Raw genomic sequence first — 69968 nt, 5'->3', positions numbered from 1 at the left:
GGTGACTGAGGTCCAAGATTCAGGTTCTTCATCAGATTCTGACTCCAAATCAGACTCGTCGTCACGATCATCACAATCGTCCTCCTCTCAGGATAAAACACCACCTGCCAGGAAGCTGAAGGTTAGTAAATAAACTGTTGTGGATATCGGGGAATAGTTAGAAACCGTGCACTATCTGTAGCACTAGAAGAAATTTAACCTTCAGAGTGAAGAGCATTTTGAAGCTGAATCTCTTTTCTCTACATAGCTTTTTATTGTTTTTATTTTGAATCATCTCACAGAAGGTGGACCAAGAAGCAGATGGTGAGAAAAAAGCTGACCCGAGTAAAGGGGCAGAGACACCACACCTTTCCAAAAGGTAAGCAACCTTTATTAAAATATATAAAACCTGAACAGCAATCCTAACCCTCACTCTTAAAATGAGTGCTTTACGTTCTTCAACATAGCTTAACTTTTCAGTTCACTAGTTAAATGGTTTACAAGACAAGGCGGTTAACACTTGTCTCACCTCTTTATATCACTTGTATTAAGCATTGCTAAATATGCCATACAAACATAAAATTTGCTTAATAACCTGTCATACAATAGACAAACACCGGGACTTAATTTGTGGTTCCATTTTTTTGATTCCTGTATTCCAGATTTCTGAAAGTGATTTACAAATCGCTTTTCAGGAATAACCTCACAGAGTTTGGTAACTAATTCTGGTGATGGATTTACAAAGAGATGCTCACTGGCTGCTGATGTCCAGGTCAATTTTCATCTTCTTGTTCTTGTTTCTTTCATGTTTCCTCTCCTCATAACTGTGTCTTCCTCACTTAAATCACAGGATGTTTTGGGTATCGTAGATTGTGATTCTATTTCATAGTTATATGGTCAGGCAGGGTTCAGCATAGCCAATGTTGGACAAGCTTATTGGCCATGTGCTCAGGCCTGTGATGGTATATGCAGCAGTTGTGAGGCACCCTGACCAATTAGAAGTTCTTCTTACAACCATTAAAATACAGTTAAAAGCTCTTCATTAAAATCCTTGCTCTGATAGTTTTGAGCTGCTTGGGTTGTTTGGGTCGCTACAGAAAAATACACACATCGAACACCTAGTGCAGTATTTCACAAACTTGCAACAGCTGCTGCTCATGTTAAAATCAGAAAATCTTTTGCACCTGGTCAACCCTGTAATCACAACTCTGGTTGTCATATGAGGCTACGATAAAGTATGTCCTGTTTGTGTTTGTGTGTTTGATTTTCTGATAGTTGACGTGAGGTGCTGTACTTGCAGCACGTGATAGCCACTGTGCTTTTGGGCTATTGAAAATGTATAAAAACTATTCATGATTACAATGGCTGAAGAACACAAACCGAAAAATATAATGTCATTTTTTTTGTGTGTCTTTATCTCGGCTCACCGGAGCGAAGCAGTTGCTGTGTGCAATGTTTCTGCACAGACGATGGGCCATATTATATATATATATACACAATACTATTATGTTACTGTCAGCAAGGTTTATGATGGCCTATACATGAAAGTGGAAACTGAAGAGGAATAGGCCTTTCAGCTTATTTTGCTTTACTATATCTATAACAAGGCTGTATAACATGGTAGCATGTTATACAGCCGCTTCTGGTCACACCCAGGGTTAAAACACAGTGTTTATTGTGTAATTGTCAAGCAATTATTGCTATATAAAGACTATATTGCTGTAGTAGTTATTCATGCATAAAGAATTCAGAATCATGTGTGATGGTAGATAAATTGGTGTGCATGTTTGTAATGGCAATCAACTTGAGTTTTATCTCAGTAAACTAGTAGTTTAATTGATAAAGATTATTTTTAAGCCTGCTTGGTGACATAAAGAGTGTTATATGTAATATATGGGCATCTAATGGCACATATCTAAAAAGTTATTCATTTAAACCTAAACATATCTTAATGGTTTCCTTCTTGTAGCACATATTATGTAGTTTTCTTTTCTGGTGCTGCGTTAAAGTTTAAGTACTTTTTCTTTCGATATGCGCCAAGGTTGGGCGTTAAATTGGGCTTTTATTTTGGAAATCTCAGACCGGAAGGTAGCCGTTGCTCTTTCGCGCTAGCCAACATGGCCGTCATGCATGCAGTGCATCCCTGATACCGACGCAGTGTATGGCTAATCAGTAATTGAAACATACGAGCAGGATATTTTTTAAATTTCGCGTTGCCGGTTTCAAGCAGCGCCTGACCGAAATAACATCCAGCGGCACGGTGTCATCTTTTATCCCCGGGGGTTTCCTTTCAAGGCCGGCCATAATGCTGTCCGAAGGCAACAAAAACGGGTAAGAGGGAGCCAGAGGGCGATTCAAGGCTTCAGGTTGCCGTTTGTACTTTCACACCACTTATATAGAAATCTGCCGGGATACGTTATCCGGGTTCGGCGTGTCGTTTTGCGCCGATAAGCTAGCAGCTCCTGCTCGGCTGATGAATATCATATCATGTGTCCACATTGGCCTGGTTATGAGCGTGTTCGCCCATGTGAAGAGGACCGGGGGTGGGGACGGCGGTGAAAGCCTTTTGTTGGGTGAAGGAGCAAGGGAAGACTTTTTTTTTCAGAGCGGGAAAGTGGGGGTCTCCTTTCTTTGAACAATCCTTGAATTAAATTTGCACTAAAGGAGCTATTGATGAATAAATAATGTCCTCAGATTTCAGGATGTGATGAGAAGTATGTGGACATTGATTTCTCCTCTTCCATCTTTCCTTCTGACCTCGTATTTTTCCTGGCATGCTTGCAGCCAAGATAAAGGACTTTCACCCCCCTCTTGTTTTAGAATATCTCCTTAAAAGCACACTTATGTTTAATCTCCGCATGCATTTTGATGCTTAAATGACAGTGAACAATATTTGCATTTTTGGCTTTGTGTTGCTGTAGCTGTTAATGATCTCACTGTTGTCAAGGGAGATCATTAAAGCAGACATCTGTTAGCTGTAGAGTCAGTGTGAATGGTCCCTTATGGTGTGATAAAATTGTCCCAGCTGGTACCAGCACTCTCGCTCTCCTCCCCTGGGATCTGACTGTATGTCCAGTTTGATTGGAAACCATGTTTTTGTTCATCTTATGTGGTCAGATTGTTAAGTTGGCCCTGAGCCGCTTGCTTTTTTAAAAATCCATTTAACGTTAATATGAAAAAACGTTATGCTTCAACATTTTACAGATCTTGTTCCTCACCTTTTAACGGGCTTCCTCATTCCTGACTGGTGACATTATTGCAAGACTGTTTGAGTAGCGAGAGAGGGAGCTTTAAATGTGTTACTTGAGAAGAAAAAGCTGCTCATTCTTTCTCTCTGTGGTCATTCGTCTTAAGATCTTAAGCGGGGGTTGTATTTCTAGCTGACATCTGTCTTCCCTTTATAGCCGATGCAGGTGTTCCTCTGGCCTTGCCCACACACCCGTAGACAATGAAACCAACACCTAGAGCAAATGTGTAGTCTGTGTGTTGTGTGGAGGAAAGGGAATGCTGTCGTCTTCATGACTGTCCTACTGGTGACTAATCTCAAGAAGAAGAGGTGAAACCGGTTCTGCTGTTGCCCTGGGTAGATTTCAGTACTGAGACTAACATTACAGCCCTTCCTCTAAAAGATGCAGTAAAACTTAACACTGGTTGTCTTACATGTCACGGAGAATGTGCAGAGCTAAGATTTGTCTGTCTTTAACCAAGACTTGTGAGAATGTTTGAGTAAGTATTGTTGGATTATAGCGAGATTGTTGTCACTTTAAAAGACATGGATTTGAATGTGTAGACCCACAGCTAACACCTCGCTGAAGGGGTTTCTTTGATGCCTTTTGGTAAAAGTGACTCAATTTTGGGTGTAAAACCTTCCAAATATATTGAAAACAAAATGATTGAAAAAAGCTTTTCCTTCATGCGTTATATACCCAATATGACCCTGTTCTTCAAACACTGTCCTTCAGACTCGCTTGCTGATTAGTTTAGTGCAGGTTAAGATATCAGAAAGACTTTGGTCGGCCAGATCTGTGTAGATGAAGTAGAAGTCACAAAGAGATTTGTGTAGGTGAACCTGAAGGAGATGACCCTGTGTTTTCTACCACCTCCATCTTCACGTGATCGTTGCCCTTGTGAGATGGGCTTTAGAGTCAAAAATACGCCAGTTTTTATTTTTCATTTTATCTCGTGTAAATTAGATTTAAAGCTGAACCCATTAAAGTCTTTTTTGCCTAGTAATAAATGCTAATTAAGTTAATTGTTTGGGGTTTTTTTGTTAAATAAGTTGTTTTTATACTGACCCACAATCCTATAACCATGATTCATATTTTTGGCATTAACAAACTAATCAATGAGTCACTTGTGTGGATAACAAACAAAAATGAAGGAGTTTCATCCTGTAGCCTTTTATAATGATCGAATAAGTATTTTTGGAATAGACACACATTACTTTATTCTTAAAGATTTAATAGGCAACTTTTATTCTTTTCCTCAATAATTAGTGAATTAAAAACATGTAACACACATCACATGCACTGCTCATATTTGTTTCTTTCTTTCTGGAGGTTATAGCTATCACTGCTGTTTTTCTGCACAGGCTGTTGAATAAATGGCATTGAACTAGTGCCTAAACGTGTTGGAGATTTTCGCATCTTGAACAGGCTTTTTGTTGCCTTCAGGTTTTTTAGTATTGAGAAGCATTTTTCAGTGTGTCCTGTTACATATAATGCAAATAAGCATGCGAACAGCAGTGGGTGATGAGCACGGTGATTAGAGTGAAGGATGCTACAGGATGTGATTCTCCCACCTACAGGGTGCTGCCTCGCTGCCCGTGGCATCACATGGAGGCAGCGGAGGCGGCTTCTGATAATGCTGGTTGGGGGAGTTGAGGGGGTAGCTAAAAATATAATGATGCCATCTCCTGTTTTTATCTTCATCTGCGATATGAGTAATAAAATATCACAACATGAGGGGAAGCATTTGACTGTGTGAGGTCCGACTCCATTAACCGCACTTCATGGCTTTTATTGGTTGAATCAGAGGTGTTGTTATACTTTTCTTTACCCCCACAATGATCCAAATGGATAAGATGAAGACCACACACAGTCTTCTGTGAGGTTATGTCTGAGTATGAGTTAGTCTGAGAAAGGTTTGTGACCCTGGGTGTCAGTTAGCTGGTGAGTTATTTATAGCAGGAGTGACCCAGATCACTGGCCTTCACCACCCTTCCTCTCTTTTCCTACACATTGTTTTTTCTCCTATTATACAAACCCTAACACTGCCCAGGCCTCAACAGCTTAGACATTAATAGCTGCCGGACTCATTTCTGTCTCAGTTGTCTTTGATTGGAGCCTCAGCACTGGTTACTTTCTATGCTTGTTAAAATGTGGCCATGTGGGACATCCTTCCCCAGCAATCAAATAAAAATAATACTGGGAATTTCTTTTTTTTTCACTGTAATTTATGGTCACAGTAGTTTCTCTCTGCTCTCGGTTTCACCATGTATGTGTGTGAACCCCTCCTCGATCCCAGGAGATTCGCCAGCTGTTTTCACGCATGTTGCAAATCTGAGACTTTCTAGACGTTTATGCAAAGCTGGATGTGACAACATAAATGTCAGACATTAAATGTTTTAAAGACTCTGTAATCCCTAAACGGTTAATATGTTAACCCCTTCATGAAAGCTAAAAGTATGCATTTCATATCCACTGGGGTGGTTTACAGAAACAAAATTTTTTTAAAAACTGTCACTGGCTAAATGTTTACGGCTTGGACTGTAAGTTGCCTATGTGTTTATTATAATTGATTGTGTAGTTATGGTCAATGTGAGGTTTTTTTTTCATGGAAATAACCTTCACTCTTATCCTTTCTTCCACTGTTTTCCTCCTGCAGGGAGGTGTCGGAGCCCAGTGCAGCCGCCGTGACGGAGGTGGAACCAGATTCGGAGAGCTCCATGGACCAGCAGCCAGCCTCCGGGGCTGAGCCTGAGAACAGTGAGGGCCGCCATGAGGAGGTAAGGTCACTGGGAGGGTGTAGGAGCCTGGGTCTTTTCCTGTCTCCCACTAACCTGCATCCTCACTCATATACAAGCATGTTTAATTATCAGTGTAATTTAAGGATGGGTTACTCAAAACCAACACACCCCAGTTTCTTTGCAGGCGTTAATGTATTTTTCGCCTTTGATTAAATCTGACTTTACAGTGTGTTCATCAGTTAAAGCATCGTAATAGACAAATCACTCAACTGGATATTTTTTGCACAAATGTTTAGTGTGAATGACCTGGGGCTGAGTTGGAATTGGGTCCAGGGTTAAATAGGAATCACCTCATCCCTTCCATCTGCTTTTAATTCAACTAATATTTCATAACAAGCTCATTCATTTAGATGATCTCTCACACATGTCCATTGTTTGTGTGGGCACTGCAGAGGTACATTAAGTGGTAAAAGCTGCTGGAATGAAAGTATTGATGGTTATACTGTGTTTAAAATAGATATCCATGCTGCAGAGAGTGCATGCTTATATATCCATCAGAGTGTGTGTGTGTGTGTGGGGGGGGGGGGGAAGGTAATGGCCTTAAACATCTAAAGATCCTGACACACCAAGTTGACAGTGACCCACTTGACATTGCTGTAGTTACTCCCTCAGTTGTGACAAGGGTCTGGTTGGGTCTGGCTTGATCACCATCAGATGAATATGAGGCTGCGTGTGGACATCTTCATGCATATATCCATCAAGAAAGCACAATAGAATGGACTACTTGTCCATCGTGTCCACAGCTGTTTCTTTGCCTGTTTCCTTTTGTAAGAAACTATTTTAAAAGTTACTCGATTGTCACTTTTTGTTAAGTATTCTCATTAAGTTTTTTTCCTATTAAATTTGATATATAACTTCTTTCTCAGCACAAGTTCTTGCACGTGGTGTGTCAGGGTCTTTAAGAGGCATCATCCCATCAGACAACATTTTTACAAGTACTGCCACCATTATAGTCTAATTATACCACAGAGAATTGTTGATAGTGCTAACAAAGCTCCCGTTTGTCGGATAAAGCTTTCATCCATCGCCCTCAGAAACATTAGAAAGGACAATCATGCATTACACTCCAGCCCATCTAAAGTGCTTGAATTAGATTTTCTGGTGAGCTTCTGTGCAGTTTGAAGTTGTTATCGCTTTTCCAATGTGAGTGTGTATTTGTGGGTTTTGTTTTCCCCCTTTGGGTTTGCATGAATAATGGACCCTGACATTGTGTGTAGAGATACATCAGGGCTTGTTTCTGCTGTTTCTTCCACCCTGTTTCTCATCTCCCTTTGTCCTCTTTCTTGCTCCTTTCAAGCTGCCTCCCTTTTTGTCTTATTCACTCTTTCTCTCTCTCTCTCACTGTCTATCTCCACCTCTTTTCATCTTTTGCCTTTGTATCCCATAATGAACACTTCTCTCTCACTATATATATTTATGGTGTGATTGCTGTTTAAAACCCCATTGATTGCTTTGTTATGAAGGTGCCCATGCCTCTTCCATTGCCCCTATTGGTACCTGCTGCGTACTACTACTACTACCACCAACAACACCACCAACACCTCCTCCACTCCTCCTCCTACTTCTCCTACAAGTCCTGTCCCGCTATGCCCAAGTGCGTCGCTGGTACCTGAGTTAGGCCCAGAGTCTGCAACCCCATGGCACTGAGTAAAGCGTCAGCCTGCAAGGCCTCCTGTCAGCCAGCAGTAATGGGAGCTTGCATCAGAGCACCACCGACAGCAGCGGCAGCCACAGGGCGTGGAAGCCTGCTCTCTGTTCTGGACTGGACTGTGTGGTGGTGATGAATGAAGGGTTAAAGGAGGGGGAGGGTGTCTGATGCTCTGTATCCCTCTCCCTAGCCCTTTCTGCCATTTTGAGGATAAACACAGTCTGCAAGTGTTGTCCTCCAAAATCCAGACAAAACTTCAGTTCTCCAGTTTGGTTTTTGATGCTTCCTCTGTTCCCACGCTGCCCTCTGCTTGTGGAGTGGAGTAATGACTTTGGACTGAGAACTGTTGCAGTAACTGCTAATTAATGCTGCTGTCGCCGTTTTGGGTTTTAAGACTCTTTCAAATGGAGCAACTAAGACAATCTGCTAGTAAGCAACAACCCATGGGCTTTTTTTCTTTTGTTTTTGTTGGACAACTTTGTGGATAAGACAAAAATCTATGGATGTGACACATCTGGATTTCTGGTTTTGTAAAGCCTGCAGCTATCATCTGCCTTGACAGTGTGGCACACCTTTCAAATGGGACTCATTGAGCTAAGATCACAACAGTTTTCCTGAATGGTTCCAGTTTAGTAAAGACACAGAGAGACTTTTAAAGACATCTGTCCAAGGACAAGTAATCTGACCACAGTGATGCACTTTTTCTGTGGTTGTATTGATCATCTACGCTTTGCCAGGAAGGGTGGATCTGCTCCACAAACTGCTGCCCGTTCTTTCCCTGCAGTGAGCACCAGTGTGACTCAGTGGATGTCTCACCGTGAGATTGTGATATTCTCTCTCTACTGTGGACCTCACAGATGGACTCCTGCGGTTGTTGCTGTTACGTATTTATTTATGTATCCATCTCTTCGCTACACCCACAGCTTGGCCCTGGTAAATTTTTTTTGCATGGTTTCATGCGAGTGTGTGGGGGGGAGTCATGCTAGCACTGCTATGAGCCCTCTGTCTTTGACTACAGCCGTGGATTGCAGTTCAACAAAGACTGGATTATTTTTTTTCCATCTTTATTCCTGTTAAGAGACTTGATTCTGATCTTCTGTGCGGTGAGCTCAAAGCAAGCGTAAGACTCTCACTGCATACTTGGAAACCTACGGAAACCTAATGGGTAAAAAAGAGCTGGAAGGCATCACAGACAATCTGGGGTTATCATGTTGAAAATCCCATTTTTTCCCCAAGTATCCACGGGGAATGGAGAATATGTAAGCACCAATGGAAATGAAAGACACTAGCCTCAAGCGTTAACAAAAGACTCATCAGATGTACGTCACAGATCCTGGACTCTAACAAAGTAAACCTACATCCCTCCCCTGACTCCGTCAGAGTCCACAGAGACGCTCTGAAACCTCTGCCACCCCCCTCAAAAAGACTGAATCGTGACTGTGTGACCAGCAGTCAGTCAAGAAAAGTCCTCCCCAGAAAAAAAGTCCAATCTGGTGATCAGTTCCTGCCTGGTGGCTAATCTGCACTCTCAAATCGAGCCCTGCCCTCACTTCTCTGCCTTCTCTGATTGGATCCTTGTTGCCTAGATACAGTGCACACTGTCGTGAGGTTGGGCCAGTAAGGAATCAGGTGTTAAATGGTACCAGGAAATGACTTGTCATTATACCTCTATTTAAAAATGTGTAAATATTTGACAGGAGTTAGTGTATAAAATATTTTTTCCTCCTCTTGTAATTTAGTCCAAAATTCTGGAACTGTCATGTGTACTGCAGTTCAATTTGATATGTTTACATCAAGCCGAGAGTGCTCTGTATACATTTAAACACAGACTGTGGATCTGCAATAGCCTTTTGTTAATATGATGCATTCTTTAAGGTGAATTACAACTGCAGTATTGATAGTTCTGCTACAGATTAGTACGTCTTCAGCACTTGGTTTTCCACCTCTGCTCATTAGCACTAATATTTTACCATCATTCAATTGCACCACTTGACTCAGCTACACACCATTACCTTAATGCTTATCGAGTGCATTAGCAGCATCAGCACCCTGTGAACGCAGAATAATAGTTACAAAAAGCCACACAAGTTCAAACCATTCAAATTTGCAGCCACAAGAGGGCAAACAAAATATACCCTTATGTATTTGCATTTGGGGGTTTTTTTTGTTTACCTGCACACTGCAAAATATCTAGAGATAATTAAGTAATATAGTGCTGTCGAAGAACACAGATCGGTAATGTTTTCCTCAGCACGAAATGGAATTAATGAAACTGTCTGGAAGCCACTAGCCACTTCATACGGCTTATTTAGGAAGCAAAGGTCCTGCACTTCCTGCCATCTACTGATCAAAACCTGAAACATGGCGAAACTCTTTTAAATCTAAAACAGTGATTTGAATGTGTTCGTTCTGTCAGGACCATAGTTGGGTTTGTGTGGAACATTTGCAATCCTATCAGCTGTAGTCATTGTGAAACACATTTGTAGGGTGTTTCTTATTGTAATAATAATTATTTTGCATGTAGAAAGCTAGTAAACATGACTTTACATACTTCTACATTCACTTATTATCGCTGCTAAAGTAACGCGAGCTTTTTCTCGTTACATCAGCAGTAGTGTGTGTAAAGTTAGGAAGCCTCTGAAACTTCACAACTTTGCCACAGTATGTAATGTTGTTAACAATTTTTTTTTGGTGTCTGAAGAATTGTTTTAGTTTACTAAGATTTACTTGTGACTTTAGTCTGCAGATAGACACCATCTTGCTGCCCTACTTGTGTCCTAATACTGATCCTGTAGTTGCTTTGCTCTTAAAGTCCATATTGCTGTCAAACGCATGTAGAAGTGAAGAAGCATAAAGATTTATCTCAGCGGCTCTGAGCAGAGGTGGATGGCAGAAATGTGTCTGGAGCCTCTTGGTATAAACCAGAGATTTTTTATTTTTAATGTAATACAATTAGAGCCTCCGGGCTTCTGTTACTTTAACCCCCCCGTCCCCCCACCCCTCCTCCACTTTTCCTGTTTCACCTCGTCTCTGTTGATGCCTGTTTGGGTCTGGACTCCCGGTTCTCATCTCACCCCGCACCCCTGGGGTTTCTGTATGTTTTTTTTCTGTCTCTCTCTCTTTCCAGAGCACCACCCCTAAGGCTTTTGCTGCTCGCAAGATATCCCTGACCAGTAAGTATACCAGTTCTATCGTTTTTCCTGGAATCCTGGACCAGAAACCTTACCCATGTTACAGGATACATGACGATAGATTCAGCAGGATTTAAAGTGAAAGATTAGACACTCTTTTTTTTTTTTTTTTTTTTTTTTTTTAAGCGGTGTACTTGCATGAGCAAGATGGCAAAAGTAAACTCTGTGTAATAACATCTAATCAGGAAAAAGACTGCAGTACACAAGTTTCCTTTTTTATTTCAGCACATTATCTGGTTATTCTTGGACTCGACTACCATAGCTCCATGGATTTATCCTACATAGCACTTCTGTTTATCCACATTCAAACTGATGGGAACTTCTTCCAATTGGCTTCCCCTCACCTGGCCTCCTCAGTCAATCAAAACTTTATTTTTATAGGAATTTTTATGCATTAAGATGCAGAAAATAAACTGAAATACACACATACACCACCTTCTCTGCACTCTCTCAACACCCCTCCTACACACCCACGTCTACACATTAGACACCCACCTATCATACAGAGAAAAAAAAAATAAGTAAAGGGTAAATATAAAGTATAATAAAATTATACAATGAAAATCAAAATAAATGAAAAGTAAAATAAATAAAACTCACACAAAAACCTTAACCAAGCGTGCTAAAAAGGAAGGTCTTGAGTTTTGTATTAAACATCTCAACAGTTTCGGCAGCCTTCAGGTAGACTGTTCCATAAACCCGTAGCATAATAACTAAAAGATACCTCTCCGTGAGTCTTGGTTCTAATTTTAGGGACGGTCTCCTAGCAGAGGACCTGAGGGCTCTGGAGAGTTTGTAGTGTAAAATTAAATCAGAAAGATAAGAGAGTCTTAAAAACCCGTTAAAGCATAGGTGTCAAACTCTGGCCCGCGGGCCAAATTTGGCCCGCAGCCTAATTACATTTGGCCCGCGAAGCCAAACCAAATTACTATCAGAGCTGGCCTACTGGTATTATACAGCTAATATATATATTGTTTAGTATTCAGCTTTGCTTGTTCCATATTCAGTTTTTCAGCAAAACGTGTTTGAGTCCATAAGAAAAGATTCATTCTTATATCTGGAGGATTAAATATATTTCAATAAATATTAACGTTAGCCCGCAACTTTGTTCCAGTTTAGAGTTTTGGCCCACTGTGTATTTGAGTTTGACACCCCTGTGTTAAAGGATCTTTAAATCTTCCGGCTAAACCTGGTGATTGTGAGCACCGCTACTTCATCATGCAGGTGTGGACATTAAAAAAACAACCTAACCCTACTTGGAAACGCAGTTCCTCGCGTTTTTTGAGCATGACTGTCGTTCTGAATGTGAGTGTGCGCTGATTACTAAGACTGTCGGATATTACTGTCATAGCCTGCTTATTATGGGACCTAAAAGCAGACTTAGTCTTTCCATCAGAAGACAGATTTTTTTTTTTAAAACGTGCATGTGAAAAATCTGTCAGATGTCAGCAGATAAAGATCCTGCCAGGAAATACAGAAGGAACGTGGCACATATGGCGTTCTGCTATCACCAAACTATTATACAGTATCTCCCTGCACTATTGGTTATATGTACCGTAGTCGTAGTAACCTGTAATAAGGGCCAAAATCCCAGATTTAGTCCATACCACAAAAAAAAAAAAAACCCACCACACTTGATTGCGATTGGATCATACACCAAAAATAAATTTAGTTGTCAACTGTTTCCACATCACTTGTTACATGAACAAACTTTAAATAGTACAGCTTTAGATTGAGGGGAAAACTGCACTGGCGTCAGTAGGAAAAACATAGAAGTCTACGTTTACCTCAGTGACTGAAGGTTTTGCCATATTTGAAATGAACAGCTGATGAAACCCTGTTATATCTTGGAGATGAGACAGCTGCTCCTCTGCGGTGTGCGCTGTACACCAATGAATGTAGTCTCTGTTGGATCGTAGCGTTGATGGTATTAAAACAACATGACATCCTTTGTTTTCCGTTCACACCTAATAGCTCTGGTAGCAGCACAGTGATTAAGAAATGATAATGAAATGAAATGGTGTGCTAGTTTTTAAAAAAAATTACTCACTGGTCTCTCCAATTTCAACACGCTACAGCAGGGATACTGTCCATGCTTGTTTCCTCAGAAATGCACTTTGCCTTTATCCACTACAGGATTCCTAGTCTCCTCTCTTTAAAAAGTGCTGCCTGTTAGCTCTGTGTTAGGAGAAAGCAGGTGTGCAGAGGCTTTCTAGCAGACTCTCTGTGGAAGCAAGCCAAAACAAAAATAGTCCAGTATTAGAAGATTGTTAAGGAAATTGTTTAATCTCTCAATTACATTTCTGAATTTTGTCCTAAATTACTTACTGCCACCATTGCCAAAACAATTTGGGTAAAAGCATTTGGACAATCATTGCTGCTTTCAGGCTGTGAGCTTGCAGTAACTTGTCAGTGAAATCCTGTTCACCAGAAGCCAAATCGCTCACTTTCATGATGATAAATTACTTTTTTTTTCTCTCCCCCAACTCCTGCAGACAGTAAGACTTCTCCCGCCACCACAGACGGAGGAGCAGGAGAGACTGAGACGGGAACCGCAGCGGGGAGAAAGAGGCGATGGGGTTCCAGCACGGCCGTCACTGCTAAGAAGCCCTCCATCAGCATTACAACGGACTCCCTGAAGGTACCAACACAGCACAGGGATGAGCACCTGGCATCCAACAGATAGTAGAGAAGTGAAGGTTATAAAAGGTGGTGTAAGAAGAAAGAACACTTTATTTTTTTAGAAGTTTCTGATTGAAGTGAAGCGTTTTTTTTCTGGCTCCGGATCAAAACTTACATGATCATTCTTGTTCAAAGTGAAGACACACCCAGCACTTCTGGCATTGTGATGACTTATTTTGGGAAGATTTTCCGTTTTAAATTGGAAAGAGTGATTTATCATGAGGTGTTCTTATTGTTTTCATTTGGTGGAAGCTTCACCTACATTTTACACTCGACTGCTGCTGTGACGTGTGTCATATTATCAAACAATTGTGTAAGGAAATTGAAAATTTGGAAATTTGATTAGAATGTGTGAGAAGCTGCCAGATGTTCCCACATTAACATAATTCTTTTTCTCTTTTATCTCTTTTCTCCTGTCCACATCTCTACGCTTCAGTCTTTGATCCCCGACATCAAAGTGAACCAGGAGGCAGTCGTGGATCTTCACCCAGAGGAGCTGCAGTTGTCTGGTGATGAGGAGAACCCGGATGCCAGCAGAAGCGACCCAGACAAAGGCCTCAAGATCCGACGCACCGTCACACAGGTAAGGGAACGCCTGTAGGTGGCGTTGAGTGAAATACTTTGGAAACTACAAGGCTTCTCTTCATGTTCCTGTTTTGTTTTGGGCTTTTTTTCCTCTCCAGGTTGTCCCAGGTAGCAGCCAGGAAAATGGACAGACAAAGGAAGAAGAAGAAGAAGAAGAGGAGGTGGAGAAAATGGAGACAGAGAAACCACGTCGGACTTCCAGAGACAACAGGAAGAGCAGTCTTTCCGAGGACGCCCCAGAAACACAAACGTCTGTCAGCCTCGACGGGGAAGCGAAGAAAGGTGAAAGTTTGTGGATTCTTAATTGCTATAATTAATTGCTACCTCCAGCTTTCCGTCATGCCTGTGGCAACATTCCAGTGATTCCCTTTCACTCTTCCTGGCTCTTTCTCATTTTTTTTCCAACAGTTACCCCCAGCGACAGCCTGGTGCGTCGCTCCATAAGTCAACAGAAGTCCGGTGTGTCCGTCACGATCGACGATCCCGTCCGCACAACCAGGCAGCCCTCACCACCTCGTGGAAAAGTGTCAAACATCATCCATGTGACAAACCTGGTGGGTTTGTTACCACACACACACACACACACACACACACACCTCCCAAATCTGTAAAATTCCCCTCTTAATCGTGTGTGTTTATACCAGGTTCAAGAGTTAAACTTTTGTACATTTTTCCATGAATGGGATATATTGTATGCCAGTGGTAATCACATGATCATCACCATCTTTCCCATAATTACAGACAGGAATGCTTACCCAGGTGTTAAGGTTGCAGTCAGGCATCAGCTTAAGTCAGGGGCACAGAGCATGACTTAACAGACTGTGACAAGACTAGACGTTACACATTTAATCACTGCCATTTGGAGATTTTTGTTGCTTGCGTCATATGTGGGTTATACGTTTGTCACCAGGGCTCAGTAATCTCAGGTGGCCTTACACTTTAGAAACACAGGAGCTGACGGTGTAAGCAGATGTCAAACCTAGAAATGGCCGTCTTTGATCGTCAAGTGGGAAAAAATATGCTGTTTGGCCTGATGGTGGCACTAGAGGAGAACGTTACCTAAATTCAAAAGGGTTATTGTCTGAGCTGTGACCTTAGGGCATTCCCCTGTTTAATATGCTGCAGCTTTAATCTGTAATACAGCTGAAAGTGGTGAAAATACAGATTACATTTCATAAAACGATTAAAAAAATAATATATTGGAAGGGCTTTCTTTACCAGACCATCATTAAAGTATGTCTTCAAGTCTGAATCTTTTTTTTTTTTTTTTTTTTTTTTTTTTTTGTCCAACAGGTGCGACCTTTCACCCTGGGCCAGCTGAAGGAGCTGCTGAACCGTACAGGGAGCGTAGTGGAAGAGGGCTTTTGGATTGACAAGATAAAGTCTCACTGCTATGTCACAGTACGTATTGCCAAATGAACCGTTTCACTGCATCAGGAGTGGATGCATGTGGTTAACAAGCTACATGTGGAATTATGCAGCGCTCAGTTTCTAAAGTATATTGTTTCCTAATCAGCATCTGTCAAACGGCTCGATAATTTGTTTTTGCAAATATATGTTAGAAAATTCAACAAGGAGCATTTGCATAATATTTTTGACCTCTGCATTCTCATCCATCTGCTTCCATCTGTTTGTGCCGTTGTCTGTTTTCACAGCTTGTGTTGGCTGAGATGTGATTGGGTTGTTTTCTCTCTGTTTCCTTTCCTCCTACCCTCGTAGTACGCTACAACAGACGAGGCTGTCGCTACCAGAGCTGCCCTCCACAGAGTCAAGTGGCCTACGAGCAATCCCAAGGTCCTCAACGTGGACTTCTGTGAGCAGGCTGAGGTAATAACAAGCCAGAAATGCCACAAATAAAAATGCACTGCTTTCAGCACACACAAAACTTGAAGACTTCACATTGGGTGGTGGCGAGGACAGTCCAGCCTTAACATGGTTTGAGCTCATTTTATTATAATGGATCATTTTTCTGCTACTTTTAATGTACTGAGGAAAAATAGGGCTTCGCTATTACCTCTTCTTTAACTTCCAGTGAGTAGAAATAACTTGACCTCACTGGTTGCAGTCTAATATTGAGGTTTTTTAAAAAATAAACCTATAAATGCACCTTTGTTTGCATTTAATAATCTCTCCACAGCTACTCTTTAACCTGCCTGCTTATGTTTTCAAACAGCTGGACTTTCACAAAGGTGTCCTGAAGCCAGACAAAGAGGAGGAGCCTGTTCCCCCGCCCGCTGCCCCACCGATCCGGCTGCCCCCTCTGATGCCTGAGCGAGACAGAGAACGAGACAGGGACAGAGATAGGGAACATGAGCGCGAACGCGAGCGAGACAGAGGTGTACGGGATCTGTGGGCAGAGCGAGAAAGGGAGATGCAGCGCCGAGAGAGGGCGCGAGGCGAGCGGGAATGGGACCGGGATAAAGTGCGGGAATTTGCACGGCCGGGAGAGGATGGACGACGATCTAGATCCAGAGACAGAGACAGGAAGAGGAGAGAGAGGGCCAAGAGCAAGGAGAGGAAGACTGATAAGAAGGGTAAGACAACTCACTAAGAGTATCACAGTGGGGGAGGGGGGCGTTTAATCCAAGTACACCTTACTGAAACAGACAGTAATGATTAATTAATCAACACGGAAAGGTTCCCGACTGCGTCACTTTTGGGGATGAAATGAGCTTCATGTATTTAAAAAGAAGCAGAGTGATCTGGGAGCTGGTTCAAAGAATCTGAGGCTTTTGAGAAATTGGCTCATTAACGCTTCAGTGTCCATCTCTTTGTGCAGCTCTACACTGCTCCCTGCACTCCTGCTGCATTTGGCTCACTCCTGTAAATATCTAACCATTTGCACAGGTCCACTTATCTGTGTCCTACCCTGCATTTGGAAAAACAAACCAAAAAAACGCTACGGTAAGGAGAGATCAGTGGAGATAACTGAACATGATTTACTGAAGTTCAGAGCTTGTGATAAATAATTTGTCAATTAGACTCAAATTAAGCTACACAGCTGAGCTGAGTCCCAGCAGTGGGAGGAATTGGACTTTGGTGGTGGCCAGGATGAGGTGGAGATGGAGGTGAAAGGCGGAGTGATGGAAGAGATTCAAAGAACAGGGAGCAGAAGCTGATTGGCTTCTGAATGTGGGGAAGAAAATAATTGGACTATATTGATGACACAAGTTTGGCAGCGTTGGGAAAGCTTAATTTTTTCATAGGGATCCAAATCTCTGTTTTATTAACAATAACTATTGATTAAAAGCAGAGGGATGTATAAACACAGAGTGAAGAAGAAACACAGTGCATCATGGGAAATTGCCAGGAGCCTTTGCTGCTTTATGAAAAAAGGAAAGTTTTAAGCCTGATCTTGACATTAGAGATGTCTGTTTCCTGAATCCAAACTGGGAGCTGGTTCCACAGAAGAGGGACCTGAAGGCTCTGCCTCCCATTCTGCTTTAAATCAAATCTAAAGGTGCACAATTTGGCAGAGTAACTAAGATTTTTTTCCCAGCGAGCCCTTTACTCATATGCAATACCCAAAGTTGATAAACACAAGCAACCCCACATCCCCCAACTGTGCAGCAGTGTTTGCTGTGTGGTCTGTGAGTCACAACTTTAATCACATGTATATTTGCGCTCAGGTTTCCATGTGTAACAGCCTGGTTCTGTTTCCTCACTGACAGAGAAGGCAGATGAACCTCCAGCCAAACTGTTAGACGACTTGTTCCTCAAGACCAAAACAGCTCCGTGTATATACTGGCTTCCCCTCACCGAGGAGCAGGTTGGTCCTTCACATGTTGACATTTAGTGTCGAGTGACTGGTGTGGTTGTACTTGCACCTGAACAGTGCTCTGTGTTTGTGCCCCTTCTCAGGTGGCGCAGAGGCTTTTGGATCGCACAGAGCGACAAAAGGAGCGCGAGCGAAGGCATAAGGAACTGCAAGAGGAGGAGAAGAAACGCGAGGAGGAGAAGGAAAGGCTGAAGGGCCGGGAGAAGGATGGCAGCGTGGCGACGAGCGGCGGAGCAGCCGGGCGAGGCGCTGACGGAGACAGAGAGCGGGGCCGAGACAGAGATCGGGACCGTGAGGGGGACAAGAAGAGGGATGGCAGCCACCGGCCCCGACGACCTTCGCCGGGCGCTGCTAGTGGACGCCGGTCTCGTAGTCGGAGCAACCCGAGGGACAGGCGCCGCTGAGGGATGGACGGAGGCCGCAGGAAAAGCTGGAGAGGGAAGCAGTGTAGCTGAGGACGCAGCGGGCTGGCACTGGCAGGGGTGTTTCGGTGTCTGCTCCTCCCCTACCTGCCCCCACTGTGCTTGAATTCGTCCACTATGACGCTAGCGTTGTCTTCCACACACTTCTGCCACCCACCCCACTCCCCATCTTTTTAACAAATTCCTTTGCAGAAACATTCACGGTTCATCGCGCTCCCCTCCTCCTCCGTTCTCTTTCCGTCTTCCAGCAGAACACCGGCTCCTTCCTCCTGTAGAGAGTAGCGTTTCCTCCTCGTCTCTGTTTCAGTGCTGTCGGTTCCCCTTTGATTGAAGAAAAGAAGAAGGGCGGTAGTTTTCTGGCTCGCCTCTTCATTTTTTTGTCCCACTGAGGTTTTGGGAGCCCGCCTCATTATTTTAGTTCTGCGGGTGCACAGTTCCTTCCTCCTCAGCCCTGTAATAAAACCAGTCCAAAATAGATCCCTGACCTTCACATATTTTCTAGGATCAGTTTTAATGTTCTCCTCTTCAGCACAAAACATTTTTTCTTTATCTTTGTTTTGTTGTTGTTTTTTTTAATGTACCTTTATGGACGACCTTTGTTGATATAAGTTAATTTTGTTTTCTTGGAAATTTGAGGAATCATGTTTATTTCTTCAGCCTTTGAAGGCTTGTTGTGCGAGTGACGTCTCGACACTGCGACAGTAGTGTTAGAGAGATGTGGCATTATGCCTAACTTTGTCCTTTTGTGGGATGAGAAGGAGAGGATATGAAATACTCAGATGATTATGGGAAGCTGACCTTCCCTGCACTGATGTCTATTTGAAAACGCCTCCTCTGATCCTTCAATCTTATATTTAAGAGGAGGTGAAAATAAAAAAATCTTTATCTTCTAATAGAGTAATGGTTAGAATTTTAAAATTTTCTTTTTTTAGTTTAAAACTGATTTTGTTGCTTTTTCCTCCTACAAGTGCTGAATGTACCGAGAATTTAAAAAAAAAAAAATGAATAAACTTTAATTGGTTATCACATTGTCTGCTGGGATGTTTTTGTTTACATGCATTTCTTGTCTGGAGTAGCTTTGGATGATTCACAGTTAAAAATAATCCTTATTTATTCTCATACTGAACCACCCTGTTCACCCAGACTTAAACATGCTCCTTTAGCTCCCTTCTATTCTAATGATTGGTTGCCTCTTGCAAACAGAAGATATGATTAGTAGCAGGTGGGTGGGGCTTCTGTGCTGAGATGACCATATTTGGAAGATCCCCTCTTGCTGACGTTCATAACTAAGAGCAGAAAATGAATTAAGAGCAGTCTGAAGCCAGGGGTTTTGGTTCATGGGGATTTTTTCTTGAATATAACCGTGCCTTCATTACTTGAACCTTTCGGTCATGTTTAAATAAGACTGAGGTGATCGGTGATTAGTAGTGTGGCTTCATACTTAAAAGGAGCTATACAGATGTGATATTTGCTTTGAGAGGTCAGGTAGGAGTGTCTGTGGACTCTTAACTGCAGATGACATTGTAATTGTACAAGTTAACACCTGTAGAGGGAGTGAGTTTAAATACCTGGAGTCAATCGTTCAAAGCTATGGACAGTGCACAAGACAGGTGGAGTGGGTGTAGAGGAGTGTCGGGTGATTTGTGACAAGGTTTACAAGATTGTAATGAGACCTGCTATGATGTATGGTCAGTGTCATTGTCTCCTGACAAAAAGACAGGAGGCCAAGGTGGAGGTGTTAACATTTTCACTGGTAGTGAGCAGAATGGACTGGAGGGGTGAGCAGTTTGGAGACAAAGTTATTATAGAGACATGCTTAAGATGGTTTAGACGTGCAGAGAGTGGACATATGGGACAAAGGATGCAAAAAGAATATCTCAGAGGAGGTTCAGGATATTAGAGATGGAGGCAGATGATCCACTGTGGTGACCCCGACAGGCAGCAGCCAAAACAGACACGAAACAAGAAAGCACGATGACTCCTCTTTGAATTTTGACCTAGCTACACAATCTGTGTGAGCAGAGAAAATATTTATTACAACATAATCATTACAGTAATGTGTTTTCCAACTTGTACAGATTCACGTAACAAATCTCTTACAGTAAAGTCAAATTTAAGTGCAAAACTTCTGATAGCAATAATGTATGTACAAAAACAAAAAAAATCCCTCATTTCTCTACAGCAAACAGTAGCCACATTAGGGTAAAGAATTAAAAAAGCAGTAGTTTTCCTGTTCCCTTTTAACTGTTGTACAGTAATAGTACAAGAAGTACAGCAGGCAGTACATGTGGCAATCAGAAACTGATCCAAGTCAGACAAAATAAAGGTGAAGTGTGAAAACATCTCAATCTCAGCAGGTTTGTTGTAAAGAAAGAGCGAATGGGAGGGGGATGGACAGCATATTAAGACCAGCTTTTACATAAAAATAAATCTACAGCTGCATAGAAGCCGATCAGTGTGTGTTGTGAGGGGGGACGTTATGTGTGGTGCACACTCTGTTCACATGGCACGAGTGGCAGAGGAGGTGGGAGTCCAGAGGGAAGCACTGCGAGCCGGGCTTATCGGAGAGCTGCTTGCCGCACTCCTGAGGGTGGAAGAGAGGAGACGGGGCGAGGTCAGCTGTGGGTTCGCTTCAAAACGAAGTCAGAAACGTTAAGTTGTCACTTACCTCACAATGGTAGCACTCAAAGTGGTAGTCTTTGTTCATAGACACGACCCTGAGGATGTCTTCACTGCCCTGAAACAGCAAACAGAGGTCAGCAGAGCCACGTTTCCAGTGCTTTCCTGCCTGTTTTGTGTCACACTGCTGTGTAAAGTTTGGAAAACTGCCCAAAACAAAGTAAATTATGAACACAGTCATGCTAATTCCTTGCTGTGGGACAGATTCTGGTTCAAACATACACCGCTGAATCCGAAGTGTTGTGACACAGCAGCTTTTAGAGGGCAGTGTCTACACTCACGGTTCATGAGTGCAAGCCACAGCTCATTTTTTAAACCAGGCCAGCTGACCAATCAGAGCAGATGGGGCCTTCTAGGAGGGAAGGCTTAACCAGATGGGAGCTTAAATGGTAGGAAGAGGAACAGTACGAGATAGGTCAGCATTACTCACCTCAGTAGGCAAGATGGGTTGTAAACAGGCAGCGCACTTCGGGGCAAAAGTCCTGCAGTGAGACACAGGAGCGGTTATTTTTAAGCAGCAGCACATTCTGCAAAATGTTAAATGTGCAAACTTCATAACATCTTCAGTACAGAACAGCTGAAGCTCTTATAGCAGGAGTGTCAAACATAAGGCCCAGGGACCAGGATTTGTCCAGCAAAGGCTCCAGTCTGACCGTTTTGTGCTCGGGTACAATACTCACTTGTTGTAGTCTGCAACGCAGTAAATTTTGCTGTGCTGGTCAACGGTGAAAGGCACCCCATCCAGAGCCTTGGAGCACACCACACAGCGGAAACAACCGGGATGGTACGAGTTCCCAAGAGCCTGCAGGATCTGAGGGTGAGAACAACCAGATCTAAGATTTAAGTTCAAAAATAAAAATATCAAAGGCTGGATAAGGATCCACCAACTGCAAGGGAGTGGTTGGCTATTGTGAAGGGTGTGTGTGTGTGTGTGTGTGTGTGTGTAGGAGCATAAAAGGAACAGAGAAAATTTTGTTAGGTTTTACTTTTTCTAGTCTTCCGTTTCTTCTTCCTCCAAAGAAAGCAGATTACATCAAAACAGACTATATCGGATTTGATGTAGGCCGCCCAGCTTTGACGATATCTCCCTCATCTTGAGTATAATGGCATCAAAAGCAAACATGTCTCTGACCAGAACTTACAATCTGGTTGCTCAAAAAACAAATAAAAGAATACAAACCTTGAAGCTGTTCTGAGTATTTTCAAATAGCAGTGACTTCACCCCCCCACCAGTCAAAGACTCACACAGCCAGCTAAACAGTACAACCATTAATGATGACATCCTGTCACAGCCCTCTACTCCAGCTCCCTTTGCACCGTGGCTCTTCTGTTTACCCTGAAGTTACATTTTCTAGCTACTTGGGGACAGCTTCCAGTTAAAAGTGAGGTTTTTTGTCCCCATTGTTGTCAATCCCTTGCACATAGATGATTACTGGTTTTCTTTCTGTAATGCATTAAAGTCTCGAATGATTTGGTGCCATATTTAAAAAGAAAAGGGGGAGGGGGGACTTCCCATAAAGCCAAAAAGAGCATCAGACTCAGGTAATAACAGGTTTAGCATTACCACACTGTCCTGCCAACATCCTCCACTTTCAATCAGTAATCCAGCAGAGACCAGACAGCGTTCAACAGGAGACAAAAGAATAAACTTTATTAACTTGAATGTTATACTTTAAGCAGCAGTGTTTCCAATTAAACTCCCGAGTCCAGCAGGAATGCATTTTCCCCTCTCAACACTGTTGCACCAACAAGTTTTCGAGCCACTGATGCAGAAAATAATGCTTGTGGATCACAGACACAGTGACAGCCTGCTATTTATATTATGGGTATTATGTGGTTCAAATATGGTGAAAAGTTTTAAGATAATCACTGCAGAGCCATTTTTTTCCCTTTATCAAAAACCCAAGGCAAACATTCCAGTGAAAATCTGTCGTGGGAAACCAACGAGCAGCCAACAGAAGGACGTCACTGAATTTCTCTACTCTCCGAGGGATTCTTCGAAGGCATTATGGGAAACGTTGGATGTAAATAACTAAAAGGAAGATTAAAGATTAGAGCGTTTCTTCTGAGTTCTTCCAAATGTTTGGGAGGTATTTGGCGTGCTGGTTCTCACACACTCACACAGAGCCCTCACCTGTTCGAGAATAAGGTGGCCACACACGCTACACTTCTCCGCAGCCGCCTGGAATCCCGAAAACTGTAATTAAAACAAAGAGATTACTAATATCGCAACCTCGATTCCCCCCAAACCGACTCCGAGCACGTCTGAGTGTGTTTGTGTGTGAGAGAGGCGGATGACAAAACAAGCCTCGGCCTCGACTCTTACCATATAATCCTCTTTACAGTACACAGAGCCGTTGACATTGTAGAAGTCCTTGTTTCTCAGGGTGCGTCCTGCAGATGGGGGCAGAGGTGACTCAGCATAATTAAATCTGCACATTTTTGTGGTAAATGCTTCAAAGAGGGCGTTTGCAGAAGGTGTGGCGGTGGCACAAATTCATCATTAAGCCTGATCATCATTGCTGTGTTTGGTCAGGTGTGTGTGTGTCTGTGTGCGTGGGTGGGGGGAAGCCGTACTCACCGCAGGACACGCAGGTGAAGCAGCGAGTGTGATAGAGGTTTTCCAGAGCCTGGCAGGCGTTATCCGCCCCGTACACTCCTTTCCCACACTTCACGCAGGTTCCTGCCGGGACACAAACTCGCATTTAGTCGGGAGCAATGGCTCGGCGGGGGCTCTCAGCGCTCTGTTTACGACGCATTCCTGGAGAATGTGTCTGAAATCCAACTCCACACAAAGTGTCAACACTTGTAAATCCTCTCGTTCGCACCACCTAGGGGATTTTCACACAGTTAAAACCTCGTTACCCATGCCAGCCTGTTTGCTCATCCACTCATGAGTATCTGCCGAGCCACTCTGTTATTAAAGGGAAACTCCGCCGGATCTGACTTCTTGGCAGCTTTTCCAGAACATAGACGATTCTTTCTTCTGGAGTTTGGAGACCGAGACCTTTAAATTTAAACTTAAACCCCCCACATTAAGAGCAATTTGGAGATTTAACATCATAGCCATTTTTTCCCTCCCCCTGCCATGCTGGGGGCCAAAACTACAAAGCAAGCAACGACAAAATTAATAGAAATTAACGCTTGTGCAGCTTTCCTTAAATTGCTGGCCAGTGGCTAAGAAACAAGAAGCTTGGTGGCATTTTTGGGGGCTGAAATACTGAAGATAACCAAGCAAAATGGACCTACAAAAAAAGAAATGCAAGTAATCAGTTTTACTTCTGTGAAAAAGCTTCAAAAATGAGCCTGTTTGTCTCCAACCTCATTCCACAATCATATGTAAAGCAGAAATGTGGTGGCCTGCGCATCACTCTTTCTGTGATCCATTTAAGGGTTGGTCTGAGCTTTTTCCCCCCCTTCTCCTTTCTAATGTGGCTCAGGGAGTGCCACACAAATCAAGAATTCCTACACCCTGCTTCTGCGAGCTTGGACAATCCCTCCGATATTTAGGAAGAGGCATGAGCCGGTGCCAAAGCCAAAAACCAAAGAGCCGAAACTTTAAATATAATGTATGAAAACGGCTGCATATAGAAAGAGATGGAAAGAAAGCGGGGTTGACATTAATCACTGAAAAGAACGAAAAGAGAAGACTGAACTTAGGGTTTAAAAACAAAGGGTTTTTCAAAATAAAGCTCACTAGGGGCACAAAAGTCAAGTTGAAACCAAAGAAAATGACAAATGTCACACTTTGAACTACATCTGCTCTCCTTTCATGACTTAAAACGAATCAATAGACACATCGCATGACTACATTTGTGTGACTACACCTTGTTCTTTTCACATCATGAGACAATATAAGGTATTTAAGGTGGACCTGTTATTCTTATTTCCATTTTGTTTTAATTATAGGACTCTACTAGAGCAGCTTTGCATGAGTCACAGCTCAAAATAATCCTTACTTATCTTATACTGGGTCTGTGTGGCCCCTCAGTTCATCCTCTTCCTGCTTTTTTCTGATTGACTGCCCCTGACAAACAGAAGCTTTCTATGCTCTGAGCCACATCCTATTAAAATAAAATAACACTCGCTGAAACGCATTTATAGCAGCCTGAAGCCTAAACTTTTGGCTCACACACTCGCACACATGCCGCCCTCCATGCTGGAAACTCTGAGCATGTACAAAATGAGCGTGAAACAATGAAGCTTAAAAGCTATAAATCGACATCTGTTCAGTTTATGTTCCTCTTCTTCCATTTTTACTTTCTTTTTTCATTATTACTGCGTTTATTTTTTTTTAATTTTGTTCAGCTTTACACCTGAACACAGGTGTGTGCTGCCGAGCTGAGCTCAGGGCGTCTGTCTTCACGGCTCAGAGCTTCTGATTCCTCGCTAATGGCTGAGAGGAATACAGTATTGTATGTCCCCTCCAGGCACACATACCTGAGCTGAAAAACAGGCTACAGCACACCACCCCTGCACACGCCAAGGCAGCATTACACACACACACATATACACATGACTCACACACACACTGCGTTACTGTGGCCTGAAGTCACTCAAAGGGGGGGGGGGGGACACACCCTGCCACAAAGAAACAATATACACACAGAGACATACGCACATTCATCTAGCCATCCTAACACACACACGCTCGCGCACACACACACACACACACTGAGAGAACTGGAGCCCTAATCTTGTGTGACTCAGTAATGGCTGGAGCTGTGTTTATATGGAACCATGTAATTTATGTCTGAGTGTTACAGCAGAATTTTGCACTTTAATCGGCGTGCAGATCCGCTGCATTAGCCCTCTGTGCGCACCACCACTGTGGCAAATTGGCAAGATGTGCAAACATCAGCTGACAACCGTGCGTAACTTTTAGCGCACTGATTTTCTTTCCTCTCTCCGGTCAAACACGTCTACTTGTCTGCATCTCGGTTTCTGAAGCCAGGCTGATGTTTTTTTTTTTCTTTCCCCTCCTCCCCCCTCCCCTTCTCCACTCCTTTAATGCTTTGTGTGTTATGACCCTGCATGTCTCTGCAGGTTCTGTGGCACCATCCACCAATCCATACACACTCTTTCAACTATTAATCTGTCCATCCATCCATACAACCCTTTCATTTAGAGAGAAACCTGTGATCCGACACCAGGCGGTGAGGACAACAGTAATAACACAGTGAGGGGCGGACGCCGTGGGGATGGATGAGCAGTGAGGCTGCTGGGTCGGGTTAGGGATGTGATTTTACTGTTTTTAAAGTTAAACACAGCTGCCCATCTCCATCCAGTCCCACTGATTTGCTTCTTTTACTTTTTGTTTTGCAAAATAAATTTATAAAAATTAAAAATAAAATAAAATAAGGATCTCACCAAAGAACTCCTGCCGGTTTTCTGTTGCTTCTCTCCCAGGCAAGGCTCCTGGCTCCTCCTGAGGTTTGGCCAGCCCTCCTGCTGGCGTGACGCCCGATTTGGCGTGAGGCGTGAGGCTGAGAGCCTGCTCCTTCAGCATCAGGCCCTCCAGCAGCCCATCGCCCTCCAGCGCAGCATCTCTCAGCAGAAGTCGGGTCAGCTCTTCCTGGTATCGGGTGCCGGGCAGGTCTGAGTATCGGGCCCTCTCTCCCATCGTGCCTGGATCTTTGCCTCGTACGCCCGCCTGCTGCTCTTCCCACCAATCTGGAGCTGTCTGATAACACGTTGCCGCGGGACTCCCAACCGCAGGCGGGTAGGAGTGACGGCTATCGTACACACCTGAACGTATCCCTGCCTCCAGGTACTGAGTCCAGGCCTCTACGGAGGTCACTCCGGCCCTGCCCGGGACTCCGTATCCAGTTGCAGAGCCTCCGGTCGGCACAGATGGGGACTGCTGCTGGGTAGGGAGGCCTCCGGATGCAGAATAGCGCAAGTCGTAGCCGAGACTGATGCCACTGGTCCGGTTGCTGCTGCAGCGGCTCCCCATGGGACTCCCTCCTCCTCCTCCGCTGGCCGTGCTGGAGGCAAAGCTGGACCTGGGGCTGACCAGCACAGACTCCTGGAAGCTGAAGGATGAGCACGGACTCAGGGTTGGCCCTGGCGGGTAAAAGAGGCCTCCACCTCCCACACCTCCTCCGCTCATATCAGATGGGCGATGTGGTGGATGAGAGAGGGATGCCGGCCGGGTGCTCTCCCACAGATCGTTGCCTGTGCTCAGCCGCTTGTAGAACAGGGTTTCCTGGAGAGACAGGCGTTTGTGCCGCTCAGGCTCAGAGAGGTAGCCGGGCTCAGCCAAGCCGCCTCCGCCGCCTCTGGGCGCCGATCCATATCCCGATGCAGCAGGGTATGGTGGCGGGACGGAGAGTGGAGGCGGCTGGGACAGGAGCTGCTGTCGTTGGACCAGCTGCTGAAGCTCCAATGAGTATCGACGTTGATTGAGGGACACCTTGGAGCCGAACGCTCCCATGGGGTCGCACTCGGGACTCAGGCCGGACTCACGCCTAAGGTGGGAATCTACACCTTCACCCAGGTAGCAGGAAGCCCGCTGCTGAGAGGAAGGACGCCTCAGCGGTGCCAAGGTAGAGGGGTGAGATGGTTGCTCAACATCTGGGGGGATGGTGCCCACTGTGGAGGAAGTAGATGGTGTGGTGAGGAGCTGAGAGGAAGTCAACCCCATTCCTCCTCCTCCTCCTCCTGTGCCGCCGCCTCCTCCTCCTCTCCCACTTGCTGGCACACATGGATCACTTGTGGTTGCCGAGGCAAGCGGGAACTGGCCAGGTCTTGCGGGCGAGGCAGCTGCAGAGCTGGGAGCCAGCGGCAGAACGCTGCCCCCTCCTCCGCTGCCGCCCACAGGGACGCCGGTGTTGGCGTTGCTGTTATTGGAGTTGCTGGAGGAGTCGTGCTTTTTCTTCGACACGTTGAATTTCACACTCCCCGAGTCCGTTAGCTTCAGCTTCTCCAGCAGCTTGCTTATCGGCCTGTCCATGATTAAGCCTTCCTGTGCTCCCTCTCACACACACACCTGCCTGGGCAAAGTCAAGTCTTACAGCAACTCCCCCCTCTCTCTGTTTTTTTAAATGTTACAGAGTACTGCACTCAAATACAGTGTGAGTGGACGTACAGCAGAACAAAGACTGAAATCTACAGTTATTCCCTTGTGACGGCTACAATAAAATCTGTAACAAGAAATTAAAAAACTGGCCTGGAATCTAGTTCAAAGCTACAAAAGAAAAACAAAAGCACGACCCCTTCTATACAGATACAATAAATACAAAAAAAGAGCAGATAAATAAAAACTTTTAAGACATTACAGGGTGGTTACATGACTTGAGTCCTGTGAGTCACCTGGCTGCCCTCATGTGGTAAATCCACAGGTACAGGTAGGCTGTGGTGAGGAAGAATCCATTGGAGTACAAAAAAATTACTAACACAATTCAATCCAGCCAGGAAACGGGAGAGACAGACATCCAGGAGACTTCTGCGTGGACCTATGATCGCAGAGGGCCTCCTTTGTGGACCCTCATGTGGCTCCACAGCTGCATGGTCTCTGTTTAAAGTTTTTAAAAAGAAGACTTAAATACACTCGAGCCAAGTCTCGGGCTGCTATCGCGGATCTCCTCCAGTCTGGGGTTTGAATTTCCTCTTAACGAAGCACAAAGCGGGGGGAGAGAGAGAGAGCGAGGGAGAGAGAGGTTCAGCAGGATGCAGGCTATCACCTCTTCATGTGGGTCCAGTGTAGACGAGAAAAGCAGAAATCCGCTTGTTCGCAGATAGTCGACTCACCCGACTTCTGCCATTCATCTCAGGGGGAAAAGTTACTCGGAGGAGGGAAAATAATGACAGAAAAGGCGTATTTTAGTTGTAAGCGAGCCAACGGAAAGCGCACACACCGCACTGGCTTTACACTCCTCCGTCCATCCGCCTGTGCTCGACTCCTTTTATCATTCCCGTTTTCAAAAGAGAAATCCTGTTCGGGACTCGGTAGGAAAGCAGCGGGGAAGTTTGGGAGGACAGCAGGAACTGAGGGGGAAACCGGCGCGCCGTTACACTCGAATCAACCCCCAGCAGGCCGGTGCAGGACTAAAAGAGCCGCTCGTGATAAATAAAAATCCCTCCCCGTGAGCACTGCACAGTCGACAACTTTGTTTCTTTCTTTCTTCCCCCTAAATAATTACTTACCTCCCCCTTCGCCCACAATGTCGTCAGGCTAACGAAAGCGCGACCAAGCTAGTTCCGGTTACGTTTTTTTCTAAATAAACCCCTCCAGATACGTGTTATGTTTTACTCAAGCAAGAGGATAACAGGAGCCCCTTTGTAGCATGGGTTTGTCCCAGATACGAAACAATGCTTTCGAGTAACGTTTAAAGTGCAATTTTGTAGTTTACAACGCCACAAAATCGGATTTGATAGCCTCCGTGTTGAAAGCGTTAGTTTAACGGCTTTTATATTGAAGGCGGAACATCGCGACCGTTACACTGCGTGTGAGTGGTGCGTTCGACTTAACGCATTTTAAACGGCGGCTCGTATCCCCCAACAAGGCCGGAACACCTTTTTACCAGACATGCTGTGTCGTCATTCATAACGCAAAACTCCACAGAGGATAACGCCAGCGAGACCGTCTCTACACAACTACATACTCAACATTTAAGAAACATCATAATAATATAAAAAGAACACTTAAAAATAATCGAGCCAAGCCAAAACTGTTTTTTTTGTTTTAAAGTTTCCTGTAACTAAATATTTAGACCAAAATAGATTGAAAAATGTTTCTATTCAGTTTCTGACTTTTTAAATGAAGACTTCAGCCTCACCCAAGGCCTTAGGAACCACTGAGGTAATGTCTAAAGTGGTGGAAGTAGTCATCAGAGTAGGTCAAGGGAGCAGCTCCACAATTCAACACTGCATTTACATTATAAGCACTGGACAATAAAATACGCTTAAATCCGTCATATAGCTATGCTCTACTTTTTTTAAAAAAAGAAGAAGGTTATTTTAACAATAGGCTGTGATTTATTAAAGTGCAAACATAATTATTCTGGCTGATAGTGATCTGCTTGATATACTACCTAAACTTAGTCAACTATTTTATTATTGATTACATAAGCTGCCAAAGAGATCTGCTCTTTTAAAAAGAGAGCAATATTTGCCTTAAAAATTTAGTTAATTTGTATTTATTTGTTCACCACTGGGCTTTAAGTCCAGTAAAATCACGTACTTCTACAACTGCACCGTTTTAATGCTCAAATTAGACACTTCCTGAAAAATTAAATTCAATAAAGTAAATAGGATTCAATTCATCTTAGTTTAATCTTTGTGCTTACATCAGTCATGCAGCAATGCATAAAAAAATAATGGTTTATTCAAACAATAAGTACCAATTCATTAGGTAGGTGTAAACATAATTATTCAGTCTGTTCAACTGTAGCTTCAGCTATTACACTAAAATTCACTACTTACTTTATATGTTTTATATAAGCTACCAAAGAGATGTTCTGGTTTAAAAAGTTCAATATTTGCTTTCAAAATGTAGCTAAGTGGTAAAAACTTAAGGAGTAATTTTACTTAGATCATTTTAGCACTGGTGTATGAGTCCACAGAAGTGACATTGTTGTACATTACAGTGTTTTAAAGGTCAAATCACACATTTTCTGGGGGACAAAAATCACATTTCAACAAAGTAAAGAGGTCTAAATGCATCCCCACAGGACTATTGCACATGAGGTGGTAAAACAGGGGCACATGTTCATGCTTGCTTAGCTTCACTTAAGTCTTCGTTTATTCTTTAATATGTTAGTTTATTTTATAATTGGCCTGTTTTTTGACTTTCACTGACTAATACACTTGGCTCCAGGAGAAGCATAAACAGGCCCCCCCCCCCCCCCCCCCCTCCCCACCCTGGGGGCCCCTGAGAGGGTTAACCTGCCCCGAAGCGCTTCTAGCCATTAGGTTAGCGTTGTGATGGAGCTCTGGATACGCACGTATTCATGTGGTTGTGGCTTGGCACAAGCTTAAACTGTGAAATGACCACCAAGCCAAACCAACAGTATAAACAGTCCTGTTTTCAGAAATACCCTCATTTTGTCTGTGCTCATATAGGCTGACTGTAACCAAAACCACGGCCCTGTGCAGTTTACTGTAGCGCCAGCTGTAAATCCTAATGTTACAAAGCAGTAATGGAAAGTGACTACGCTGAAATACACATTGAGAGTGTAGGCCACTTGGACTTGTCTACTTCAAAATAAGAGTGACAGTTTTTTTCACTTCTTCACTTTAGCTGACACCAATATTTACTAGTTACCTTTCAAATTAAGACTTCCTCTTTATTTTTTCAACTTAATGCTGTTAAAGCACAACCAAAAGCACGTATATTTGCGGGAACAAGCACCACCTCGCTCTCCCTGCACATTAATGCATCAACACCGTAATAATAAGCTCTTAGCTTCAAGGATATACATCCCTAATGTTTCCCAGTTGCTTGTAGTTCATTAAGAAGCCTCTGTTTTGACACAGAGCGCCTCTCTGGCTCTGTTTAACATTTATAATCACGTGTTGTTGCACATTAGAGTCGCAGCAAGTGGATCCGCGTCGTTGAGGCAACGGGCCTACTTTGTTGTACCACCAGCCTGTGGAATGCGCGGAAGGACACGGCGCGGTGAGGCGGCCGGTAAATTTTTTCAGCGTGTCTGAGCTCTCCAAGGACGATACAGAGTAAACATCCCGCTGCTATTTCAGGACTACCCGGCATTAGTCTGCGCGGATTCCGGCCGATTTGCGGCACTTTGACGGAAACACCAAAAAACACAGCAAACACAGTCCGGCTGTATGCTGTGTTTGCAGGAGGCTCGCTGACCTTTCAGTTTATTTTATTTTTAAACATATGCCCCTCAGATCTCTTCCACACGCAGCCCATCGCAGCTCCTGCGGGTTTCACCGGAGTACCTTGCAGCAACCTCTGGCAACCTCTGGCGCTCGCCTCACGACTGCGAGTGGGAACTTGTCTGCAAAGCTAACAGAGAAATTCTTCAGGGCTTAGTGTCGGTGCTGTTCATACAAAAACAGCACTTTGAAGAGCTGCGAGAGCGGCCGTGCTCTGCCGGTAATGATTACAGACAGGCACGTGAAGTGCAGACCCATCTATCTCCATCACTGTGTATATAAATCACTCACTATTTGTATTATTTCTCTTAAAAGGTAGCTGCAAATAGAACAAACACAGCTGCGAGGTGCCCCACAACCTCAAGTTTCTGGCAAAAGACCAGCTTTTCCCAAATGTTGATTTTGGTGATTTTATGAGCATTTTGTTTTTCAAAAAAAAAAGTAAGACTGAAAAAATGTGGAGATTTAAGCTTATGAGCTTATTAGGCCTACACTTTATTTTACAGGCAACATGTTCTAAATTCAAGTTCGGATTACTTATTCAGCACCAAAACGCAACATCAGTCACCTCAACAAGCTTCATATTATAAGGTTAGAGGTCCTAAAATAATATGGGTGATGATTTGGCGCCAGCAGGAAAGAAAAACTCCCTTTTAACAGGAAGAAACCTGCAGGTTCAGGGAGCTGTGAACAGTTGGGGTGAGGGAACGAGAAAAATGGCAACACTTACCAAAGCAAACACAAAAAGTTTAATGAACAATGGTAATCATACTCTACCTTAAAATTGGAGGCACAGAGAACTAATATAATTGTTCCTTTGATGTTTTGGACACTTAGTTTTCAATGTTTCCTCCTTTTTGTGCTTTAAAGGCCCCAGCTGTGGGTCAGCTGATCTCACATTAAGGCTAACCTTGTGCGGGATCAAAACATCACACTACAACCTTTTGATCAGCTAAAAAAAAAAAAAATCGGAATAGCCTTTACACGATGAGCAAACATCTTTACATTTGAAAATTTCCAGCTTCCCATTAGCAGTCTGGATAACCTGCGACCTCTCTAGCACGAAAAACCTGTTTTTTACTGCTCTTATCACATCTGACATGCTAAAAAATGAATAAATCACCAAAGCTGTTCTTTGAAAGATCTCCCTCCTATTCATTTCCATTATAACCTCATCATAAGTGGCGTTGCACTCACTCAAGAAACAGGTGCTCCTCAGACGTGGAGCGCCACGGGATGACCACAGAGGCCTGACTGGTTTGAAGTCGGCGAGTGCGACGGGGATGAAAAGAAATCAGCCTTCTAAACATTCCCAGATGTCTTGCTTCATCACCTTGTCGTGCCTTTGATATGCCAGCAACGACCACGCCATCCATAAACCGTGATCACACAAGAAAAGTGTGCTGTAACCAATTTCCCCGGCACATATCTGCACTTCCAAGAAAAAGCACAGGTGCCACATTAAACAGAAATGCTGCGTGGAAGCATTAACAACAACATGAGCTGCAGCCATTAAGGTTGTTACTTACAGCTGCACCTTTCCTTCACAGGTGGGCTGCGATGGTCCCAATGCAAAGGTTTCCAGCTGGATTAACCTCTTAAAGGCCCCCAAGGGGAAAAAAAGAGATGCTGGGCCACTATTTACCCCTCTCCTGTCTGCATTGTTGCCTGTGTGTTCCCACCACAGAGTACACACACCCATCAGACACACGTATGGCAGCTTTTTGTGGTCATTTTAAACACACATAGATTGAGGGATATATACCATGTGCAAAGTTTTAACAGTTCTTTTATACATTTAGCAGTGCTAATAATATGAGTAAGTCTTTATTTCATTTGCTGCTATGCAACTGTGGAATGAACTGCTGACCCCTCAATCCACACACAACCACACATTGTCTCTGTACACTTCAATCACTTTGTTTACCTCACATCGACGGAATCTTTTAGATGAACCGTTTAACTTCATATGCATGTCTTTGTGCTAGTGAAGGAAGCTGGGGGACCTAAAGCATACTTACAAGCTCATTACTAAAAGGCCCCAACAAGGTTTTATACCAGGATACTTTCACAGCCCACCGTGTGGTGTTGTGCGTGCTCGTTTAAGGTCACATTTTCATCTCTAAGGGAAATCAGTCCTGAAAGTACGTTCTAATTAGTTATACTTCATGTGTGCTTTCCCCTAATTTTAAATACAGTTGTTGAGAAACATTTGAAACAAAGAACACACCTTTAATGTTTTAAATTACTTTTTATGCATGTACACCTTACTGTCCAATTTATTTGAATGTATTTTAATTCAGATGTGTTAAATTAATTTAATTAATTTATTAGTTTCTTTATTTAATTCGTTTATTTTTTGTATATATTTTATTGGACACATAGATTGTCTTATTGTCTTGCTGCTTGTCAATAATAATGGATTGCATTTATATAGTTTTTCGAGACCCTCAAAGCGCTTTACAGTTTCACTACTCATTCACACACTAGTGAAGGCAAGCTACAGTTGTAGCCACAGCAGCCCAGGGGCAGACTGACAGAAGCAAGGCTGCCATATCGCCTTGCTTCTGGGCCATCGGCCCCTCTGGCCATCACCAGCAGGCGGTAGGTGAAGTGTCTTGCCCAAGGACACAACGACAGACAGAGCTGGGGATCAAACCGGCAACCTTCCGGTTACAAGATGAGCTTCCCAACCCCATCAATCACTGTCTGAATGGGGAAAAAAATCCATAATTTCAAAATTACATTATTACAAATGAGGAAAACGAGGCTTAATATATTCTAAATACTTTTTTCATGAAAGCTTTTTTATGCCACTGGGAAAAAAGCATAATCCATGAGTAGGAAGAATATAATTTGGGTTTAATAAATCAAAATTTCAAGTTATTTTGTCACTATTTATAGATAGTAATTCGACATTTTGAGATAATAACCGAGATTTTTACTGATGGATGTGTAAAAACAAGAATGACGGGGCAAAGTGAATAACAGGACCTCGGCGTGTCTTTGGCGCCCCCTGGCGGTAGGCTCAAAATTGTGCAGGCAACATGGCGGCTCCCGTAAGGACGTTGTGCTGCTCAGGTGAGACAGAGGTTATCCTCACATATTTCCCTGTGTGTGTGTGTATAGTTTCATCGCTGAAGCTGAGTGTGGTAGTTGTAATAACCTGCTTTTACCAGGCTCCCTGCCTGTGCGAGTGACCGGCGTCAACGCGGTGATGTTGACGAGCAAAGCTAATGCTAATGCTAACAGTGTGTGTACCTGCTCGTAAACGCCACATATCTAATTAAACAGGCTCGTGTAGGTGACTGTTTGTGCGTGATGTTGTTTTCAGTGCTGAGGTACTCGAGCAGACAGTTCAGCACAACGTGTGGAGTCCAGGCTGGAGAGAAGTGGCGGAAAGAGTGAGTTCACTGTCATTTAAATAAAGATTTCCGCTGTTTGAATGTGGATTGATCGACTGGATGAAACCTTTAATTAAAACCTTTAGACACCCTCACAGCAGCCTCACAGGCAGGAGTGAATGGTCGTCAGCAGCAGCTTCATTATAACACATAACGTTTGCACTCACAGCATCACAACAGCATGAAGTGTACGAGGAGAAATGCAGATGTTTCATCTTTTCTTTGTTTTTAAGAACCTGGGATGGAGTCAGGTTAAATGTGTAACAACTGAAAACCACTTAAAAACGAGACTGTGCAGGTTTATTGAAGCGTGTGTTATCTTGCAGACATGGACTTGCTAGAAGCGGCACAGAGTACGGGCCTCTGACAGATCTGCCTGATTGGTCGTTTGCAGGTATTTATATTTTTTTATAGAGAAAAATAAAAATCTGTAAAGCTGTATTGTTTGTGGACCATCTACAGGACATCATTTAAAATTTAAATAAAGGAAAACAGAAGAAGCAGCTACTTTTGTCTGCTGTTTTACTCACAAAGGGTTGGCACAGTGGGTACCACTGTGTGTTTCTAAGCAAAAAGACATCGTCCCTGGGTGGGCTCGAACCACCAACCTTTCGGTTAACAGCCGAACGCGCTAACCGATTGCGCCACAGAGACTGTGGCTCAATCACAACTGACTGAGCTAGACATGCTAATTTATACTGATCTTTGTGAGTTTCTTTGTGTTTCTTTCCTTCTTATCCTGATAAATTCTGAATGCATTTTGCCTGAAACTATTTGACAAAGCTGCACCAGCTGATTCCTTTTGTGCCAACTTTGTCTTCTTATATGCACAGATGGACGGCCGGCACCTCCAATGAAAGGCCAGCTGAGGAGGCGGCAAGAGAGAGAAGCTCTATCTGTGAGTGTCACATAAAAACCTCCTTATCGTCTTTAGCACTCCCACTCATCTGTTCATCTCTTTTTCTTCTCAGAGACGTATTGTGATGCTGAACTCGGAGGTGGACCGAGGGATGGAGGCGTGGAGGGAGAAACAGGAGGAGGCCAAAAGAATGGAGGAGCACAAAAAGTCTCTTTTGCTGAAACCCAAAGGGAAACTACTAATGAAGAAGAAATCTCAAAGTTAGAGGCCGACTATCCTAACTCTGATATTCCATGCTGATATTCAGGATGATGGATGTATTTATGATGGGTTTTCGTCTGCTCTGTCATTTGTGTTTTTCTCTACTCATGCAATAAAATGTTTCTTCTTTATACTCTGTCATGCATTCGTGGGTCCTTGTGGTAAAATCTCAGCTCATGTGCATCTGCTTCCACTAGAATGCAGCATTTCTCTTCTGTGAGGACTCGAGCTGGCTCGAACGCCATTTTGTCTGAGGCTGGGCGCAGAGCAGTACTGCTGGGCTGGCAGTAGAAAGGGAGGAGCTGGCACACATAAAGCAGCAGTGATACAGGACCAGAGCGAGGGGTTCACACCGTGGCACGCTGCAGTAACCGTGTTATTAGCTGACAAACCCCTCAGTCCTGAGTGGCTCTGGGAGACCTGCTCCAAACTAAAACACTGATTTGTGTGAGATAAGGTTTAAGAAAAATCCAAGCTATAAAAGCACAAGGTCTGATGATAACAGTAAGCTTTATGGTCAAAGAATCACATTCTTTATTTTTCCTGGGGAATGCACTAAGGAAAAGGAAAATCTGGGGTTTTCATCGGGCCTTCCTGCAAGCCTGGTGCCTGGAAAGACGATTATCCGGCTGCAGGCGAGTTTTTGGCAGGAAGTTTAATCCCATGGAAAGTGATCTTTTTGGTGTTGACTCAAAGTTTTTTAGGTGGATAATGAAGATGCAGAAACACTTAAAAAAGCCAATAAGATGACTGTTGAGTTTCAGCGCTGGTAGATTTGCACTGACCTTAATCTGTTTTAACGTGTGAGACGGCACAAAATCCAAACCTGGCTGTTAAAAGGAGCAGCTGTGCCTTTGTTTAGTCAGCATTAATTCACTGCAACTTTGACTTGTAAACTCAGTATTTACGAAATGAGGTAAGCCCCCCCGCCTGTCTTCTCACCCTCCTTTCTTCCCCCTTCCTCACATTTTGCCTCCGTCTCTCTCTCTTTGCCCGGGTCTTGTGCAGACTTCAGCACAGTCCCATGTAATTAGGGCTGCTAGCCGCTGAGTTGCAGATTCTTTTCCGTGGAAGATGGGAAGTTTTTCTCTGAACCTCCCCCCACCTCCTCTGTGTCTTAACGTTTTCATACAGCTGACCAAAGGAGCTGACTCTTTGTAGTGTTACAGTGTGGGAGGACGTGGTGCAGACCACAGAGGGACTTAACAGACAAAAAAAAAGAAGTGGTGTAAGAAATTTCAGCAAGGTGACTCTAAGTTCACACACATCCTCACACCTGGATCATAAAAGACTCCCGACTGCACCAGCAGTGAGAAATGGAGCTCCTCATTCTTTCTCTTGACTCACTGTCTTTTCACATGGATGTCTTTTCTCCTCAACAGCCTCTCCCTCTCGACTCCTCCCAGCCTCCCCCTCCCCTCTTCCTCTCCTCCCTGTGTTGTTTTGGTTTTGTGGAAATGAGAACCAGATGTTGCTTATTGTGCAGAAGTCAGCGATGGATGGATGGAGGGAGGGAGGGAGAGAAGGCAAGAGGAGGCTTGGAGGGGGGGTGTTAGGTGAGGTTACAGGGGCTACAGGATAAAGGAAAAGGTGGGCGCTTGAAGGATGAGACAGATGTGGTTATATTTGAGGATTAGCTGACAGACCTCTGTAGCTTCAGCCGGAGACCAGACATGAGGAGGGTAGATACTTCCTGGGGGTGCAAAAGGTTGGGGGGAGGGGGGTTAGTTTGTGGAGGGTCTGATTCAGCAACTTTGTCCCAGAGACCGCTTCCTGACCTGGGTGAAGTGGGGGTGTGGGGCCGTTTTAGTAGCATGTTTGTCAAAATTACACAGTCTGAGTATCCTGAATGTACACGACAGAGAGCTGGCCCCGCAGGCTGCAATTATCCTTGTTTGCTGCTAGTTGGACAGTTAACCACGCGGCTTCCGTGGTATAACTTGTTTGTCCTTCATGCTACAGAAGCATCGGCATAAATAATCTTCAGCGCTTTATGGGAATTGTTGGTGACAAATCTGAGGTTGGGCTGAAGCTGGAGGAGTGAAACATTAAATCAGGACATGTACTTAAAATAAATGACAGCATGTCAGTGTAAAAACAAAACTCATCTGGAATCAAAGAGGGAAAGAAATAGTAAAATTATCAACAGAATACTCGCTTGTTCTTGCCAAAGTGACTACATTCATTCTGTTTTTGAGTTGTGGCTTTGTAGAAATACAGCCAGGTTTACTAAGAGAAAAGGCTGCAAGGCTTTCTAATATTGTTACCTGGTAGAGCACAAGTGAAATAAGGTGTGAAAAACATTTTTCAAACCTTTAATCCAAATAATAGATCCCGATTCTATAATGAATTATTAAAATGTTCCTGATATAAGTGATTAAAAAAATTCAGACACCTATATAGAAAAAAATGGTCCCTTTGACCACCTGCTGAAGTTCAAACTGAACATCGAAATGAGGAAGAAAATTGATTTGTGACATTGAAAGTGTATGATTGTTGGTTCACACACAACCATCTCTTTACAGAGAATAGTCTGAAAGAGACAAAACATCCAGGGAGCCGCAGGTGAAAGTCGTCAACGCCGAAGAAGAATGACCAGCGTGCTTTGAGCTTACGGGAAGGAAAAGTTACTCAAATAAACACTTGTTACAAACCAAGGTACGCAGAAGAGCATCTCTGAATGCACAGCATGTTGAACCTTGAAGAAGCAGGGCTACAGCAGCAGAACCACACTGCTTCAGCCACGAACAGGAAACGGAGGCTACAGTTTAAACAGACTCATCAAAACTGAACAACAGACAAACAGACAAATGGAAAGAAAAGCTCCACCCTGCCTTATATCAACAGTTCAGACTGCTGGTGTTGTAGGGTTGGAGATATTTTCTTGGCACACTTTGGGCCTCCCAATACCAACTGACCATTGTTTAGACACCACCGCCTGCCTGAGTATTGTTGCTGACCATGTCCATCCCTTTATGACCACAATGGACCCATTTTCTGATGGATGCTTCAAACAATTGACCTTTTTATAACCCATAACCAGTCAAACATCTCTTGACTTTAATGAGGTTTAAATAGTTGGCTATTCAACCTTTTAAGACAATTTTTTTGAAGATCATTACTTGCTCAGCGCATTTTCTATGTAATAACATGGTTTTATTTTTTAACCATGCCAACAAGTATATATAAAAAATAAACAATCCAATTAAAGGAACTTTGTTCCCATGCTACAGTATTGTTTGACCTGTTTGTGGTGTTGACCGCTATGATGCATGTTGACTGAAAACGATGCAGTGCTGTCGTACACTGTTATAGGTGCAAAAATGCAAACAAAGAGTCATTTTAGCCCTCAGCTGGGTGGTTGCTAGGCAACACGCTAACATTGTCTTTTGTAATGTGTAATTTGGCTTTTGCAGACAAAACTGAGACTGTCATGAAGTTAAAATCACAGAATGCATTCATGAGACATAACATAACAACTTTGACATGACACACCATGTCATAACCCTCAAACTGGCTTCTTGAACATGACAATGAGTTCACTGTATTCAAATGACCTGCACAGTCACCAGACCTCAGTCCAGTAGAGCACATTTGGGATATGGAGGAAAGCTTTGATTGCAAATTTTAAATTCCGATCAATTTATCTGCTTTTCTTTGGCTGGGCACAGATATGGTTTGAGTGAGCGAGTTTCTGTCCACCACTGAAAACCAGCAGAACGAGAAAAAGGAGAGACAAAGAAGTGGTACTGAAGTTTTAGAGTAGAAGTCATAATGTAGGTCACCCAAACAAAGTCCCAGGTTGAATTGCAAGCAGCTGTCCTGGCCACTTCCTGCCTGGCATAGAGAAGGAGTGCTGAGCCCGATGGTTGGTCTTGCCCCGCCCAGCCACACTGTATGAGCTCAGCATTAAAATGGCTGACAGACAGAGACAGAGAGAAAAGGGAGGAGAAAGAAGAATGGAAGCCAACATGGCTGCCAGAGGTTTCATGTGCATCCTTCTCTGTGACCGGACACAACTTTGAGCAGATGCTTGGCAGTCAATTCTGCAGCAGCTCCAAACAGACATCCAAACTGGTGCACAAAACAAAGGGAACGGAGTGAAAGAATGTGCTGCTTGTCACAGTTTGTTTCCTTTATTGCATTTTCAATCCCTGCAACTTACCAGCAACATCTTTCTCATACATTAAACACAACTGTGTCCTCTGAGTGTCTGCCCATCAGGATGGCATCACCTCAAAAACACAACTGATTCCCAGGCTAAAATATAGAGCTGTCTGGGAGCACCACCACAGTTTCCCTAGAACTGCACAGGACATATGCAGTATCATTTAAAAGGAGCACAGGGAGAAGACACTGTTAATCTGCCAATCTGACACTCTTTAAAGTAACTGAAGCCACATAACTACTTGCAGTATGCAGTGGTTCTTAACCTGGAGTTTTAGATCCCCACAATAATTCAAAGGAGCTCTGACGAGACTAACAGGAGGAAAAACCAGAAAAATGTCTGCTACACAAAATGTGGCCTTGTTTCACTGTTGTGAATTCTTATTTAATAGCTTTAATTGTGAACTGCTGGTGAGATTTTCTGCTGTAGTGTTTGAAGTTTTGGATTTCTGCTTTTAATTTCCTGATTATTCTACAGTGAGTCCTTGTTTTATTACCCAGTCTCTGTTTACTTTATGGTTGTTTTTGTGATGGGCTTTGCTCTATGTGTTTACTGATGTTTTGGTGTTAGGGTCAGTAACCGTAGTCATCATTTCTGTCTCAGTCTGTCTATGGATCAACCCTTTGTTTTCTTTATCCTGTGTTATATCTGCGCCTCCTTTGGTTTTTCCCTGTCTTACTTTGAAGGGCTGTTTTCTTTGGTGTCCTGGGTCAGTTTTGCTTCCTGTCTGTCCATCCTGATTGCCTGATTTTTGTTGCTCGTTGCTAACTGTTTTCACCTGTGTTCAATCTTCTGCGCAAATTTCCATTCTCATATTTTTCTTTCATTTGGTCGGTCTTTCCAGTTTATTTAGTCTTTGTTCCTGCTTTGTCTCCATACCTTGGATTTCCCCCCCTCCCCTATGTTTTTGACTTCATTCTGGCCTTTGGTTTACTTTAAGGTTTGTTTTATCTCCGTAGACTTGGGTTTCAACCATTAAAGCTTACATTTGTTCATGATCTCTGCCACTTGTGTCCTGTGTTTGGGCCCTTCCAATCTACTAATCATAATAAATTAAAGGTTACCATTTATTCTTCAGATCTACCCCCCCCCCCCCCCCCCCCCCCCCCCCCCCCCCCTCCCAACACAATTGACTTTTTTATAACCCATAACCAGTCAAACATCTCTTGACTTTAATGGGGTTTAAATAGTTGGCTATTCAACCTTTTAAGACAATTTTTTGAAGATCATTACTTGCTCAGCACACGCCAGTAACGTCCTAGATTTTCTATGTAATAACATGGTTTTATTTTTTAACCATGCCAACAAGTATATATATATAAAAAAATAAACAATCCAATTAAAGGAAGTTTGTTCCCATGCTACAGTATTGTTTGACCTGTTTGTGGTGTTGACCGCTATGATGCATGTTGACTGAAAACGATGCAGTGCTGTCGTACACTGTTATAGGTGCAAAAATGCAAACAAAGAGTCATTTTAGCCCTCAGCTGGGTGGTTGCTAGGCAACACGCTAACATTGTCTTTTGTAATGTGTAATTTGGCTTTTGCAGACAAAACTGAGACTGTCATGAAGTTAAAATCACAGAATGCATTCATGAGACGTTGTAGTTGCATGAAAGCAAAAAGAAAAAAGAGGTAATTTTAGCCCACTGGTAGGTAGTTGCTAAACAACATGATGAACTCATAATGTCTGATATAGATAAGGACCTTGAGGGGCCTAGGAGGTACCTGTGTGCCACTTTTAGCAGCTCAACTCTTAATCGTGTAGGAGGAGTTTGCGGACAAAGAAACAAACAGACAGACAGAGCTTTTGTGTTTTATAGCAAGATAAATGAAAAATCAAAATGCAGCTGCTTTCCCGAAGTTAACTTGCTTCTGTTATTGCATCTGTATAAGACACATTAGAAACTTTAGGATAAGTGCACGGGTAACTGAAGCCTAATGTTTTGTCTGCTGGAACAGGAAGCATTCCCACACAGCATCTACAAATCCTTCACTGTTCGAACAGAGCAGCAGCTGGATAAGTCGACAGAGTGCGGGAGAGAAGTCCACTGAGACAAATGGAAAGAGCAGGTGACAGAGAGTTTAGCCAGAGGAGGAGGAAAAAGGTCGAGCAGATGTGCAGAGAAAAAAAGTGGAAACTGAAGGGTTAGTCAGGTTACTTCTGTCAGGTTTACTCCTGAAAGTGAAGCAGAGGGTCTCATTCAGTAACACACAACCTTTGCATGACAACAGGTTAGTTAATGAATTTGAGAAGAGTAGAAACAGCGAACCAGTGTGTGAAAAACTACACACACCTCATGCTTCAGTTGCTTGTAGATCCACCAATAACAGTGATGACTTAAATACGTTTTTTGTGTATTTTGATCCAGAATTCTGATCCAGTTACAGTTTACAGTGTTGCTTCTGTTCATTGAAATTTGCAGTCATTTATGCAGAGCTCTCTTAAACTCCCACCTCAGGATTTCAATCAAGCTGCGGTTTGAACTTTAATCGGGCCATCGTGACACTTTCATTCTTTCTTTTTTCAGCCATTCTCTTGTTAATATGCCGCTGTGCTTAGGATTCCTGTGATCACTGACCCAGTTTGGGCAAGTATGGCCTCACTCTTTGCAAACAGAGAAGTTTGTGGTTGACTCAGTGACTGCAAGGTGGCCAGGTCCCATGGCTCCATCATGCCTCTACCACTGCGCTGACAGTTGGTATGAGGTGTTTGTGCTGATATAGCATTTTAAAGAAGGTATACTTTCCTTTTACCGCGACTGTAGGTAGCACATTTATGCAGAAATGTACTTCAGGGTGGGCCGCTACTCTGTAACGTCCCTGCTGAATGTGCATTGCTGTCTATCAAACTTTACCCCCACCTCTTTCATTATGCTCTTTTTGTTTAGAGTTTTGTTTACAGAACATTTAACAGATTAAAGACCCAAATTTCCCCTCCTGATATGCTGGCGTGCAAAACTGAGGTTTATAATCACGAGTTTGCATGAAACCTGAGCCCAGAGTGTTGCTGCATAAATGCTGGATGTGTAAATAAACATTGTTTTTTCCCTAACAAGTTTACAACATGCAGTGATTTGTCAGTGTTGTGATGACAGCTTCTTTCTCCAGAAAACAATGACCCCAAAAGAGAAGAAATGCAGCTTTAAGAAGCCAACGATAGCTCGCCTTAACAAGGAAGTGGTGCATTACATGGACTATATTGCTCTTTTTACTGTCTTTTGTTTTCCTTAAAAACAACATTAAGCTAGTTATCAAATTACAATCTAAAATAGATAAGGCCTGAACAAAATCTGCATTCATAAAGAACAAAATGCACAAACAGGGCCGCAGATAGAAGTGCTGAAAACTAAAAGTAAAACAGGCGAGGTCAGAGTCGCTTAAATATTCTCCTTAAGTTTGTGGTTAATCCATCATTATTGTTATTTACCATTTGCTGTTGTGTGGATGTGAAGGGTTAAACCAGAGAGGAAAAAAAGGGTAAGGGGGGGAGGAAGAAAGAGCAAAAACAGACCAGAGATACTTGTGGTAAGAAGAGGAGGGGTGGTTCGAGTCTGCAGCCTCATAAAAAGAACAATTTTGCAGCGGGTGAGGAAATAAGAGGAATTAAGGGACGGGGAGGAGGCTGCTTGCAAAAAAAATGTTTTTGGAGAGGAACTTGCAAAGGGAATCATATCCCCAAACCTATGAGATAATTTCTGGCCATCCCTTCCCTCTTCTCAGCTGACTTACTCGCTTCTTTTTCTTGTTTTTCTTTCTGTAAAACTGTTTTTATTTGTGTGTTTAATGGCATGTTTTAAGAGAAACGTTACCTTTAAATGTGAACACACACACACACACAAAGAGGTGCAGCATCCACACACACGCATGTGCAGGCTGCAGCCGATGTTTCAAGAATACCAGATGCTCGGCTGGAAAGCATTTCTCTGAAAAATGTGACCGTTCCATCATTTTTTCCAGCTCGTTCCTCGACACATGACTGCCGACTTCGGGTCCAAATCAACCAGCGGTGTAACTGTATCCAGACGGCTCCTCTGCAGCCCTCCAGCAGCTGCACCAGGCTCTCCTGCAGCAGGCTCAAACCTGGTGAAAGCCCTTTATCAATTCAAACGTGACACATGACCTTTGACACATATCTCTCTCTGTTTTTTCTCTTTTTTCCCCATCTTTGTTTTCGTGCCGCTCTGCTTATTAACCCTTTCTCCTCTGAAGGCCCAGCACCGCGCTGTTTTCTCTGCTTCTGAAGGTTGCAGAGAACACATACTGTAAGTCGAGGTGCTCACGGCTAGAGCTTATATGGATACTTACAACAGATTTTAGATGGTTGTGCACAACGGAAATCAGACAGCTTTTTTCACTTTCTCTAAGGCTGTGCATGAAAACACAGAAACACTGCAGTAAGAGCGTAATCACCTCAGTTCAGTTCTGATGACTGTTTTTGTCGCACACAAGAGCATATAATGAAACGAAACACAAAAAACCCTCCTGAATGGAAAAAAAAGGAGGAGAAAACCACAGATGTTGATCTGGAGACAGCAGAAGTTGAAACTGAAGGCAACAGCAATGATGTAACCCTCCCAAACAACCAGTTTTGTCTATAAGAAAGACAAATTTAGTAGGAGACATGGCAGTGAAATAATATGGCATCAGCTGGCACACATCTTGATTGCTGTTGTCAAACCTTGTTTGCTGACGTACCTCTAAAGCCGGGCCAGATGGACAGGATATCAAACTCCCTTTGCAAAGGGGGCCAAATAGAGTTCAGCTCGATCTTAACTATTGTCTTATAACCTATAAAAACAGAGTGGTCCCCTTTCATTCAGTGTAAAATGTAACTATGAATTTAATCAATGCCATGTTTTTAGAAAAAGAATCGCAATATCAGTAATATGTTACTGAGAGTGTCGCATTGGGCTTACGCTTTGAGTAATGCCCTTTTTTTTTTTACCAACCAATAGTAAAATAAATAAATGTTATTCAGTAAAAAACAATAAAAAACACAAGGTTCCATTTTCTGTCATTTAAGAGTTTATTTAGTTTACTTTGGTATATTATGGCAGGTCATGCGTCTCGTTGTCAGTTAAATATTCAGTATTTTCACGTTTTCCAAAGCCTTCCCGTGGGCTTGATTATACTGTGGGTGAAGCATTTTCTAGCACTGTGGTCATATGTTTGACACACCTGACTTCACCAAGCCCACCTGGTGATGCTCAGATGTGGACTTACCATCAGTGATCACATTCAGCTACCACTAAATGAAGCAGATCTCATTCATCTGGTGTGACAAGCAAACAGTGTCTCTTGTTTAACTGCACTGTAGGCCTGAAATTTCAACCTCTGACGCTGATCATTTACATCTTTTCATTCATAATTTTCACCAGATTCTTAAACTGTAAACTAGCATCTGCTGAGCTTATTAGTTTAACCGTACTGCTTGATAACAATTTCATCTCTTTAATGCAACAGATCATTTTTTGTCATTAACTTCCTTTATTTATATTTTGACTGTTTCTACTACTAAATCACATCTCTGAGTAACTTCACAGCTCAGATGTCTTCAGATCCACTCAGTGCTTCAGTTTTTGACCCTACTTTACCTACAAAAGTGTCCGCTGGGTTACATTTACCTTTTACTCGAATGGCTAGTAGCTACACGCTTGGCATTTACTGTAAACTTTAATTTTTCCGGTATCACTATTAAGACTGTGTATAAGTGTGGCGTGCAGAATGGGGAAATATAGAAAAGAGTTTAATTCCACTCGATCAGATGAAATATAAACGTGAACAGGCAGGAAAAAAAGTATTTGTTCAATTTTATTGATAAAATCATCATTATAAATATAATTACCATTATCATTGTTATGAATTAAATCAATTTATCTTTAGATTTGATTGGTGTAAAAAAAAAAAAAATCAAGCACCATTCGCATTAATAAATAGAGTTGCTTGTGCCAACATCTGGGTTATTTTGGGTATTACAATAAAAAAATATCCCATATCTCACATTCACCCCCCTGATCTGAACTAATTCTTCTCACACTGGATGTAAACTGGGATTCATTTCCATCATTGTCACGTTATGCCTCTGTCCAGCAGGACTCCAAATGACAATGCGCAAAAACAAAGAAAACCAAAAGTATTCAAACTTTTCCAAGAGAACAATAATAACAATAATCATACTTATAATAACAAGAATTTCCATGAAAACAATCATAATTAAAAATTGCACCATGTTGTAGCTCTGCTCGTATTTAACATTACTGTACTTCAAAAAAAAAAGAAAAAAAAAAAGAGACAAAGCATCACATTTAAAAACATAATCTTTACCATCTGACTGCTTGCACTGAGTTTGGTTTGCAAGTTTGAGTGTAAGACAAAATCCTTCGTGTTCATGTTTCGGTTTTTAGACTCGGTGTGAAGCCTGAATTACAAACCCACGTGCGTGCATGTTTAAGCCTGCATCAATCAAAGCTAACACTGTGCACAAGAAATGTGCTTTTACATAGAGAGCCACTACATACAGTTACAGGGAGTACCGACTGCATCAAGTACCTTTCATTAACAAATAGGAACATTCACCCCCATAAACACCAATTTTAGATTTAAAAAAGCTCAGTTATTGTAAACGTTGCAAAACAGAATTAGTACTTTGTGTCATTTGTGTTAGAAAATATTGAAATCTTGGATTTATTCTCAGTGCTGTGGATGCTTTAAATCACTATTATGTACTGAGGTCATAGTTCCCTTGTAGCCTTGTTATTGGTTAAAAAAGAAAAGAAAAAACGAAACACTGATTTAAGAGGAAAATGTCATGTTGAAACTTTAAATCTCCCCCCTCAAAAAAGTCCCAACACTGTTACCAGAGACAAATTTCGTGGTAAAAGTCAAACAGAAACACAGTTTTCAGAATTATAAGTGAGTCAGACAGCAGTTCAGGTGGAGTCGTCCAGTTAAGGGTAAGGATGGGATGAGATGGGGGACAGAGGGGAGAGGTGGGAGGTTAAGCTGCTGATGAGGATGAGTCTTTGTATATCTCCCTCCTCTGTGTGAGACTGCGGGTATTTTCTTAATCTCTCAACACACAACAGTACACGTAAATAGTTAACATACAAATATACATTTTCCTGATTTCAGTTTCAAGGGCCTTTATTGTTTTGTTTTCCCCTTTTTATGGCACTTACAAACCACCCAAAAAAACTTTAAAAAATGTCCCCCTCCTGTCTCTCATTTCTTCAGGTTTTTCTCCAGTTTCTCTCTTCTTCTTCTTCCTCTCGATTTCCATCCTCGCTCGGCCCTCGCTCCGTCTCTTTCTGTCCCTCTGCGGCAGTCTGTCAGCTACCTGCTGCTCTGTCTACACCTTGTCCAGCAGGGATCTCTTGCAGTAGAGGAGGCGTCGGGGCGTGCCGTACTTCCTGAAGAACAAAAGCGCTCCCAGGGTGATCACAACCAGCACCAGAAGGAGGACGGGGATCACCACGGCCAGGGGATTGGCCCAGCTCTCCGAATCCGACTCTTTGCGACCCTTCTTGGGGTCCTCGTTCTCGCAGCCCATCCAGTCTTTGAGCACGGACTTGGGGTAGCCGGACTCCACCTTCAAGTACTGGTTGTTAAACTTCCAGTACTTGTTGGCTTTGTAGAAATAGGTGTAAGCTGTGGAAACAAGGTCCGAAATGGTCACAGAAATTCTTTAAGTGTCAACAATGGAGCTGCAATCTAATAATTTTCATTCTTAAACTAATTCTGAGACTATTGTTGTTTCAGAAATCTAACGAGTGCATCTGAGATCTCAAAAAGAAAGCAGCAAATTAAAAAACCCTTACATCCATCTTCACTCATGATGGTTGCTTTGACGTTATCTGGTGCACCGGTCCACTTGCTGATGGGCTTCGGGTAATCTTTGTCCACTCTGCGAGTCTTCTCGTTGAAACGGTAATATCTGCAAATGACGGAAACATTAAAGACAAGAAAGAAACGGCCTCGGGTGGGCACCTCCAGCAACAGAGGCAGAGCAGAGGACTCAAACTCGAAATCATATTATAGGCAGTAGTCCTACATCGGGCTTTAAAGGGTTGCTCCATCTCTTTACAAGTGGGATTTTTTTTTAAAATATGGCCTCAAGACGTGCAGATTGGTGGCCAATTAAAGGAAAAACTTGAGCCCTCGAGGCAATGACGAAACGTGTGTGGTTCTTCCAGGATTTCAAAAGCCCCGTCCACGAGGCACGAATGATCACTCACTGGTTTGAGCGAAAATATGACAGTGCTGTGAATCATATGTTAACGCCTTTTAAGCATCTCGACCCAGTTAAACATGTGTGGAAGATTTTGGACTGGCATATAAAAACAGTGCTCACCATCAAACACAGGGAGTATCTTTAGAGAGGACTGTGCTCCATCCCTGCAGCAGAGTTCAGGGACTCAGAGGTCAACGCTTTGCTGTTCACACAGACGTCAGCGGCCCAACACATTACTGAGACGCTTCATGGTGACTTTTCCCCCTTTAATTAGCAAACTGTTTGTATTTTATCATAAAACCAATGTTAGGTCTGGAATTTGATCTTTTAAGATGTCTCGGAGCTTTGATGCAAGTCAGCCCTCACATATTTCCTCTATGTTGTTATTAAAAAACAAAACCTACAGTTACTGCTGGGGTAAAAAGCAATTCTCATGCCCATCTGCAACTGTGTGTATGTTAGACAGCATGAGAGTAGCAGTGCTTATTTTTAACAAGTTCACAGATGAGCTCGCAAAGTGTTTATGCCCACAATCCTTTAACTTACATGTTTGAAACATGTTACATGTTCAACATAGATCATTTAACTGGAATACATGTAAGTGTGTTACAAAAGCACAAGGTAAAACGTTAAATTTTACTGAAGCTGGTTAAATTACACTTCCTTGATAGCTATACATTAAGGTATATTTCCCTTAATGATTGATTATTTTAATAAATAAAACTTTGATTTGACATATTTCTGTTGGATTTTACTTAAAGTGATTCATGTTTATGAAAGCAAATCATTTTTTTTAAGTGTACAAATACTGTTTTATGGGGCTTCACAGTAAAACCCATTTCATGAGGATATAACAAGAATTAAAAGTATAAAACGATTTTTTAAATCAATCTAACACCTAACATTACATGCAGATTTGAAAAGAGGTTTGGTATGATATAAAAAGTTACAAATACCTTAACAGATAAGGTTGCATATATTGTGAGAAAGGTTTCTTCTCATTTAGGAAACAAAATAAAACAAATGGGGAATAAAAAGGAAAACTCACTGAGAGTCTTTGAAGAAGAACGTCTGTCCTGTTGGCGTGTAGAAGAGAGCGGCGTCGATCTTATCTTCGGGCACACCGGCTCCCAGTTCCCTCAGGCTCTTTGGAGAGTCCTTGTCCATGGTGGACTCACTGAAAACCCAGTATCTGCTACCTGGAAGTTAAAAAGAACAAAGATTGAAAACAGACCATTTCGGTCAGATTAGAGTGTAGAACACATGCAACAGCTGCAGCGATGCAGTCATCATAAATCTGATTCTTCACTGATCCCATATGGAACCTACCCTTGAAGAAGACAAATTTTCCATCATCTCTCTCGTAAGCGGCATTGATGTTTGATGGTAGGCCTTTCCAGAAGTGGCTTATGAGCATCGGGTAGCCAGGCAGCACCTTGTGGTTGCGCAGACGCCAAAACCACTTGTCCTGAAAAGATACACGGGAACCGATCGACCCATTAAACAACCAAATCATTAATAATTAAAACTTCTGAGATTACCCAAATGTACCACTGAACTGGATATTATATATAAAGCTATTTGTATATATAAGAGCTATTTCTTATATTGGGTAACTTTGTGATGTAGTGTATTATTTAATTTAGTTTACATAGTTACTATTATTACATTTTGTAACCTTAGGGATAAATAAAATATTCTAATTCCGATTCCTCTACAAGCTGTAGTCAAGATTCCCAATATTTCTAACATCGATTAAAACGTTGATTTTTCAGAGTTAGCCCTGATTGTGCATTTTTATCTGCTGGGTTATGTTATTGAAAACACAGCACTCCCCCAACTCAAAGAAACCGTCTTTTGTACCTTAAATACAAACTTTTCCCCTCTGAGGACAGCGATGGTGTCAAAGTGTCCATCACAGACGTCAGGGCCGTGGTCTGGCTTGTCGGGATTGGAGGGTTTAGTGGGACGAGGAGGAGGAGGAGGAGCCCCAGACTTTGATCCTATGATCAGAGAGAGAAGTGAAACATGCTTAATTTGCAGGACCGCAAAAAAAAATTAAATCTATTTTTAATTATGCTTAGAACTTCTTTTTGCTTTGCTACATATTGCAGTATTTAAAATGATGATTTATTGCACTTACTCAATATTGGTCTTAAATTTAACTAAAAAAAGAACAATGCTGACACAGTGAAAGAAGGTTTTGTTATTTAGACATATTTTTTCAAGGACATTGTTTTAATTGTTAGGTTTTACTTAGCATCGTATTGTGTAGATAATTCAGGGGGAGAGCCACGCAGTCTCGTAATCTTTGAGTTCAGGTGTTGCCAGTCCCATCGGCACAGGTGTATACAAACAGCCATATAGTCTACTTTACAAATTTTTATAAATGAATGGGTTTTTCTAAAGAGCTCAATGAATTTGAGAATGGTGCTGTAGCAGGATGCTACTTTTACAACAAGTTAGTTTGTGAAGTTTCTTCACTCCTAGATATTCCACCATCAGCTGTAAGTGGTTTTATTGCAAAGTGGAAGTTTCATGAATCACAGCAATGAATCCACAAAGTGGAAGACCACATGAAGTCACAGAACGGGCTCAGTGAAAAACACCCTGCAGACTCCATAAGTGCAGAGTTCAGGGCTCCTCTGGCATTAACATCAGCACACCAACTGTGCACTGGGAGCTTCATGGCATGATTTTTCCATGGTTCAGCAGCTCCCGTAGGTGCAACGTGTAGGCGGCCCAATTATTTGTCCATAAAGGGTAGTTTATGGATTAAGCTTGCTAGCATTAGCTAATTAAGAAGAACTCTAACTTTACATATAAATATGGTACCTTTTGCCTCTAAAAGCAGATTTTAAAAACTCCAGTTTACAAAACAGACAAGTGATGTCAAGATAACTGTTTACTTTTTACTTATAGGCCATGGGACCGATGGGGTTTCTTTGTAAAAAAGTGACCCAGTAGCCTCAAAGAGGGGAGTCTCATAAAGTATTAGTGTCACCAAAAAAGTTGGTTCATTAATAAATAAATGCCTGCTTCTTCTACTAAACCAACGCACCATAAATTGCCTGGATTCCTCTGCGGTCATCATCAGGGAGCTGGAAGTTTTCGGTGTCAAACCATTGATAGAAGGGGGCCATGATGGCAGCGGGGTCGTTGGAGTGCTCTAGACCCAGAGCGTGACCAAGCTCGTGGACAGCGACCAGGAAAACATCGTTACCTTCAAAGAGAAGATCAGAATGTTGCCGAAAGCTCTGTTCAAAGTCCTGAAACTATCGTTTTCATGATTTCAAACAATCTGCAATACACAAAGTTTGTCTTGTCCTCTTCTTCTCAACCTTTCACCCACTTCTCTTCTTTCTCTTACCTCCCTGATCGACTGTCCCAGTGGTCCAAGGTTCAGCAAGGTCAAAGTGCGTGTCCCCACCAATGGCTGGACCGGGGAAGTAAGCGTGAGCTAGGAAACCGCCCTCGCCGTCAAACGGTGTGCTGTCGCCGTGGAATCCCTCTGCAAAGGAGAGCATGATGTCTGCGTACTTATCAGGTGAGCCTCTGATCTGACTGAAGGGGATCTCTCTGAAGGTGAGCGGGATGGCGCTCTCCCACACCTTGAAGGCTTTTCGAATGGCGTCGAACGTGGCGCGTTGGCCCACTTTAGGGGTATAGTTCTCTATGCTGGAGAAGCAAAGAGAAATGAATCAGCTTACGTCAATAATAACAATTTGTGATTAGCATTAGTCACTGTGTTTTCTTGAGCTAGAACCCAGTACACTTCATATTTCCAGAATAAATCAGATTCTATATGCAAGTTGTAAAGTAAAACCAAATCACTGAATAGTGTGGTGAATTCTGACCTGAAGGTCACCTCAGACTTGTCCCACTTCAGACCCTGCACAGCATATCTCTTTCTCCTCAGGTTGCTCTTCAGCACTGGTCCAAACTTGTCAGGAACGCCACATCGCGGCCGTTTCATCGCCCTGGAAACACAAAGGTATAACTTTCAGTTTTAATCCAGAAAGTATGTGGACTCCTCTGAAGAACAGTTTTAGCTTCTCACACAGCCGCTTCTATCCAAAAGTGTATAAAGAATGTGACAGTCCGCTATTCACCTGTAATAATCTGAGGCCAAGCTGTTATCTTTAATGTAAACCAGGACTCACTCTATTGTGTTGGTGTCTATGGAACCAGTGACGGTCAGTCCGTAAAAACTCTGCATGGCGGATATCGCTTTACTGATGGTGTCTGGTGAGCGGATGGCCTGGGCTCTCACATCACCTGGAGGCAGGTAGCCATACTGCTGCAGCCAAGCCTGATGGAGAGACGGAGAGAAATAAATGTTGAATAAGACCTTTAATGCACAAATCATTTTCTGACTAGCTGGACTAAGCTAAACACTGATGCTTTACTGAAAAGAAGAACTGTCTTGTATGTATTTAGTTTTAGAAATTCAGTACTATTAACATGAGCATTTTCATTCAAAGTGGTGTAATTTTGTCATCAAGAAACACGTAACGTTTAGGTACAAATGAGACATGTCAGTTATGGAAGTTGCCCATAGTTTGCATGGAAGATATTAACTTGCAGACAACTGTAAAAAGTGTAAATTGGAAACAAAGACAATAAAAGTTGTATCTTTTCAGTGGTAAAATACTGGTACTGGTTGGCAAGTAGTTGGCAAGTGTTTGCAGACAACTCAGCATCTTTGATACAAATGGCAAATGTGGCAGTCACACCCAGCGACATCTAGCAACTATTCCCCAACTACGGAGGGAAAACACGTTTCCCTCGTGACCACGTGTTGCTGTGGGGGTTGGCGACTGCTAGTTTTTTGGCCTAAGTGATAGAGACCTTGATTGGTAATTTACTTTGTGATTTTTGAGTCACACAAATGCATGTTTTTCAAATTTTTTGATGAAATAAGAAACTGAAACATAAAGAAAACACAAATTGTAAAACAGACAATAAGATGGATTAACATATTTCTATAATGTAAGAAAGTTTGTGGGCACGCTGCTTTAGAAACACCAAAACATCCTTTATTACTGCAGTATTTTCATCTATGAAGAAAAGTCACACTCCCACTACGCGTAAACCCTAGAAATCTACTGATGCGTGAGTGTAGAGTAAGTGAGGAGTGTGCTCGAATAGGCATGCTCACAAAAAGGAAAACTTCAAGCTTGTAAAAATTTTTTATTTATTTGCTAAAATAATATTGTTGCTATAGGAGACTTTTATTTTCTATTGGGCATATAATTGCTGTTGAAATCTGTTTTACTTTCTCTCTGAGTTAATCAGACGGGCCAAAAACAACAGTAAAACCACCTGAAAACATCAAAAAACATCTTAGTCAACAGAAAAGAAGGGACTGGCCTCCCGTATGAGCCTGTGGGTGTTTGTCTACTTCAAGTCAATTTTCAGAGCTTGTTTGGACCTGCTTCTCTTAGTTCAGCTGTACATCACACATTATATGGCAGATAATGGGTGTGTGTGGGTGTATGAGTGGGTTTTTGTGTGCCATGCTGTCTTGCTTAACCTCCCTCTTCAGCAGCCAACACACGCTGAGGTAACTCAGCATGCTAAATTTATTGTCTTTTCTTCATGTGACTGTGACATTACCCAGTTTATGGTTTCTTTAAAGCTAACATCAAACCCTCAAATGTCCCCTTGATTTCTGCTGGACTTGTAACGGGAAACTTTGTTGTGGGGTCATAAGGAGGCATGAGAGAGGAATTGAAAGCCAAATAAAACACTGATGTCATCTTTGTCACAATGACCCAGAACTCTGTCTAGACGATCGCTGCCAAATACAGCTGTCACGAGGCTGGAAAAAAACACCTTCAGGAACATTTGGGCTCCTCAAAGCTTTAACTTTAAGATCCCTTTGCCACTGTCTGTGTCTATTGTCCTCCTCGCTCTCTGCCTATCTGTGCTCTTGCCAACCGAAACCACCACTGTTTATCTTTACACACTAAAGGTCGGTCTTTTCTTTCCACTGCCTGCTGCTGGTGGTCAAAAACTGGGCCACTGTAATGGAGAAGTTTGACAATGGGGGAAAGGGGAGAAAAGTCAGATGCCACTTTCGATGGCACTCCTACTTGCTAGGAGATAAAAAAGTCAAAAAGCTAATAGGTAGTAGCTGACAGTAAGTAGTTGTTTACCCATTTGTAGATAGAAGCTAAACTAAATAAAAAGCTGAGCTGAGCAACCTTTACACTGGTTTAAGGTACTTCCTGAACGCTGCCTTGAATTTAGATGTAAATGAATGTTAATAAATGAACATGGCACATAGGTTGCCTGCTCAACCAGGTGAGCTAAAGGTTCACAGCCATGTATAACACACACGATATGGTAGACAGTGGGTGTGTTTGTTTGTATGAGTGGGTTTGTGCCACAAAAGATAGATGTATTAATCCTTTTATGGCAGTAATCTGTGCTTCTCGCTTTCTAAAAACTCCTCTGCGTAGATCTCTGCATGACACGGAAACAACGTCAACATCCGTCCGTCCACATTTTAGTCTATGCCATCATGGACCACAAACTATTTTGATCAGGGAAATGAGGTCAAGGTTTTAACCATGTTTGGCTATAAATAGACAGCCTAATATGCATAATTTGAGTCAACATATAAAGGTCAAAATGTCTAACAAATGGTTGAAACAGCTAGCTAAACAAATAGCTAAATTGTTAGCCAATACAGAAAGTGCTAAAACTGCTCTCAAGTACCCTGGCGCATTTAAAACTGTATGGTTAAATAAATAAAAATGCTAATAAACATACTTGACCTTATGAATAAAAAATGAATTTTAACTAAAAATAAATTGCAATTACAAGCTAAAAATATGACAATAGAAAACAAAATCGCTAACAAGGATGAACGGTTGAAATAGCTAGCTAAAAAAAATCTGGATAAGCAGTTTAAAGTTGTCACTATACTTGGCGGATGTTGTTTTATCACTATGTTCTGTTAATACTGTGATGACAGCAAACATCACAGCTGGTGTTGATAAAAGGTTCTTAAGTCAGTTTCGTGACATTTTAAAAAGGCTGTAGCTTTACATTTGACTATCAGATACTGGAGTTGTAGCTAACTCATCATCTCCTGACTCCCTTGTTGAAGCTAAATGCATCTTCAAGTGTGTGTTTCCAATTATGTATGTGCACACACAGAGTTAAAACAAATTTTTATCCCCACCACAAATTAAGCCAGTGGAATTACCCCAAATTCTTTCGTTAGCGTCATCTAAACCTCAGATAACTCTCTTGTTCCACCATATGTCCTGGTTTTCTCTTCAAGCCTGCCTCCAGCAAGTGAAGGGCAAACCATGGATGGAAAAGGAGCAACTGGGCAACAACTGGGCCATCCACAGCCTGTGCACACACCGCTACTGTTAGTCATGTGGTGGGCAGAGAGGCCAGAGAACAAGGTTCACTTATGTTAACCCGCAGAGCGACGACTTATCCCCCTTCTCCCTATCTTTGCATATTCAGTCGGATTATTTAAACATCTAGTAAATGTATTTTATCCTCTGACTCTCTAACACTAACCAACCAAATTTACTTTCTCTGCCTCTCCACTAAATACGACTAGTGTGCCCTGTGGCTCCAGTGCGGTGAAGCGTCTGCTTCTATAAAAACACTCTCTGCTCCACTGCATGAAAGTCTCTCCCACACTGTGAGGACCTCCACTTCTCTCCTCTAGTCCCAAACTACTCCACACACCGCCACCACCTCCGGTCGGAGCGCCAGGTATCCCAGCATGTACCTCGCCTCTGTGGAACTCCCTTACAGCCACCATCAAAGCTTCTATTTATTAAGATTTGTACATGGCTGGTATTGTTGACCTGTGGGTAGCCAATTACCTGGCTACACAGCCATGTGTGGTCAAAGTACTGCTGCTGGTGGTTGGTAAACACACCTTTGAGCCCGTGTAGTGACGTGTGGTCTGAACATATAATGCACAGAAACACAACTGATGCAACGTAGTGGAAAAGTTGGCAAAGCTGCACGATGTAGCTCCACTCTGTCGCTTTATCGATAATTAATCATAGATTGATTCAGTTGCCTAAAATGCAGTTCTTCCAGCTCCCATGGTGTTTTTGCTTTTCTTCTGTGTCATTTACATATCTGCTGGGCTTAGACTGATGAGGAAAACATTTCACTTTGGGGTCTGGCAGAACTGACGTGACATTTTTCACTATTTTTTTCTCCATTAAAGAGAGAGGACAAAGTATCCCAACAAATATGGTTGTGATAAGAAGCCAAATACTGAACCGTAGACAGATGGATGTTGATGTTGTTTCTCAGTACAACAGATCAAGGGGTCAGACTGTTTCTTAAAAAGAGAAAAATGCAGATCAAATGATGGCAAAGTAGGAATTAAATGCATTTGTCGTCGTTTTTAAACAACGAGAAATAATGGGGTTAGTACACAGGCAAGTAAATAAAATCAAGAACACGTTTAAGGCGCTTAGGAGTTTGTTTATCTGAAATGATTTAATGGTACAAATAGCTCAGTAAGTCTAGGCCCAAAAAAGTGAAGGTATCAGTTTGACTCATTATTCTTAATTTTTTAAAAGAAAACTTTTCCTATTTTCTATATTCCAAGTGTCCAGGTGAACTATTTTTCAACCATTACTAGATTATGACTTGGTTATTCAGCACTGAAATGTTTGCTGGGGTATTGGTGGCGTCTGGTCACAGAAGAGTTGAAGAAAAACGCAGAAAGAACAAACTGCAACATTTAAGTTTGAATCTGGATCATTGGCTTTGGCAGATGTTCTCTCAATGATATCCTGTAATTCCAACAATCTGCAGATTAAAGATAGAATTAAAATGCTCAGCAGCAGTTTTACCCTTCACTGTAAATTAGATGGCAACGTATTAAGCTCGAAGCAAGTCCCTGAAATTGAGGAAACATACTTTTAAAGCTCATAGCTGCATTTTCTTCTTCAAAAACTCTCGAGTGCTGTTGGGAGTGTGTTTTTGATCGTTATCCAGCTGGAATATTCTTTTTCTGCCAAGCTTGTGGAGCCTGGCAGTCACCTTTTGCACTCATGCAGCCCCGTATCCCAGCACCTTAAACTCCCTGCTCTTTATATGCACATTTCCGTATAAACAGTTTTGGCACCAACTAAAGAAGTTTTTGCTTTGATCATTGTTAAAATCAGGCTTCATTTCCTCACGTCATAAAATACACTTTTGTTCATCGAAAGGCCAGAAGTACCAGAAAAATGTCCAGACTTCTGTGAACCAAGGTATTACAGACTCATTGCCTGGACTTTCTGCAGATCAATCGGGCTTCCAGACGCCCATTTTAAAGCAGAAAAAACCCCTGATTGTGAGGACGGAGTTATCTTGGCGTCATCTTATCAAAGGAGACTATTCATCGGGCTTCTTTTCACAATCTTTAGAAAAGTCTCACAGTTTTGTATCCAAAAGCATGCAAGGTTATTTTTCTGGGATGCAGCACACAGAGATGGACCTATGTGATATCCTTTGCAATGCCTGAGCTGTCACAGCAACTCATCCCATTCCCTTTCCATTGGAAACATCTGTGCTGAGACAGGATGCTCTTATCTTTCAGAGCTCAAACTGCAAATACTGGCACTGTGGCTATCGCCTGGTCACCACTGCTGCTTTTTTTGTTGGTCAGAAATCTTCTTCCTTTATACATTCCCGCTTTTTTGAAGCCAAAAATTAGATTTTTCTTTGTCATTTCTTTGTAAAGTCTTCCCCACATGGAGCCAAAATGCTGCCACGCAGACACAGCGGCACACTGGAACTCAAAGGTGCGGTAAGTTTTGCTTCTGTGATCACAGATTCTCTTACTCATTCTACTTTTAGGCCTATATTCTTCAATTTAAATACCATTACTCACAACAGGAACTTTTCCACTTATCAACACAAGATCTCTATTATGTCTGAACGTAGAGTTGCCCATCACAGGCCATGTGGGTGCACTCTCATGAGACTGGAGGTGCGCACACATACGTAAAGCCAACCACAACTTCCTCAAGATGTCATGAACTAGAGTTAAGAAAAAAATTCCAGGAGCATTTATAGTTCTTGTGGTGAAAAACAAAGCGATGAAGACACTTCCTCTTCAGAGGAAGAAGCATCATATGGGATTTTTTTTTCTATTTGTGCAATAAAAAATAGACAACAATAACAAGAAGGACAATGGTGTGAGTTTCACGGACATATTTATATTATAAACGATGCTAAATCACGCTCTTCTGTCCACTGCACTGCTGCTAAAACACTAAACGCTGCCTCTTTGACTTTTATTGATGAAGACTAAATTTTCCTGTCTTTAAAATCTCAGCAGGAATGAGTGAAGAAAACAGACTGACCAGAGCAATGAGGGCAGCAGAAGATGATTTAAAGTGCAGAGTTACTTACATTAAAGAGGGAAAGGTAAAAGCATTAAGGACAGAGAGTGGGCACAGACACAGAGAGTGAGAGGTTAGGAGTATGGTTGAATTTAAAGTTGAGGGACTGAGTCAGTTGTTCCTCTCGCCGTGTGCCAACGGAAAAAACTGAGAATTCTGCTCATGAGCGGCTGAACCTCTCATTGCTTCAATTCTTGGCGTCTCTGACCCAGTTAGCACTCACACCAGCGCCGTGCAAAGTTTTGTCTGCTTTCATGTGTCTTCCTGGTCAAACAGGTCATAAAATGCACTCACCGGAGGTTTTGGTTATGGTGAAACACTATTATACTGATGCCCGACAGCTTTATAGAAATATTTACTGAACTGTCTCTACACTCTGCACCACAGCACAGTTCTACTAAAGTTCTCTTTCTTATTTTCAGAGGGAACATATTAGACTGTTTATTGGATTTTTGTTACAACTGTGTGGACAAAAGTATTGGGAGACACCTCTGAATCTTTACATTCAGGTGTATTAAATCAAACATCTAGCCACACAGTCTGCTTTTGCAATAATCTGTGGAAGAATGAATCGTTCTGAGTCCGAGTGTGGCGTTGTAACGGGACGCCACCTTTGCAACAAGTCAGCTTTTGAAACTTCTTCTCTCCAAGATATTCAACAGAGGCTGATTATCAATGAATTATTGCAAAGTGGAAGCATTTAGGAACCACAACAACTCACAGTGCGTAAAAGTCACAGGCACTCTGCTTACTCAGTAACTGCAGAGCTCCAAAGCTCCTCTGGCATTAACATCAGCACATAGACTGTGCACCAGGAGCTTCATGGCCGAAGCTGCAGCTCCTGCAGGTGTAACGTGTAGGTGTTAAATTTAATGTAAAAATGAAGGTTTTGTTCCAAAGCATTCGTAAAATGGCTGTTTAAAAATCGTTAATATGTCAAATAGTACTGCACATCTGGCCTTCAATCAGCTGTACACCTGAGACCAAAACCAGTAAGAGTGCAGTTTTAAACTGCATCTATTTTAAGTTAAAAATAGCTTAAATTGAAGCCTCCATTAGTGTCACAGTTAACTATTTTCTCTTTGATGTCCATATTCTTAGCCCAGTCAGCACAGATAGCCCCTCAGCTCTCTCTTGAAGTCCATCAGTTTCTCATTAGGCCTGGTGCAGCTGATTATTTTGACATCTCTTAGGTGACAGCTGCGGCCTGTCAAAGCAGCACGCAGCAGATCTCGAGCAAGGGCTTCCCTTTGAAGCTACATCAACAGCGGCTCCAGTCAAGATAAAGGGAATTGAACCCAGATGTGTTTTGACCAGATCTGTACAAGCCCGCTGCTAGGATCATAAGACATGCGTCTCCAGATGGCAACAGGAAATCTCCAGATTTTTTTTTTTAAAGTCAAGAATGGAGAGATCCTGTTTAAGAGTCTGTTGTTTTCATTGCTGCCCACTTCCTCTGCTCACGGCGTCTAACTAAGCATTTTATTTAAGTCAAGAATCCATAGAGAAGGCAGAAAAAAGGGGGAGAATGAAAACAGATGGTGGAAGGAAAACTGGGTACTTCAGAAGAAGTGATTTAATTTTCAGAGCATAGGGGGAAGTCTTACTTCTCTGTTAGCCGGGCTTCTCTTTTCACTCAGCTTGGATAAATTGGGATTAGTTTGTCAGAGCGACGTTAACAAGTTGAGCAACACTGATAAACCACAAAATTCCCGTAAACTCAGTATGAGTTACTCCGCCCACCCTCCCCAAAAAAAGGATCTTCAGCCACTTCAAGTAAACACTGATGTCACTCACTTGTTATTTTGTCTTTGCTGCTCTGGTTTTTCCACACTTGTTATTTTGTCTTTTGCATCTCATATCTTTCCAGCAGCAGTTTATTCTACTTTCTCCACACAGATGAGTCTCCTGTTTGATCACAGGTTTCATATACAGATCTTAGGTGATGTAATCCTCAACCTATAATTAAAACTTATCCTTCTTCTCCATCAGGGCTGACTGTTGTGTCTGACAGTAAAACTGTGTGCACAGCCTCCATCGCCAGACGTGACAGCCGCAATTCACCCGATCGTGTTTCTTTTTGCACTGAGGGTTATTGATACATCGCTACGTTGGTGTTTTCTAGCTGTGAGAGGCGACGCTGAAGTACACAGCCGTGTTTTCTCACTTTGTTTACAGACATTCATCACCGTGTTCGCCATGGGACAGCAGCCTGCGGCGTCCTATAAACTGTCTGACTTTGAGTTATCCACCTTGTCTGGCTTGACTCACACGCCAGCAACTTGTGGTCAGTGACTAAGGTCCTCCTTCGTGCTTCTCGTCTCCGCACAGAGCTGCAAAACACTCTCGTAAATTGAAATTACTTCTTTTGCACAATTGGGATGACTCAAATTTCACATTAAAATCTATAAATGGTGCAGCCTGTCCGTTATAGGAAGTGGATGGTAGACTGCAGCGTGCCTGAATGTCACGGGACATTGCACCATAAATGGTCACATAAATGTACTTTTGACCGATGATGTTATGGTAAACTGGAACTTTTAGTAGGCATGTTGTGCATAAATGGACTGAAACTACAACCACCCACGGTGCTTGAACTCAATTATTTTGGAGATCTGATGGCAGAATAAATTCTTCAGAAGAAAGCTGCACTCTTCCTTAGTATTTCCAGGCTGCTGACACCTCTGTGCATCATGTCCGGCCTCACCAGCTTCCCATCTGTGCTGCCTGTGCAGGCAAATGAAAACCATTAACCCCCTCCCCCTTAGTACCACCACAGTACCCCCCCCCCTTTTTTTTTTTTCTCAGAACAAAGCAGCTCAGCTGAGATTTCCACACTGTACACAGCCACTGCACTTGCTGGGTCTCTGCCACTTACTGCTGAAAACTTTTGACTCGTGGCTTCTTTCCCCCTGGATGGAAAAATAAAGGTTGGGAAGTTCTTGGAAAAAAATGTCAGGCTGTTTGAAGAGGAGAAAATAAACATGAACTGTGGCGGCTTTTAGTGGAAAAAAAAACAACTAAAAATTATAAAGTTATAGAGAGTAAAGGTCATTGGAGTGTCACAGTAATAGATTACTATACAGTTATTAGTAATACGTGCTTTAAGCACATGGAAACCTCAACTCTTCAAAAAAAGTGAGCAAACACAGACAGAGTTTCACGAGTACTGTGGGAGGAAAACACCTGAAAATGCAGACACGCTGCAGCTCGTATTGCACATGCAGAAATGAACGTGTAGCCTCTATAAATGTGCACCGCATAAAGTAAATGCACCTCCAATTCACTTACCTCGGCTTTTAGTACGTCTGCGATGACAGAGGTAAGACCGAAGCAGCAGAGACCGCAGGCCAGGGCGAGGACCCGGAGTATCATTGTGATATCTGGAGATTATCTCGGAGATTTCAGGAAGCTTTCACTCTACACAAATCCGTCCTGATTAGGGAGGACAAAAAAAACAACAACTCCAAAACAAAATCGACTGATGCTACTCCGCGTTGTAAAACGTGGCACAAAAACTTTGTCGTATCCGCATGGACACTTTCAGGGCAGTCAGCAACTTTTACGCACAGAAACGATCGCAGCAGAGTCGGAGCCGAAACAACAACAAAAAGCAAAAGGCTGAAAAGGGAAAGAGAGATGCTGCAACCTAAAGCCTCGCAGTCTGACTCCCTTTCCCCTATAGCAGGACTACCTGTGGCGTGTGTGGACGTGGAGAGAGCGAGCAACAGAGAAAGGAAGAGGGGGGGGGCTCATTTTCTTCAAGGTCCTCCTCCAGTAAAAAAACGTCACGCTTCGCTAGGAAGTTCAATTACTACACTTTTATTTATTTATTTGTAATTAAGGGAGTGATTACGAAAATAAAAGCTCCATAACTGAAAAGACTGAGGTCGCACTCCTGATGCTTTTTCAGTATCAGTATGAAGCAGAAATGTTAATTTCTGTATTTGGAAGCTGAAGATTTGGGCACCGGCTGAAGTTAACATGTGCAGAAATGTCTGTCAGTGTCCCGAGTGAACACAAGGACAGCATGACGGTCTGGGTTTAAGGAGAAGAGTTAGGCCACGTTTCACGTTGTGTTTAAATGCGCATGCCTCACCCATTAACATTTAGCTGATTAAGATTTCCACCTAAAAGTCCCTGCAAGTTCAAAACAGGTAAAAAACAAAAAAAAAAGGCTACACATGCAATGATTTTAAGGTCTCCTTTACATTTAGACTGTTAGGCAACATTTCCTTCAGATAAGTTAGAAGGACTGGGAGCAAGACTTTTTTTTCTCCCTCTCATAACTTGCATAGTTTCCAAACATTTTGAGGAGGAAAAAAAAAAGTCTTAATATTGGACCTCCTCCTTTTTTCTTTGTGCTCCTCTGTGCCAGACAAGAGGAGAAAATGCTGTGCTTCTACTCACTGAGAGTGGGCTTGTGTGCTGTGGGGTTTTAGTTTCACAGCAGTGGTTGTATGATCTCATAATTCACAATACTTAAAAAGACTGTTTAAAACAAAATTGCCAGTTTATGATTTTGTTGAGCGTGATGAATGCATGTGTCCTGTATGTTGTTTGGGGCCCTGTGTCCTCATTAAATCTCCAGCTGTGGGTGAAAGTGTGCAAAACAATGTTTCAAACTTGATGCAAGAAAATTTTAAACAAGCTCAGTGCTGTGAATGAAGTTGTCAAGCTTATGCTCTACACATAAACTGTTATGCTTTAGAGAAGATTGGAAATCACTGCAGCCGTGCAACAGCAGAGTTAAAAGTTAAAAAGTTAAAATAGAGTGAAGTGAGTCAGTTGAGTGGAGTGAAGAAAAAGAACAGGACTCTGAGGGAATAAAGACAGTGTGTTTATTTTCAGTGAAGCAAATAACAAGACTGACAATAGAAGGAAAGTAAGTTGGTGGGTCCAGGACTCTAGTGCGAACAAGCCCACAGATGAATCCATCAGAGGAAAACTCTCAGTAACTCACTCAGACACAGCTGGGATTCCTGTGCAGAAATGAGATACAGGTGGGGAGAAGACAAAAACCAGAGCGTGTGAAAAGTACTGAAGAAGGAGCCAACTTCACTTCACTGTTTCCAGTTCAACTATCAGGCATCGACTGAAAGATCTCCTCAGTCTTAAATAGCAGACAGCTTACCGATAAGTGAGTTCATTATCTCCAGGTATGCTGGAAAGGCAGGAGAAAGTAACCCGCCCTGCAAGAGAAGGTGTGTTTAACTCCCACACACACACACACACACACACACACACAACACGTACACACACACACACACACACCACACACACACACACACACACACACACACACACACACACACACACACAAGTTAACCATGTGAGGTCTAAACCATCATTGGTGACAACCCTGACACGAGCTCCAAACCCTAACCAGACTGTTTTTTGGGGAAAGTTAATATTCTGATTTCTGTTTTCTTCACTGCCTGTTTGCCAGATCTTGGGACAACAACTTAAATAAACAAAATGACATGTTATGATTGCTCATGGTCACTCCTGATGATGACTTAGACCTCACAGGCCTAAAATCTAACATCTGCAGGGAGACACGTCATTCGGGTTTTCTTTGATCGGATATGATTTGGCACAAATGGACTTCATTTGTGCCAAATCATATTTTCATTTCTATTCACCATAAACACCACAGACTTCTACAACTCTGCCGAATGCTTTCTAAAAAAGTTTTCTGATAACTCAGCAGTTGTTGGCCTCATCACTGATGGGGACTGCAGGGAGTACAGAAAACTGACCGAGGACTTTGTTGACTAGCACCAACAGAATCTCTTCCAGATCAATAATGGGAAAACCAAGGAGCTGGTGGTGGACTTCTACAGCTGCAGACATCTTCCACATACACCAGCAAACATCCAGAGAATGGACATTGAGATCTTGGACTGATATACATATCTGGGTTTTCACCTGACTGATAAACTGGACTGGACTAACAACTCAAAGGTCATCTACAGGAAAGGTCAGAGCAGGCAGTATCTGCTATGGAGAACGAGGTCTTCTGGAGTGCAGGGATGAGATCTTATCTCATCTTATCTTATCTTATCTTATCTTATCTTATCTCATCTTATCTTATCTTATCTTATCTTATCTTATCTCATCTTATCTCATCTTATCTCATCTTATCTTATCTCATCTTATCATTCCTTATCTTATCTTATCTTAACTTATCTTATCTTATCTTATCTTATCTTATCTTATCTTAATTACTCAATCAATCAACTTTCTTTCTCCTTTCATTTAAATTCAGTTGTGAAACACGCTTCCACTGGACATAAGACTCGTGGACGGACTCATGTTGATACCTTTAAAAAGGACCTTAAGACCCACTTGTTCAGGCTTGCCTTTATTTAGTTTTATCTATTCATCCTATTTTAATAATTGTACTTTATTCTGTATTGTATAAATAAACTTTTCTCACTTCCCTGTTTCTTCTAGCATCACTGGTGAAGTTTGACAGCAGAATAAAGTTCATTCAAATCAGACTCCATTTTTATGAATTAAACCTGGTGTCGGATATTTGTGACAGCTGATACTGACACCTTGTGTTAACAAATGCACATTTCACCTTTTAAGACCGTGTCCAATCAGCAAATGTAGTTTGTAGGCACGCGTTAATTTGCTATATTAAAAAACACTATGAGTTTGTTTTAAATTCAGCATAACCGCTTGATATTTAAAATTATATATATATACAGAGAAACACATTTTTATGAATGAGGATTAAAGCTGTAGTAAACCTGCAGCTCCATTCGGCGGCTCCGGTTTTAGCATGACAAGCTCCGCCTTCCTTGCCCTACGTCACGAGTTGTGATATACGGAAGTAGCTTCGAACTTGTCAACAAGAAAGGCCGACCGACATGGTAAGGGCTCTGTACTTTTTTATGAATTACTTGTGTTATTTCTGCTTCTGGACTCTATATTTTAGTTGGTTTGTGTGTTTAAGTCGTTCGTGTTGTCCTCACAGAGCTTTTATGGGGGTGTCGCGGTTTGAAAAATGCCCTTTAAACGACGCGAGCAGTGAGATTTGGCGTTAGCCTTTAGCTAGGCTGGGAACTAGCTGTTAAAGCTGTAAAGGAGAGCAGCTGCTCCTTTCTCCAAACCGAAACTGTGGCGTTACCTAATCTGTGGTCGAAATCTTAACACGTATGGACATAAATATGACTTTAATCAAGAAGAACTCGATCTCGGTATAGTTTTATCTTAGTGGGAAGAAGAAACAGGGAGGAAAGTGTTAGTTTTCACGGGTTTTTTTTCTCGGAAATGGGAGCGTTTCTGGCGTCATTGTTGAGAAGATTACAGGGAGGAAATCGCTGTGTGTGTGTCGGGTGTTACGTCTGACTGTGTGTAAATAAAGATCAAAATAACATCTGTGTTCAAGGGGCCTTTGCTGAGTTTTCCTGCCTTGATACTTCCTCAGTAACTGATTATTTTCGTGTGTATTAATACATGCTGGTGCTTGTGTGTGTGTTGCATAACGCAGAGGCTTTTTTCCGCTGCTGTCATTTTTGTAATTGTGGTTATCTTAAAAGTACCTTGTAACAAATGATCTAAGGTAGTTTTAAAGCATTTTCAATATAAATAATGAACTTTATAAAATGTAGTATGTGTAATATTACTATAGAATTAAAAATGTTGTAATCCTTATATGAAGATAAGAAGTGATGGACGCCCAGTTTATTACTAGTTATAAACTCAGTTCAGGGATGACACTTAATTCTGCTCCACCGTCAGCTTACATATGACTATATTCTGCTATATCTACAGCATGCATTACTCACAGTATAGTTTAAGTTACTCTTAAACACATGCTCTAGTGGTTTACACCTGCACCTAACAAGGGAACGATTGCCGGTTTGATGCTAGGAAGAGATACAAATCCCCTTTGGGGAAGGGGGTTGCATGAGGAAGTTGCTCCGGCATGAAAACACATCAAACGCCTAATGAACAATGGAGCATCTAAACGTTACTCCTTAATTTAAAATCTTACTCATTATAACTGCTGCCGACAGCTGATTGTTTCAGAGAAGCAGTTATTGTGGATTTGATTGCGGAAATGGCTATTTTATGATGACTACGATGGATAATAAACAAATTAAAATAGCCAGTGTTGGCTCAGATGTTTTTGTGTTTCTCATTTGTCGTCCAGACAAACTTTGATAGTCGTTCACCCAGATCAAAGATGTGTCTCACTCATCTTTTCTTTTTCTCTACAGGCGAAGTCTTCTTGAACAAGACCTCCTGCCATGGCACTTCTCTAATATTTCTTTTTTACCCCCCCCCCCCTCTTAACTTTTTATTAAAAAACATTTTTAAACATTAAAAAAAGAAACATTACCACAATGAAAATCAGTTACAGCTTCCCTGCCCTCCTGGTTTTCTGCATAACAGGTGAGTGAGTGAGTTTTTGGCTGTTTGTGTATCTCTCTTAGGTGGCTGCTTTAAATGTTTATCAACCAAAGGTCATGTTTGAACTTTTCGTGTCATACAGCATTTACAGTCTGTGTGAGTGGCGATAATAAAGCACATGCTCTGTTCTCTTTTTGCTTATTTCCTCTGCAGCATGGAGCCGTTTTGAGCCTGCTCTCAGCTCATGTAAGGAAAACCAGTCATTGCATGTTTCATCATGTTATGAAAATGAATATGCCTCAAACCCACAGATAATAAACAACACCATTCATGGTTTAGTGACGTTTACATTTACATTTTCTTCACACCTGACAGGTTCAACATCAAACAACAACAACACTTAATTTATTCGCCAAACCAGGAACTGCTTTTATTAACTCTACTTTCTTGTGTTTATCACAGCCCACTGTGGGCGCTCCCTTCAGGTGGTGGACGATAAGGTGGGAGTGATCAGGAGTTCTGTTTACCACAGCTGGTCCTTCTGCTTCGGCTCAATGTCTGACGGCTGGATCATCACGGGTCCAGAAGATGAGCCGATCGTTCTCAGGTACGGTTGCTCAAAGGTGGCACATAAAGGAGATGACACTTTGAAAGCTCGAAGACGTTAAATAATTGACTCCCAATTATTTTACCGCAAATCAGGTGACCTGGGATAATTATTAACAGAGGAAATATACCAGTTGTGCAATGCATTGATTGTTTTTGCTTTATTAAAAGTATATAAATGCTTAATATTGCCTGATCATTTTCTGTTATCGTTTATGAAGTAATGAATGACCCAGATATGGAAATAAAGACAAAAACAAAAAGTTTTTGAGATTCAGTGTCTGCGATTGAGAAACTGTGGGTTCTGTTCACTGATACAAACTTTCTCTTATTACAAATCTTTCCACAGCTTCTCTCAGTTTTCTGTCCGCTGCAAGAAAGAATGGGTGTCTATAAACTCGTCGGCTGGAGGTGATCCAATCATCCTGTGTGGCTCTAAGTTGCCGCAGCCAATCGAGCTCCCAGGGGGAAATATTACAGTGATGCACCACTTCCTCCCTCATATGTTCCCTGTGTCATCATTTCTGTTGAACTATGCCAGAGGTATGACGTCCTGACATGTGCCTGCTTGCAGTTCCAGCTCTTTTTTTCCCCCAATTATTATCTAAATGTTCCTTTTATCTTCCTCCCTTTGTACAGATCCATATGAAGGCGATTGCCCAGAAACATCTTTTAAATGCTACGGGGGTCGCTGCCTTCCCCACTCCTGGCGCTGTAATGGGCAGGTGGAGTGTCTTGATGAAGAATCTGATGACAACGACGAACTGGGTTGTGACTGTCCTTGTGGAGGGCTTCTTCAGACCTTTTATGGGACCTTCTCCCCTCCAGCTTGTCAGGGTCAAAGTCAGTCCTGTGTTTGGACTTTGGATCCTGAGGACTCCAGGCCGCTGAGTCTGGAACTGCAAAAGCTGACGCTAGCTTTTGGGGACCGACTCACTATCTACAACAGAGAGGAAGGCAAAGGAGACATTATTAAAATCGTGAGTTTCCCAACCCAAACATTCATTACTGGCAAATGTTTTTCTCTTTTTATTTATTTTTATTTTTTTTGAAAACCCTTCTGCATTTTCACAGATTACCAGCTCCTCCAATTCCAAATCGGTCCAAGTTGAATCCAACACCGGCGTGATGTCAGTGGTGTATAAAAGAGTTCTTGGCACAGAGAACTCCAACTTTAACGCCACGTTTCATGTTAAGGGCTACTGCCCTCCGTGGGAAGGTCGTTGCGGGGGAGCGGCAGGAGGTTGTTTTACACAGGAGCAACACTGCGATGGGAAGTGGGACTGTCCCGAGACCGGAAAGGACGAGGAGGGCTGCAGGAACTGCAGTCCGAATCACTTTCCCTGTGGAATGGCAGGACAGAGGACGACAGCGACCAGCAAGCCGCAGTGCTACTCACTGACGGAGAGATGCAACTACCAGCTGAACTGCGCTGATGGCAGCGACGAGAGGGATTGCACCGTGTGTCAGCCGGGGACCTTTCATTGTGACAGCGACAGGTCAGTGTGCACCTGTGTCACACAGCTCCACACACAACATAAAAGGAGTAAGGGGGTGCACTAGGGTTTGTGTCAGAGGGCGTTCTCACCCTGTACATGCTCATTTTACTCACCGTGGAAACGGGTGCTGCTGTTTTTGTTTTGCTTTGTTTCATAACCATTCAGGTTGGTGGAGTTTCAGGCTCGGGCGTGTCTGTATGTGACATATGACCATCTTAGAGTTTAAATTGGCTTTGCTGTGGTTTTTGTGGTTCTGCTGTTTTTCTGTAGAAATATCACCCATCCTGCAGCAGTGTGTGACAGGCACAGAGTTACGTATGAGGAAATAAATATGCAA

At 42.5% G+C, this 69968-nt stretch overlaps 5 protein-coding genes and 1 non-coding gene across 8 annotated transcripts in view; 3 read left to right on the top strand and 3 right to left on the bottom strand.

Annotated features, from left to right (window-relative positions):
* The window catches only part of acin1b (apoptotic chromatin condensation inducer 1b), a 24307-nt gene extending 4968 nt beyond the window's left edge, over nucleotides 1-19339 (top strand). The window contains exons 5-17 of the mRNA XM_014329994.2: nucleotides 1-121; nucleotides 282-358; nucleotides 5866-5986; nucleotides 10783-10828; nucleotides 13342-13487; nucleotides 13965-14111; nucleotides 14212-14395; nucleotides 14522-14667; nucleotides 15407-15514; nucleotides 15833-15940; nucleotides 16287-16647; nucleotides 17785-17882; nucleotides 17975-19339. The exon at nucleotides 1-121 is cut by the window's left edge and continues 1178 nt beyond it. Coding sequence (XP_014185480.1) covers nucleotides 1-121; nucleotides 282-358; nucleotides 5866-5986; nucleotides 10783-10828; nucleotides 13342-13487; nucleotides 13965-14111; nucleotides 14212-14395; nucleotides 14522-14667; nucleotides 15407-15514; nucleotides 15833-15940; nucleotides 16287-16647; nucleotides 17785-17882; nucleotides 17975-18295 — 1984 coding nt within the window. The 3' untranslated portion in view covers nucleotides 18296-19339. The remainder of the gene's footprint in view (nucleotides 122-281; nucleotides 359-5865; nucleotides 5987-10782; nucleotides 10829-13341; nucleotides 13488-13964; nucleotides 14112-14211; nucleotides 14396-14521; nucleotides 14668-15406; nucleotides 15515-15832; nucleotides 15941-16286; nucleotides 16648-17784; nucleotides 17883-17974) is intronic.
* Nucleotides 19340-20297: 958 nt separating this feature from the next.
* Nucleotides 20298-29451, bottom strand: ajuba (ajuba LIM protein). 2 transcript variants are annotated; one of them, XM_005949436.3, is made up of 9 exons: nucleotides 28391-29451; nucleotides 26363-27983; nucleotides 23574-23675; nucleotides 23319-23386; nucleotides 23127-23189; nucleotides 21673-21803; nucleotides 21423-21474; nucleotides 20982-21050; nucleotides 20298-20897 (listed from the first exon to the last, which is right to left on the bottom strand). In XM_005949436.3, exons 2-9 carry the CDS (start codon nucleotides 27945-27947, stop codon nucleotides 20766-20768), a joined length of 2202 nt encoding a protein of 733 aa, XP_005949498.1. In that variant the 5' UTR covers nucleotides 27948-27983; nucleotides 28391-29451; the 3' UTR covers nucleotides 20298-20765. The 2 variants fall into 2 exon arrangements, with proteins under 2 accessions (XP_005949498.1, XP_014185482.1); XM_014329996.2 differs by having other exon boundaries at nucleotides 26363-29451.
* A 5384-nt stretch (nucleotides 29452-34835) lies between these two features.
* mrpl52 (mitochondrial ribosomal protein L52) lies at nucleotides 34836-36494 on the top strand. Its single transcript, XM_005949439.2, has 5 exons — nucleotides 34836-34918; nucleotides 35172-35241; nucleotides 35568-35635; nucleotides 36075-36139; nucleotides 36213-36494. The coding sequence occupies exons 1-5, from the start codon at nucleotides 34885-34887 to the stop codon at nucleotides 36363-36365; spliced, it is 390 nt and encodes a 129-aa protein (XP_005949501.1). The 5' UTR covers nucleotides 34836-34884; the 3' UTR covers nucleotides 36366-36494.
* Nucleotides 35822-35895, bottom strand: trnan-guu. Its single transcript has one exon. It is a non-coding gene; the product is annotated as a tRNA-Asn (tRNA).
* Nucleotides 36495-46325: 9831 nt separating the features above from the next.
* Nucleotides 46326-62888, bottom strand: mmp14a (matrix metallopeptidase 14a (membrane-inserted)). Its single transcript, XM_005949440.3, has 10 exons — nucleotides 62448-62888; nucleotides 52926-53074; nucleotides 52620-52742; nucleotides 52133-52440; nucleotides 51824-51985; nucleotides 50626-50765; nucleotides 50092-50230; nucleotides 49811-49961; nucleotides 48350-48465; nucleotides 46326-48179 (listed from the first exon to the last, which is right to left on the bottom strand). Exons 1-10 carry the CDS (start codon nucleotides 62529-62531, stop codon nucleotides 47881-47883), a joined length of 1671 nt encoding a protein of 556 aa, XP_005949502.1. The 5' UTR covers nucleotides 62532-62888; the 3' UTR covers nucleotides 46326-47880.
* Nucleotides 62889-65938: 3050 nt separating this feature from the next.
* The window catches only part of lrp10 (low density lipoprotein receptor-related protein 10), a 7559-nt gene continuing 3529 nt past the window's right edge, over nucleotides 65939-69968 (top strand). Inside the window, exons 1-7 of one of the 2 annotated variants that reach the window (XM_005949441.3) lie at nucleotides 65939-66040; nucleotides 67394-67568; nucleotides 67740-67772; nucleotides 67989-68133; nucleotides 68482-68675; nucleotides 68772-69112; nucleotides 69207-69631. In XM_005949441.3, coding sequence (XP_005949503.1) covers nucleotides 67520-67568; nucleotides 67740-67772; nucleotides 67989-68133; nucleotides 68482-68675; nucleotides 68772-69112; nucleotides 69207-69631 — 1187 coding nt within the window. In that variant the 5' untranslated portion in view covers nucleotides 65939-66040; nucleotides 67394-67519. Of the gene's footprint in view, nucleotides 67569-67739; nucleotides 67773-67988; nucleotides 68134-68481; nucleotides 68676-68771; nucleotides 69113-69206; nucleotides 69632-69968 lie in introns of both variants that reach the window. The other variant, XM_042215131.1, reaches the window with a different exon arrangement.

Source organism: Haplochromis burtoni, unplaced genomic scaffold (assembly GCF_018398535.1).
Source record: "Haplochromis burtoni strain Fernald_Lab_line unplaced genomic scaffold, NCSU_Asbu1 Contig_663, whole genome shotgun sequence".
Classification (NCBI taxonomy): Eukaryota; Metazoa; Chordata; class Actinopteri; order Cichliformes; family Cichlidae; genus Haplochromis; species Haplochromis burtoni.
Note: the sequence above shows the minus strand (reverse complement) of the source record. Positions and strands in the feature narration are given on the sequence as shown.

Coding starts and splice junctions, on each gene's coding strand:
- ajuba (XM_014329996.2), bottom strand. CDS start 27,947: ATGGACAGGCCGATAAGCAAGCTGCTGGAGAAGCTGAAGCTAACGGAC. Junction 23,190..23,318: donor ACTGTAAAGAGGATTATATG/GTAAGAGTCGAG, acceptor TTTTAATTACAG/TTTTCGGGATTCCAGGCGGC. Junction 21,804..23,126: donor GCCACCTTATTCTCGAACAG/GTGAGGGCTCTG, acceptor TCTCACCCTCAG/ATCCTGCAGGCTCTTGGGAA.
- mrpl52 (XM_005949439.2), top strand. CDS start 34,885: ATGGCGGCTCCCGTAAGGACGTTGTGCTGCTCAG. Junction 35,242..35,567: donor GGAGAGAAGTGGCGGAAAGA/GTGAGTTCACTG, acceptor GTTATCTTGCAG/ACATGGACTTGCTAGAAGCG. Junction 35,636..36,074: donor GCCTGATTGGTCGTTTGCAG/GTATTTATATTT, acceptor TTATATGCACAG/ATGGACGGCCGGCACCTCCA.
- mmp14a (XM_005949440.3), bottom strand. CDS start 62,531: ATGATACTCCGGGTCCTCGCCCTGGCCTGCGGTCTCTGCTGCTTCGGT. Junction 52,441..52,619: donor AAGTCTGAGGTGACCTTCAG/GTCAGAATTCAC, acceptor TTGCTTCTCCAG/CATAGAGAACTATACCCCTA. Junction 50,766..51,823: donor AGGAATCCAGGCAATTTATG/GTGCGTTGGTTT, acceptor CTCTGATCATAG/GATCAAAGTCTGGGGCTCCT.